General features: G+C 48.8%; 4 protein-coding genes and 1 pseudogene across 6 annotated transcripts; 4 read left to right on the plus strand and 1 right to left on the minus strand.

The window, feature by feature from the left end:
• Positions 1-10,145: 10,145 nt before the first annotated feature.
• GJB5 (gap junction protein beta 5) lies at positions 10,146-13,611 on the plus strand. Its single transcript, XM_003937539.4, has 2 exons — positions 10,146-10,299; positions 12,375-13,611. The coding sequence occupies exon 2, from the start codon at positions 12,399-12,401 to the stop codon at positions 13,218-13,220; it is 822 nt and encodes a 273-aa protein (XP_003937588.3). The 5' UTR covers positions 10,146-10,299; positions 12,375-12,398; the 3' UTR covers positions 13,221-13,611.
• A 1,164-nt stretch (positions 13,612-14,775) lies between these two features.
• On the plus strand, positions 14,776-19,215 carry GJB4 (gap junction protein beta 4). The gene is made up of 2 exons (XM_003937535.3): positions 14,776-14,954; positions 16,112-19,215. Exon 2 carries the CDS (start codon positions 16,433-16,435, stop codon positions 17,231-17,233), a length of 801 nt encoding a protein of 266 aa, XP_003937584.1. The 5' UTR covers positions 14,776-14,954; positions 16,112-16,432; the 3' UTR covers positions 17,234-19,215.
• A 16,728-nt stretch (positions 19,216-35,943) lies between these two features.
• On the plus strand, positions 35,944-41,052 carry GJB3 (gap junction protein beta 3). Of its 2 annotated transcripts, none has more exons than XM_010348102.3 (2): positions 35,944-36,280; positions 39,449-41,052. In XM_010348102.3, exon 2 carries the CDS (start codon positions 39,474-39,476, stop codon positions 40,284-40,286), a length of 813 nt encoding a protein of 270 aa, XP_010346404.3. In that variant the 5' UTR covers positions 35,944-36,280; positions 39,449-39,473; the 3' UTR covers positions 40,287-41,052. The 2 variants fall into 2 exon arrangements, with proteins under 2 accessions (XP_010346404.3, XP_003937583.3); XM_003937534.3 differs by lacking the exon at positions 35,944-36,280 and adding an exon at positions 36,645-36,931.
• Positions 41,053-44,948: 3,896 nt separating this feature from the next.
• LOC101030463 (small ribosomal subunit protein eS24 pseudogene) lies at positions 44,949-45,371 on the minus strand (annotated as a pseudogene).
• Positions 45,372-48,263: 2,892 nt separating this feature from the next.
• On the plus strand, positions 48,264-50,971 carry GJA4 (gap junction protein alpha 4). Of its 2 annotated transcripts, none has more exons than XM_010348101.2 (2): positions 48,264-48,355; positions 49,427-50,971. In XM_010348101.2, exon 2 carries the CDS (start codon positions 49,444-49,446, stop codon positions 50,443-50,445), a length of 1,002 nt encoding a protein of 333 aa, XP_010346403.1. In that variant the 5' UTR covers positions 48,264-48,355; positions 49,427-49,443; the 3' UTR covers positions 50,446-50,971. The 2 variants fall into 2 exon arrangements, with proteins under 2 accessions (XP_010346403.1, XP_003937579.1); XM_003937530.3 differs by having other exon boundaries at positions 48,265-48,343.
• Positions 50,972-70,623: the final 19,652 nt, after the last annotated feature.

The raw sequence follows: 70,623 nt of genomic DNA on the forward strand, positions 1-70,623 counted from the left end.
CACCAACATTCTGCACCCCAGATCCCCGCTGGGACCCTGACCTCTCCCCTCATCAGCCCCCTTCCCTGCCCTCAACCAACAGCTGGCATCTGCTGTTTGTTGTGGGGTTTTTATAATAAACATTTTGGAAGACTGTAAAAACTACAAAGATAGTATAGATGGCTCCTGTATACCTTCTACTGCTAACATCTCTCATAACTATGGCACATTTATCAAACTAAGAGATTAGCATTGGCACGATAATTATACTAACAATATTGTTATAATAACAATAACCAAACTCCAGATGAATCCAGAAGCAGATACACTGCAGGGGGTGCTGGGTGGGGGAGCTAGGGATGCAGAGGGGCCCTTAGTTCCAACATGGGAGGGAGGGGCCCGGTGCAAGCTGACCTGGAAGGATCCATCACACCTGCTCCCTTTTCTCCCTCGCATCTACAGAAGTCACTGCTCTTCCCTGGGTCCCACCTTCACTCAGACCAGAAGCAGCTCTGACGCAGGGTTTGTGTGATGCAGGCCTGTTTCCAGGAAGGTTCACCCACAGAGTGAGTTAACAGCATGTTCTCTGCATGCAGACAAACAGGCCAAATCCCAGCTTTCCTGCTGTGTGACTCTGAACAGGTGACTTAACCTCTCTGAGCTTCAATCTCCTGCTTTTTCCCTCCGTCTCTGCTTCAGACCCTGCATCTTGGGCTTTTTCTGTCAGACACAGTCTCTTCCTGTGTCTAGTTTCTCTCTCCTTAGCCTCTCTCAGTGTTGGTACCCCCCAACCCCAAACCCCTTGGAGTCCCATTAATTTTGAGAGGCTGTCTGTATGGATTGCCGCCTGGCCCAGTCCTGGGACTCGGAGAGCTGTGTAATTATCCACTTGGAGCTGAGGGGGAGTGATAACCAGTTCTCCCTCCCTTCTTCCCTGCCTGCCTCGCTATTCCATTTCGCTCAAACATCCCCAGGGAAGCCGATTACAGAGGGGTCCGCTGGGTGAGGAGGGCAGGTCAGAGAGGCTGAATGGGGGGCATCCCTCCAACGTCCACCAAGTACTAAGGCCACAGTTGGCCTGGACACCCAGGCCTGGCCCCTTTTGTCTGTCCTGGGCATCACAGCTTAATCTCTGCATTGTTATCTCCAGCCAGGAGCACCCTCCCATGCTCCAGACTTGCTCAGCCAGCTCTCCCCGGACATTGCCTCCAGCTCAATTCCTCCAAACTGGATGCACCATCTCCCACTGCATGGGAGATACCTACTTCCCCAACCTCTCTCTCCTCCCCTTTCCTGCCCCCCAGCCCTGATCTCCTGAAGCACCAGCCACTGAGGCTGTCAAGCAAGACACCTGAACAGCATTTCCGCCCCCTCCTTTTGCCTCTTCCCCCTTGGCCAATCAGCCACAGGTCCCCAAAATATCTCCAGCCACAATCCGCTATTCCTCAGACCACCAGACCCAGGTTCCAGGTGTTAAAGTGACCTAGGAGTGGACCTCTTCACCTGGGTACCCTGTGGTCCCTTCGAACTGGCAATGGCCTGGTCTGATAATATCATCTCCCCAGCCCCAAGTTTTCCCGCCTCTACCTGTGGCGCCCCTACCCTTCCTAATCACTGATACCAAACCTGTCTCCCTCCTCCCTCTACTCCCACTGATAGCCAGGCAGTCTTCATATTGTGGGAGGAGACTAGACTCTGGGGTCAACAAGAACTGACCCCAGCTCCATCAATCCCTAACCGTGTGGTCTGGAGCAAATCACTGTATCTCTGACTCTCAGTTTTATCATCTATAAAATGGAACTAAGAGTGCCCGCTTTGCAAGGCTATTGGGAAGTTCAGTTGACAGTGTCCAGGATGACCATCTTAATGACAGCAAGGGCCACGCAAGCGGCATACATGAATGAAGGGGGCCTGCTGACTCCAGTATTTAGTGGGGACAGCTGCTTGTCAGCTCCAGCTCTTGATGCTATGGGGAATCTAGACCCCATGGTATGTGATCTTCTGATTTTTCAAGAACTTCCCCCAAAACACCTTTCTATATGGAACCTCCAGATTTTTATATGTTGTTAGTAATTAATTGAAACATTTCTTTATCACCGTGAAGGCCAAACAAAACATTTGCCTCCAGGTCACCAGTGCGCACTCTCTGATGTATGCGAGAAGTTGGGCCCAGTGAATGCCACATAACAGAGAGTCAATACACATTAATTCTCTTCTCTGCCCTTCTCATTGATTCTCTCAAAAGAAAAATAAAGTCTCCCCTAGCCATTCCTCCCATTCCACTCCCATCATCTTCATGCAGCTTTCACTGGCCAGCAGCCACCAGGCCCTGTGCATCCACACATCCAGGCAGGACTCTGAGCACCTCACCCAAGATGCCCTGCCCTCCCTGGCATCCTCCCTGGCACACTTCCTAGCTCACAGGCAGAACCAAGCTCTTTGCTTGGTCTGACACTTCATAGTTGACAGAGCCCTTGCTATGGTCTAAATTGACCCCCAAAATTCATATGTTGGAAACTTCATCCCCAGTGTGTTGGGAGGGGCCTTTGGGGAGGTGTTTAGGTAATGGGGGCTCCACCCTCATGAATAGATTAATGTCTTTATAAAATGGCTTGAAGGAGGAAGTTTGTTTTTGGCCTTCTGCCTCTGCCACTTGAGAACACAGCATTCCTCCTCTCTGAAGGACACAGTGTTTGATGCCCCATCCTGGAATCAGAGGCCACATCCTCACCAGATGCCAACACCTTGATCTTGGACTTCCCAGCCTACAAAACTGTGAGAGAATAAATACCTGTTCTTTATAAATCACCCAGTCTGTGGTAGTCTGTTGTAGCAGCATGAAACAGGCTGAGACAGCCCTCTCCTTCTCATTTTCGCATTTCATCCATCCAACAGCCGACAAGCTACTTATTATCACCCCAAACACACAAGTAAGGGAAGCAGGGTCCAGAGAGAACAAGTCAGCCCACGAATACTTGTTAAACACCTACTATGCACCGGCACTATTAAATGGCAAATCCAAGGTTACACGGAGTACGTCTGGCTGCAAATGACAGATACCTAAATTAAACAGGCTAAAATGAAAGGATAATGCAGTGGTGTGTGAGCAACCAGGAAAGAAAACATTCTTGCTGGGCTCCAGAGACGGACCAAGCCAGGGACTCCAGTGCCTTCTGAGCACTTGCTTGCCCATCTTTTGTTTCTGCTTCCCTTTCTGTCTCAGAATCATTGTCTCACTTAGCAAAACAGCGTTTTCAAACAGCAGGCTGCCAGCAAGTCCGGAGCGCCACTTCTCACTCTGTCTATCATCAGATGGACACTCTCCCTACCCCATGTTCAAAAGTCCCAGGGAAAGCCCCTTGGTAGATCAGCCTGGGTTAAGTTGTCACATTGGGCCAATCAACTGAGCCAGATGAGTGTGACTGATTAGCTCAATTGGGGGCCGGTCCCACCCCTGGGCCAATCAACCCAGTGAGAGAAGATGCGGGTGGTTGGAGTGAGGATAGGCGAATTTCCCAGGAAATGAGATGGCTTCTCTGTTCGAACAAGAGATGTCTTAGTTTGGGCTCTCCCAAAAGCCAAGCCTGAGACAGGATTTGCATGCAAGTTGTTTATCTGGGAGGCCATCCCAGGAAACATAAGCATGGGAATGGGCAGTGAGTCAGAGAAGGGAGGGAAGCTGATGAAGGCTGTTTAATTGAGCGAGTTACCTCCATGGGCAATGGAGCTTAATCCTGCTGGGGACTGCTGGGAAACTAGAGAATGGCTTCACAGTTATCTCAATCAAAGGCTGAGGAGGCTGGAGAATTTATATCCCAACTTTTCTCAGCCACTGGTCAAGGGATCTTCCCAGTGAGGCATCAATTCACTAGCACTTCCAGCCTACCCGTATGCAGGCAGAGGCCCAGAAGCCCACAGACCCCAGGCAGAGCGGCAGGGGCTGGCCATGGGACACTGGTCCTGCCTGCTGTAAATCACTGTGCTGCACTCGGTCCTCTTAACCACAGAAATGGAGTATGCCAAGAGGATCTGGGGCGGACACTGATAGCTCCTGCCACAAGTACTGACCACTTGATGGAACGAGATTTAAAATCTAGAGCTGTCTGGTTACTTTCAGTAAGTCATGTGTTCACTGGACCGTGACTCAACATAGATTCTGAGCATCCAGGCAGGAGCCCAATGGGGAGGTCCTTGGCCTTGGAACTCTTGGCCAGCAGAGGGAAATGGGGCAGCCAGTGTCCAAAGCTTCAAGAACTGCTCATGAGCCCTTAATACTCTAAAAGGGAGGCCCCAAATGGAACTGAAACAGCCTGCCCAGAGGCAGCAAAACACTGTGTGACTGAGACCAAGAATTCCATTTTAGTGGGGGCCTGGCTGGAGGGATGAGGATAGCCGGAAGCACTGGACCCCAGTCTCAGGCATGGCGAGCCCTTCCATGACCTACCTCACAGAGAGCCTCAGAAATCCTAGGGAGAGACCAAGGTGCACATCCCAGGTTCAGCCCCCTCGGACTGAGCTTGGAAGCATAGGCAGAACTGGTGGGGTAGGTCTAGAGGCCCAGGAAGGGAGGCACATCATAGGGAATGAGCATGACCATTCGTCCCAGGGGAGAAACGAATGTCCACCCAACAGGTCAGAGAGCAACAGCCCACAGAGTGGAAGAAAAGGAATGTGTGGGGTGTGCCAAGTGTAAATCACCAGGCTTTACATAGATCCTCCCAAGCACTCCTCACAGCGGCACCCCCACCCCTTCCACATTCTAACAAAAGAAAACTAAGGCTCAGAGAGAAAAAACTAGTTGACCAAGGCCACATAGCTAGGGAGCAGAAATGGGGTTTGAGCCTAGGTCTGTGTGGGTTCTGCCCATCACACAACCCTGCCCTGTTTTCCAGGGTTGCCTCTTCTCTGTCATGCCCACTTCCACCCTTCCCACCTCCAGCTCCCTCCTGGACTTCCGGCATCCCCAAGTCCCATCCCTCAGTAAAGAACAGTCATGAAGCCTCCACTGAAACTGTCCAGGGATGGGAACTCACGATTCATTTCATTTTCCTGAGAAAGTAAAGCTCCCAGCACAGGCTGAAAATCTGACCCACGTAAAGGAGTGAGCTACACGGCTAAAGCCAGCACAGGCCTTGTGGTAGAAACAGATAATAATAGATGAAGCTCTTCTCGGGGCTGGGCCCCCCTCCTTCCCCAGAACGGATGTAACTGGGTCTGTCCTGGTCCCCTCTAGCACAGAAGCAACTCAAGGACAGGAACTGGATTTGCAGTATTTCCGTGTCCTTCCAGTGAGGGTGGAGGATGGACTGCTGATTCACCTCTACTCCCACTTTCCCTTAGCAGAGCTGAGACAGGCTCATGCAAAGACCATGGCCAAGTAATGAGGGAAAGAAAACAGAAAGCAGCATAAACTCAGTCTCACTCCCAGATATCGATCCTAGCTGAGAATAACAATAGCTAGCATTTATTGGGTGTTTATCATGTGCCAGGCATACATGTTTCATATGTTTATTCATCTAATTCTCACAATAACTCCATGAGGTAGGAACTCCCATGCCCCCAAGTTCCAGATGAGAAAACTGAGGTCCACAGAGGCTGAGAAATTTGCCTGGGCTTGCACAGTCAGTAAGCAGAAGAGCTGGGGTTGGAATTCAGGTAGCCGAGCTCTGGAGCCTGTGCTCTTAACACTGTAATGCTTCAACATCCTCATACCTAAGGATTTGGGAATACTGTTGGCTCCTTTACACTTGATAAACAGAATCATTTGCTCCTCATCAAATATTCATTAAGCACCTACTATGTGCCAGGTGTTGTGACTAATGGTGGAAACAGATCAGCAAGCATGATTCTCATGGTTCAACCTCTGGGCCTGGTCCTCTTAAGGATTACAGTCAAAGGAGGAAATATTACACATACACACACACACACACACACACACACACACACACACACACACCCCTCTAAGAATGCAATTGTGATAGAGTCACAGAGGAAAATCACAGTGCCAAGAGAATGTATAATGGAGAACCAGACCTAGTTTCAGGCAGCAGGGAAAGTCTTTCTGAAAGTGTGAGATTTAAATTGAAGCCCAGAGCTTTCTCCTCTGCCAACAGTTCTCTGCTTGCTTCCTAAAATGCCAGCACTCTCCAGAGCTCTGCTGGACTCTCTTCTCTCAGTGCACTCTCCACAGGCCTCCCCACCTACTCCTGTGGCTTTGACCACCAGCTTGGGGCTGAGGACTCCAGCCATTGCTGCCACCTCATGGCCCTGGATAGCTCATGTGGCTCCAACTCAGCACACATGGCTCTGAACTCACTAACTCCATACACATCTGTGGCGAACCTATGCACCACCTTTCCCACCCACTCCCCCTACTGTGCTTGGAATGTGCCCCCGCAGTGTTCTCATGTATTGAAACTTAACCCCCAATGCAACAGTGTTGGGAGGTGGGACTTTAAGAGGTAATTGGTTAGTTAGATTAACATCGTTATCATGGGAGTGGGTTTGTTATCATGAGAGTGGATTTATTATCAAAGTGAGTTCAACACCTCTCTCTCTCTCTCTCACTCATGTGATAACTTCTGCCATGTTAGGACACAGCAAGAAGGCCCTTGCAAGACACCAGCACCTTGATCTTGGACTTCCCAGCCTCCACAACTATAAGAAATAAATATCTCTTATTTATAAATTACCATTCTCAACTATTCTGCTATAGCAGCACAAAACGGACTAAGATACCCCCAAACAACCTGTTTTTCCTTCTATAGCCCTTATTTCTATTAGTGGCCCAACCTATCAAATCGTCAAAGCCAGTGACCTGTGAACCATCCTAGGTCAGCCTCCTGCCTCACACCCTACATCCAGTCAGTCCCCCAAAACTGCCACCTGCATTTACCAGCTATTTCCCAAATCCCACCCTCTTGTTTGCCTAAATCATTGCAATAACTTTCATACTGGTCTCACAAGCCCCTCCAGCCTCTTCTCTCAAACAGAGGGAGCTTTCTAAACGTAAAGTTCATCTTCATTATTTACAGCTTCTGTATTATGCATTCTCCTGCTCATCACGATGTACTTCCAGTCCAAAATTCACATGTAAGACACTTTCATGGCCATTTATAACATGCACAGAGTGGCAAAAATTGAGTCTCCCAATGCACATGTTCCCAGCTGTGGCTGAATAAGGCAACATTCTGCCTTCCCCTTTCAGCTCTAATACTATAAACTCATGTTCTATTGGAGGTCTATTGAGTGCCATATTTTTCTCATTTCTTGCTTTTTGCTGGGGTTTTGCTGTTTAAAATGGTCCCGATTATAATGCTGAAGCGCCATCTAGTGTTCTTAAGCACACGAAGGCTATGATGAGCCTTATGGAAAAAAAAAATATGGTTCAACAAGCTTCATTCAGTCATGAGTTACAATGATGTTGGCTATTAGTTCAATATTAGTAAGTCATCAATATACATTAAATAAAGTGTCTTCAGAAACACACATAAAACAGACTTCTGTATTGATCAGTTGATAACCATGTTGTAAACAGAAGCTTGCAGGAACCTAACCTCATATGTCCTCTAGGAAGAATGCTTCCATATTCACTAATTTGGTGTTCATGGTGACTTATAGAATATAATTACCTTGAATAATGAGAATCAAAGGTACCAATCTGACCATGTCTCTTCCTTTTTTAGAACTACCCCCTGCCTCAGCACCATATGAAAGGTAAAAAATTTAAAAAGAAAAGAACTCCCTCACACCTCCCTCTGTGCCCAAGATAAATTCAAACTCCTTAGCATGACACTCCAGGTCCTTCATGGCCTAGAAGGTCTTTGCTGACCTTCCAGGCACCTTGTCAAGTGATGCCCCCACCACTGCCCAGCCCACTCTCTACTGCTTTTCCATTGTCTTTCACAAAGGTCCTCTGCACTCTGTGTACCCACTGACTCAAAGACCCCTCCTCGGCATCTGTTCTTGGTGAATTCCTATACATCCTTCAAGACCCAGCTTAAATGTTACCTTCTCTGGCTCTCCCTCTGGCAGAACTTAAAACTCCCTTCTCTATTATATGTCTTTAATAGGACTTCTCATAATGTTGTAACTGATCTCTTTATAGGCTCCTCTCTCCTGTACTTGGCAACAGGTTTTTGGAAAGAGCATGAAGCAATATAGATGTATGTGACTCTCTCTAGGGCATGTGCATTTCACACATCATTCATTCAATAAACATAAATTGATGCATAACTGGACAAGATATCAGGCACCATTCTAGACACAAGGGGTAGAGCAGTGAATAAAATAAAGCCACTGCTGCATATGCGTGCATCACTGTGCCCATAAGTGTGGTCTGTGTATAAGAGTAAGCACATGTGAAGCTGTGTTGCATTTGCTTGTGGATATGTGGTGTTTGTGGCTCCTGGACACTTTGTCTGTTGACTCTTGACCCCATATGACCTCCTGATACAGGGCACCTTGGAAGTTAATTAGGCCAACAGACTGTGTCTGTGCACTAATGAGAAACCAGGCGCCCCCACCCACCTTCTCCACCTCTCCTACGGTTCCTGTCTGGCTTGCATTTGGCCGTTTAAACCCAAAGACAACATGCATCCAAATGAGATTTTGTCTAGTAAGTACGTCTCTCTCCCTCCCTTTTCCTCTGCCTTCCCTGTATCTCAGAAAGAAAAGGCCTAGGAATAAGGAAAAGGGGGTGGGAGAAACATTTTTTTGAGGACACGTGGCAGACCTGTGCTGGGCAGTTGACATGCAATACAGGCAACTGTGGACAGGGCTTCCCTTGTGCCAGGCACTGTGCCAGGCACTTTACCCCTAAGGCTGGGTTACTTCATGCATCCACCCTATGAGGTAGGTGTTGTTCTTTTCCCACTTTTACAGAGAAGGCGAGGCATCACATAGAAAGTGGCAGAGCTGGGATTCAGGTCGCTGTCTCTGCATGCAACCATTACACTGTGTGGCACCCACTGTCTTTTCACAACTCCCCACATCACAGATGTGGGATGTCTCTTTGTACAGAGAACATAAGTGAACCACCCAGATCAAAAACTAGCAGAGATGAGATTCAAATCCAGACTGTGAGATTCCCGATGCAGGGGTATGGGCCCGGATGCAGGGGTGTGAACTCCAGACACAGGGGTGTGGGGCCCAGATGTATGGGTGTGGACTCTACTAGCCGGGTGTGCGGCTCCAGATGCAGGAATGTGGAGCCCAGATTCAGGGGTGTGAACTCTAGAAACAACAGTGTGGAGCTCCAGATGCAGGAGTGTGGACTCCAAATGTAGGGGTGTGAGGCCCAGATGAGGGGTGTGAACTCCAACGCAAGGCATGAACTCTAGGTGCAGGGGTGTGGGGCTCCAGATGCAAGAGTGTGAGGCCTGATGCAGGGTGTGAACTCAAGATGCAGGGGTGTGAACTTCAGATGCAGGAGTGTGAGGCCTTGATACAGGGATGCGAACCCCAGATACAGGAGTGTGAACTCCAAATATAGGGGTGTGAAAGCAAGCTACAGCCATGTAAACTCCAGATGCAGGCATGTGGGGCTCTGGATGCAGGAGTGCAAACTCCAGGTTCAAGAGTTTGAGACTCCAGATATAGGGACCTGGAGTGAAGATGCAGGTGCGTGAGGTACTAGATCCAAGGGTGTATCACTTCTCGGCCTTTTGGCTAAGATCAAGTGTAGATCCAAGGGTGTGAGGTTCCAGATGCAACTCCTACAACTTCTTGGAGGAATTAGCCAGATGGGGAGAAAGCTGGGAGAAGGGTGTCCAGGTAAATGGCACTTGAAAGGACAAAAGCACGTGGGCCCAAGACAGAGTCTGGAACGCATGGAGTTTCCAAAGGCAACTGGGGCCATGAGAATGGAAGGCCACCGAGGATCAATCAGAAAGAGGGGAGCCTGGAGAGCAGCCCATGCAAGCCAGAGGAGTCCCAAGAAATAACATCGGAAATTTTCCAAAGAGGAATGAGAGTGCAGGACAGGCCTCCACTTCTCCAACACAAGCAGGAGTCAGAGTGGACCTGCGGCTCTCCTGAGAGGATAACAGGATTCGAGGCTCAGTGAACCCCTGTTTCCTGAGCCCTCATCAGAAGCAGTCTGGGGAAGCTGGGTCCCAGCCAATGGCAGTGCAGGCCCCAGCTCCTCCTCTTCCCGGGCTGGGCCGGCACACTCAGCAGGCTATCTCCCGGGAACGGGAACCGGATTCAATGGGCTTCTCCGAAAACCTTCCCCAGTTCTGGATATGAAATTCCACCTGCTTGCTGAGTCCTATTGCCGGCTGCCAGGAGCCAGGAGAGCCCTAAGGAGTAGCCACTCAGGTAAGGGCATCTGTGTCCAATGTGTCCTGCCCCGTGGCAGGAGGATACTTCTCTGGTGGGGAGGGGGAAGGGGGGCCGCCTGGACACATCTGCCACCCTGGGTCCTGATGGTGGAGGAATAAGGGGCTCTGGGTTCTTCCAGCTCTCCCCAGCCGGGCAAAGGTGGGAGCAAGGAACTGAGTGGGAGACAAGCTAAGAGGGGGCCAGGCCGGAAGCTAGGCAGGCAGGGTAGCTCTGCCTGGGCCTGCAAAGCCCCGCCTCACCCCCGCCACCCCCAAGTAGGGATGGGCTGGGTGAAAGCCCCTGGGGGGTAAGGGCGAGGGCCTCCCTGGGTGTTCCCTGAGAAGCTGCCAGGAGTCCCGCCTACCTTAGACAGGGCTGAGCATGCAAGCCGGTGATTCAGAGCAGAGCCCCCCTTCACTTCCCACCTAAGTGGCAGGTGGTATGGAAACAGGGTGAGGGGCAAAAGTACCCCCAGCCATCCAGAAGCCACACACAAGGTGAAGGACAGAATCTGCACACAGACAGGCAGGCAGCTCATCGAGGCTTGAGGAAAGGGTCTGAGGCCTAAGGCTGGGCAGTTCCCAGAGGGTGGGCTCTAGAACCAGCATGCCTGGGTTCAAATCCTAGCTCTGCCACTTAGCTGTGTGACATTGTGTGAGTTAATTAACTCCTCTGTGGTCCTCTTACTTCATCTGTAAATTGGGAATAAAAAATATCCTGCCCCTTCCTAAGGTTGCTCTGAAGGAATAATGTCTTGATTCATGCAAAGAACTTACAGTGGTGCCTGGCACGGCATGAATATTTCATGGATGTTGGCTGTCAACACGACGCTGCTTTGCAGGTGGTCCTGCAGAGGCTGAGACAGCCTGGAGAGCTTCAGCCTGGGCCAGCACAGGAAGGGCAGCACGAGCCCTTTAGTGGCTATGCAGACAGGCTCCTTGGAGTCCCAGGGTGCACAGTCAGTTGAAACCATAGTTCATGGATCTTGGTGGATACACCCCCATGCCCAGGAATCAGGCAGAGGGCTTGCAGGTGAGGCAGTGGGCATCCCTTATTCTGCCTAGCAGTCATGGTCCTTAAATGGAGGTGAATCTGATTCTGTGAGTTCATCAGGCCACATTCACCAGCAGCACTGACAGGAGCAGCGTTTCCCACTTGATGTCTTGAAAGGCTGTCCCATAAGATGATCAAAGTTATGTCAGGAGGAAAAGGTCTTCTGTGGGCAAAGGAGTTTGGGCAATGCCACATATTTCATACCTCTTTTGGTAAATGTATTAGTGAATTTATTAGCACAGCTGAGCTATTTAACTTTACTAAACCTGACATTTGCCAACTTTTCTTGATACAGAATCCTCTTCTCTCACTTCTACTGACAACCTATGGGACAGGGTTCCAGGGAACACTGGTTTGGGAAACACTGGAATACAGGCTACTCTAGGAAGCCTACTATATGAAGAGAATGTATTGCTGCCTACTGTATCTTTCAGCTGGATCACATTGGCCATGTTTCAAATGAGTGGCACTTGAGCAGGACTCTCCCTGGCTAATTACAGAGTGTTAGACCAGACTGGGGCTTGGGAGCAAGGTTCCAGCCTCCTTTCCAGTCCCATCCCTGAGCTAAGGAAAAAAAAAAAAAAAAGAGCAGGTTCCCCTGGGGAGGGAGCTGTCTGAGAAGAGACGACAGTGCTCAGAAAGGAGAGGAGAAGCCATCTCAAGGCTCAGCCCCCTGAGGAGGAGGGCCAGGGTTGGAACAGAGCAAGCATGCAGAATGTGCCAGAGCCTCAGGCCCTGGGAGAAATCAGTGGCTCCCTGGACCTGCCCTCATCTACTTTTATGGGTAAGAGTTGGGTTGTGGGCTTAATTACCTATGCTCAAATCCCAGCTCTGCACTAATAGTTGTGTAACCTTGTATAATGCCTCTAAACCTCAGCTTCCTCCCTCTATAAAATGGGGACAGTAGTAGAACATAGCTGTAGTGGTGGTGAGGAGGAAGGGTGGTGACATAATTCTACACAGTGCTCAGAGCGAGTATTTTATAAATGTGGGAAATCACTGTTACCGTTTCCCTGCAGCAGCAGCCGACGCTTGGGTCCACCATGAACTGGGGGATCTTTGAGGGACTCCTGAGTGGGGTCAACAAGTACTCCACAGCCTTCGGGCGCATCTGGCTGTCCCTGGTCTTCATCTTCCGTGTGCTGGTGTACCTGGTGACAGCCGAGCGCATGTGGAGTGATGACCACAAGGACTTCGACTGCAACACACGCCAGCCTGGCTGCTCCAACGTCTGCTTCGATGCATTCTTCCCCGTGTCCCACGTGCGCCTCTGGGCCCTGCAGCTCATCCTGGTCACGTGTCCCTCGCTGCTCGTGGTCATGCACGTGGCCTATCGGGAGCTTCAGGAGAAGAGGCACCGAGAAGCCTATGGGGAAGATGGTGGGCGCCTCTACCTGAACCCCGGCAAGAAGCGGGGTGGGCTCTGGTGGACGTATGTCTGCAGCCTGGTGTTCAAGGCCAGCGTGGACATCGCCTTTCTCTATGTGTTCCACTCATTCTACCCTAAATATATCCTCCCTCCTGTGGTCAAGTGCCATGCAGATCCATGTCCCAATATAGTAGACTGCTTCATCTCCAAGCCCTCAGAGAAGAACATCTTTACCTTCTTCATGGTAGCCACAGCAGCCATCTGCATCCTGCTCAACCTCGTGGAGCTGATCTACCTGGTGAGCAAGAGGTGCCACGAGTGCCTGGCAGCAAGGAAAGCCCGAGCCATGTGCACAGACCATCACCCACACGGCGCCACCTCTCCCTGCAAACAGGATGACCTCCTTTCAGGCGACCTCATCTTTCTGGCTTCAGACAGTCATCCTCCTCTCTTACCGGACCACCCTCGAGACCACGTGAAGAAAACCATCCTTTGAGGGGCTGCCCAGACTGGGTTGGCAGCTTGGGCCTGGATGGGGAGGCTCTAGCATCTCTCACAGGTTCAGCCTGAGAGTGGGGACGCTAACCCGTGAGGTAGGGGCAGGCAGGAGAGAGGGTTCCAACAGCCTGGGATCCAATTCCTAGTCCTCCCCTCCAGCCACCTGCCCCAGCTGGATGGCCATGGGCCAGCTCCCCTCCACTCTATAGCTCAGTTTCCTTTTCTGTAGAATGGAGATTGTGAGGGCTACTGCACAGGGCTGGAGGAAGGAGGAGGGGGATTCATAGAAGAACACACATGCAGGCACCTTTGTGTGTGTGGCCCACTGTCAGGGCTTAATAAAAGTCAACTCGTTTGCTGATTCCAGGGCCTGTCTGGTTGTGCGGCCTTTGTGACCCCCATACGTTCATTATGTCAATCTCTCTGCCCCTACAAAGGGCTGCACTTGATCCAGCCTGAGGAGGAGCCTCCTCTCCTCCAGAAAGGGAGCCGTCCAGTACTCCAGGGGACACGCTACTTGCTCATGCTCCCTTCTAGCCTTTATCCCCCATGGCAAGTTTAGGCCTGTGGGTTGTCTGCAGAGAGAATGGAGCTCCGTCCTTGAGGAGCTGCACGTTGCAGTGGGAGGTTCATGGACTCAGAATGCCTGCGTCAACTCCAAGTTCCACTGCAGCTCTGGGAAAGTCGCTTCTGCTTCTCTCCAAAATGGGTTAATAGGTATTATTAATAGATATTATTAACCCATTTTGGAGAGAAGCTGAAGTGACTTTCCCATAGCCTGTGGGGCTGTGCTGAGGACTGATGAGCTCATGGCTGGGACAGGATTAGCCAGCTGGAAAAGGACACATAAATGTTAATCATTGGTATTAGGAAGTGCTCGATAAATGCCTGTGGGAAACGAAGCAGAAGGCCCCTCCCTAGCTGCACATTCAACTTCATCATCCCAGCCGGGACACAGGTCCCAGGTCACCCACTAGCATCTGCACAGTCACACTCTGTCTTCCCTGGAGGCCTTCCTCAGGACCCCAGAGGCCCCAGCCCACAGGGGACCAACAGCAACGCTGTGCCTGGCCCCATGCCAACTGGAGCATTTCATGCTGCCAACCTGCATTCCTTGCCTCCACCAGGGCTGTGGGTGCCCTGGTCTGGAAAAGTCATAGCTGATCGCTCCCATCCCCTACACAATCCAAGAGCTTCCCCAGCTCCAGTCCCCAGAAATATCCCCACCACCAGAGTGGGATGCATTCCTGCACTAAATTAAGGTTGCCCCTTTCCATAGATGTCAGCTGCTGAGGACCGCAGAATCAGACTTCCCAGGAAAAGGCCAGGAGAGAGGCTTAAGGACAGGGAGGTGGGGCAAGGAGGCAATGGGTAGGGGACGGGGTCAATCCCACTGGTGCTGTCCCAGGCCTGGGCATAATGATATCAGGCTCCTGAGCCCCACAGAGCAGTCTCACCCACATACCTCCCTGCCTGGGAGCCAGGCCCAGCCATGCCCAGCCAGGCTAGAGAAGAGGCGTGGGCTGGGAGAGAAGAGCCGCAGGTGTTTGCTCTGAATATGTGCCCGGGGAAGTCCGCCCTCCTGCCTGCCCACCCCAATCACTCTCGCTTGGCTCATTGGCCCAGTAAACCCCACCCAGCAGGAGAGTGAGTAACAAAAGCTGCCTCCGGGAGGTCCTGGGGCAGATGGACAAGCCCAAGGACAAGGGAGCTGCTACTGGAACCAACAAGGGTGAGGACCAAATAGGGCAGGAGGCTGGCCAGGAAGCCAGCAGCCAACTGAGCTGAGGATATCCAGTGGACCTCAGGCTGTGGGCTGGGCTTTAGGGAGGGAGCCAGAGGGTGGGGGTCCCTAGAGGATCTCAGGGAAGTGCCAAGGAGGAGAAGGAATGTCCTGCCTGACCTAAGGGAGTACAGAAGACCAGGGAAGAGGAACGATCAGGAAGAAATGGGTTTCAGTTCAGTTTCACAAACATCTCTTGTGTGTTCACTGGGCCAGGCCAGTGCTGGGTCCTAGGGAGACAGAGGTAAAGAGTCTGCCCTCTAGAAGCTGACAGTCTGGCAAAAAAATAAGACTGGTAAATAGATAATTTGGGATCAGGTGATGCCTCTTTCTCTGAAAATGTCCCAGGCACACAATGTCTGACGAGGCTGAGAGCAGAATCAGGGCTTGGGGTTGGGGAGGGAGAAGGAGAGGAGGAGGGGAGGGCTGGAGGTGGGACCTGATGGGGACTTCAGACAAGGGAGTGTGGAGGTCGGAGTCCATAGGACGGGGGCCTGGAAAGAAATAATGGAAACTTGGCTAGCAAAAAGCCACTAAGTGGACAGAGGAGGGGGTGCCCCTGAGAGAAAGTAAATGGGGGGTGCAGACCACGCCAGAATCCATCCTGGGTCCCTTCCCCAGTTTATTCCTAAAGCTGGAATGGTTGGAATTCCAGAGGAACCCACTGTGGTCAGGACAGTCAGCCCTCAGGCCCTAGTACCAATACATGGGTTAGCAGGGAGGATGTCAGGTCCTTGTGATTCCAAAGCACCTCTGTTTAGTTTGGGCAGGAATGCCAGGGCTGAGAACCTTCCTGGAGCCAGAGCCAAGGAGTAAGAATGAAGATTGTTATGGGATCTACCGAGGGGCTGATGTGAATGTGTCCAGCACAGGGTCAGGCTCCCGTTGGTGTTCAGTAAAAGTGGGACGGATCTGACAACTGATAAGGATACGCTCCTATCCCTCCTGCCCTGGCCCAGCCCTGGCAGCTGATGGGAAAGCAGATCGTCCAATTCAAACCTTCCTACCATCTCTCTAGAAGTCGTGGGCTGAAACTTGGGGTAAGAGGGGTTGGCTGGCACATCCATGCAGGATGCTTGTCTTCACATGTATCTATTACTTTGTAGAATAAAATAGACCCTAATTTTGGAACCTGAAGACCAAAGTGCAAGACTAGCTCTGTGACTTCCATCTGTGGAGCCTTGGGCGGGCATCTCTGGGCCTTCATTACTCTTTGTGAAACGGGGACACGGGCAATCCCTACCCTACCAAGTCAATGGGAGTGAGGACATGACGACACAGAGATTGTGAAACGCTTTTGTCAATCACACCGGCATTAAGGGTGCCCATCTCCAGGTCCCCCCACACCTTGAGGCTCCCAAGGTCTGAGTGGGTGGGTGGCACCCAGGTGTAGACCATCCACGTGCAGTACCCAGGACACAGCCAGCATGAACTGGGCATTTCTGCAGGGCCTCCTGAGTGGCGTGAACAAGTACTCCACAGCGCTAAGCCGCATCTGGCTGTCTGTGGTCTTCATCTTTCGCGTGCTGGTGTACGTGGTGGCAGCCGAGGAGGTGTGGGACGACGAGCAGAAGGACTTTGTCTGCAACACCAAGCAGCCTGGCTGCCCCAACGTCTGCTATGATGAGTTCTTCCCTGTGTCCCACGTGCGCCTCTGGGCCCTGCAGCTCATCCTGGTCACGTGCCCCTCACTGCTCGTGGTCATGCACGTGGCCTACCGCGAGGAACGCGAGCGCAAGTACCGCCTGAAACACGGGCCCAATGCCCCGTCCCTGTATGACAATCCGAGCAAGAAGCGGGGCGGGCTGTGGTGGACGTACTTGCTAAGCCTCATCTTCAAGGCTGCCGTGGACACCGGCTTCCTCTATATCTTCCACCGCCTCTACAAGGATTACGACATGCCCCGCGTGGTGGCCTGCTCCGTGGAGCCCTGCCCCCACACTGTGGACTGTTACATCTCCCGGCCCACAGAGAAGAAGGTCTTCACCTACTTCATGGTGACCACAGCTGCCATCTGCATCCTGCTCAACCTCAGTGAGGTCTTCTACTTGGTGGGCAAGAGGTGCATGGAGATCTTCGGCCCCAGGCACCGGCGGTCTCGGCGCCGGGAACGCCTACCTGATACGTGCCCACCATATGTCCTCCCCCAAGGAGGGCACCCTGAGGATGGGAACTCTGTCCTCATGAAGGCCGGGTCGGCCCCAATGGATGCAGGTGGGTATCCGTAACCTGCGAGATCACCAGATAGGATCACCAGGTGCCCCCTGCCCCATACATGAGGCCACCCAGGAAAACAGGAAAGGGCAGTGGCATCCTTGCCATAGCAGAGTGGTGAGGAAGGTGGCTGTGGGGGCTCAGGAAGCTCACCCAGGGGTCAATGCGGGAGGTGGAGGTAGTTTGGTCCCTGGGTCCTAAGCCTCAGGGGAGGGAGGTTGATGGCTAGTGAAGATTTTGTATATGGTAATAGTGTATGTCAAACCTCTTAATAAATATGATTTTCCCAGTACTTTGCAGACCAGGTGGGGAGTCGCGGATAGGAAAATGGGGGAAGGGGGGTTAGACGGACCTCAGAGAGGAGGCTGAGACCACTCGGTGAGCACCTGAGCACCAGAACCTCAGATCCAGCCTCACCCATCACCCCCCAATACACACAGAGTATGCCCCCAGGATGCAGTGGGGAGTGCCCAAAAGCAGAGGCTACTCCAGGGGCCTCTGGGTTCTGCAACCAGCTGACCAAACTGGGAGGAGAGAAATCCCAGGAGACCCTGTGCCCAGCAGGAGTCGGTTCTCAGTGAGCATCCATCACAGGAATGAGCGTGGGTCAGGCCTCCCTAGCCCTGCCCAGCACAGGTCCCAAATAGGTGAGTCCCCTATGACAGTGGGAGGGGTGGAGCTGAGAGCAAGCCAGGGATGGGGGTCTATCAAGGTGCCCAGGAGGCACATCCTCCAGGCCAGGGTCCATTGAGAGTGTCGGAGCTGACAGGTCCCTCCTGGATCCTGGAGTCTATGGAATTTCACGTTCTTTTTCACTGATACCACTTCCCCGAGCAACCTCATCCCATACTCCCCCACCCCACCACCACTCAGACTTCAGCAACTCCCAGAGCCACACCTCCACTCTAACATGCCTCCAAGGCCCCCAAATGCCCACTAGACAACTCCCTGGGAAGCCCCCAGGCATCTCATACTTGGCCACTCCCAAGCTGACCTCATCACCTCCCCCACTACCTGCTTCCTGGAAGATGCCCCACCCCATCTCATACAGGGCACAGCTACTCACCCAGCTGCCCAAGCCAGGAGAAGTCCTGTCATCCTTATCCCTCACACCCCACATCCCCACTGACACCAAATCCCACTGACTCCAGACCGTTAATGCTACCTGAATCTGTTCTTCCTCTCCTTACAACCTCACCACCTACTAGACCTCCCTCATCTGCCCTCCACTACAGGATGGAGTGATTCATCTGTCTATGCAACTGACCATGTCATTCCTCCTGCTTTAAAAATTCTTCCACCACCGGCCAGGTGGGGTGACTCATGCCTGTAATCCCAGCACTTTGGGAGGTCGAGGCGGAAGGATCACCTAAGGTCGGGAGTTCAAGACCAGCCTGACCAACATGGAGAAACCCTATCTCTACTAAGAATACAAAATTAGTCAGGCATGGTGATGCATGCTTGTAATTCCAGCTACTTGGAGGCTGAGGCAGGAGAATTGCTTGAACCTGGGATGCAGAGATTGTGATGAGCCAAGATCATGCAATTGCATTCCAGCCTAGGCAACAAGAGTGAAAATCCATCTCAAAAAAAAAAAAATTATTCCACCATCACCAGCCCCATGCCCTGAACCTGGCCCCCGCTGACCTCCCCACCTCATTCCAGCTTCCTCTCTCCTTTCTACCTGCCAGTAATATCAAAGGGCCCGTGGTTCCCCCAGGCAGACACATCACATGGTGTCATTCTTCGTGCCTTTGTCACACTATTCCCTCTGGCTAGAATGCCCTTCCCACCTCCTCTGGCGACCCTCCCTTGAACCTCTAGGACAACTTTACCCATTTCTCCAAGTACCAGCCTCGCTTGTTCCTCTGCCATTCTCCTCAAATTGGAATTGTCACTTCCCCTGAGTGTCTCCCTCTCAGTCTGTGAGCCCTTTATGGGCAGGTCACTGAGTCATCCAGGTCCCTATTGCCTTCAATAAATGTTTGTGAGATGAGTAGTCTGTGAGCTGCTTCGGGGAAGGAACCCCATCTTTTTTATCTGAATCTTCCACCACACCTAGCCTGCGGAGTTCAGCAAAGTATCTGTTTGCTCATTTTGTTTTTGTTGTTGCTTTAACTAGAGCTAGTATAAAGGTCTCACCTTTAGGTAAGCAAATTTGGATCTAGAAAGGGGAAGAAACCCTTCCAGCCCACACAAATCTGCTGAGGTTGTCAGGAGCTGTGTCCCCTGTGGTCCACAGGTAGCCTCCATGCCCACCCCTGATTATGACATAAGATCGAGGTCACTCATCTTTAGGGCAGGCTCCCTGGAAGCAGAGCCAGAGGCAGGGATTTGTGTGCATGAGAGGGAAGGAGCAAGGGGAGACGGGGAGGGAGGGGCTGAGCTGAGCAGGGATGGAGACTCGGGGAGATGCAGCCTTGGCCCAATCCCTGTGGGATGAGGGGCTTCAGATCGTAAGCCTCACCAGATTTCAGCCCGTCATTATGTCAGGCACCCTCAGTGGCAGGAGGGCTGGCAGGAAGGGGTAGGTGGCTCTGGCTCAGTCTAAATCAACTCTTCAGGGGCAGCCATAAGCCCTAATCAGCCAATATTCACAGCAGCTGGGGAATGGATGTCCCCCAGTAAGGGGGACATGGACAGGGCACCAATACCATCTACTAAATTCCTGACTCCAGGAAACAAGAGCTCCCACCTCCAATCCAAACTAGAGCTGTGACCAGCAGCCCGAGAAAATAGGGTGACACTCCTGACCAGTTCAGAGCCAGAGAGCCCTATGCTGCTCAGACCACAGTAGTTCCCAAGTCCAGGCCAGGGGACCCCTCCCCCCATAGCCAACACCCTGAGATTCCAGATCCATCGTCCAGTGGCAGCTGCTGGGTCCAGCTTATGGTGAGCTCACTCCAGGACCTGACATCTCCCATGGCAACCTCTCCTTGGATGCTGCTCCCAAAGGTCTCAAGTCCTGAGCCACTGAGCCAAGTGAAGACCTTCAGAGGAGGCTGGGACTAAGAACCACTTCAGCCATCAGGCTGTCTTATCCTCAATCCCACCCGCAATCTCAAGACTCACACTGCTCTCACCACCACTCACACCTGTCCACCTTCATCTTCCTGAAAAATCCCCGCTTTGCTTCCTCTTCTGCCCTCTGTCCTGCCCACATCATTGCCACCTACTTATCCTAATTTGTCAAAGACCAAGTCCACAGCCCAAGGTCTTCTCTTCCTGCTATTCTCCCATGACCCAGGGACTTAGGGGTCACCTGTGCATCACCCTGTCCTTTTCATCCCATGACCACCTTTGCCACATATAGCTACCCACTAGCAGGACCCCACCCCAGACCTGGATCACCCAGAACTTTTCTACCTCCAGAACCTTCCATTCCTGGAAATATTTGTTATTTATTATTCCCTTTATCTGAAAGTTTCACACGAGGTGCTAAGGAATTATCTGGGAAAAATCAGACATGGTCCCTGATCTCATGAAGCATACATTCTAGAGAAGAGGACAGCTACCAAACTCATGGTGCACTGGGGAAGCTGGGGAAAGAACCAGGCATCCAGAAAAAGGCTCCCTGAGACATCTAGAGGAGGATTTTGCCAAGCAAGGTGGGTGGAATTCCAGACAGAGAGGACAGCCTATGCAAAGGGAGAGCATACCTGGTGACAAAGATGGAAAGAACCCAAGAGGGCTTGGGCCAGGTGAGGGGTTCAGGTAGGAATCAGGCTGGAGTGGACAGAAGCCGGATCTCTACTAATGATTTTGGACTTTATCCTGAGGACAATGACAAGACCCTAGAGAGATGCAGCACAGAAGTGACAAGATCCAATTTGCACTGTCTCTGGGTACAGTGTGGCGGGGCCAAGGCAGGGCTTCCTGTTTGGAATCTGGTGCAATCATCCAAGCAAGAAACAGCAATGGCCTGAACTAGGATGTGCCCCTTGAGGATGGAAAAAAGAAGATGGATTCAAGAAATGTTTCCAAGATAGAATCCAAACGATGTAGCAATTTAATTGGGTGTGGGGATCAAAGTGGCACCCAAGTTTCTGGCTGTGAACAGTGTTGCCATTTACTTGAGTAGGGAGATGTGGATGACTTCGGTTTCAGACATGTTGAATTTGAGATAGAAATAACACGTCCAGGTTTTTCCCTCTCCTTCATGGATGACTCAACTCCTGGTCCACCGTCTTCCATCTACTTCTACATCTACATTTATTACCATTCTTAGTGACTCCATTTTCAACACCTTGACCTCTCAGTTCGTTGACTTCCTTGTTTTCAACAATCTTTTTCTCCACCCTTCCAACCCACTCACCTGTGTGTTCACACCCTAGGCCTGTCTACACCAAGAGCTGCATCATCTCCCGTCTATGTGGCTCACCTAGTTCCCATTCCAGCAATCCTTCTGGCCCATCTACTCACCCACCACTATGTTCCCAACTCCTTCCCATTCTCCCTGCCTTCCTCTCCAAGCTTAGACTCCACAGAGACCCACATAATCACCAGCTTGCAGATGTCCTCCACTCCCTCCCCTTTCCATGCCTCTCCAGTACTCACCTGGCAAGACCCGAACTCCAGTTAAACCCAACTCTCCATTTAAACTTCTGACCACAAAGTTCAAGTGGACACTCGGCACCTCTAAGAAATTCTGTATTTTCCTAAAACATTATCACTACTCTCCAAAATTACTCTATCATGCCTTCTCTTTCCTCAAACCTGCAGCCCCCATTCTCCTAATCCTCCATTTAAGCTGATAGTCAGGCATCATAGGGTGCTGGGAATAGAAGCAACAGGCCAGCTTGGCTCCGCCCACCATGACCACATCTGTCAAACTCACACATTAGTGGCTACAGCCTTGTCTCCTCCCCCATAACATGGACAAAGCATCCCTGCTCCTGGAGCACCCCCTCCACTTAGACACTGGACCCTTCTTCTCTCACCTACTGTAGACTGTGCTCCAAAGTTGGTGCCTCTTTCTCCTACCTCACCACTGCCCTTTCTACAAATATGCTACAATATTTTCATCTCTGTCTTTCATTTTTAATTCTCTCTTGATACCCCATTATCCTCCAGCTGCTACCTCACTGCCAAAACAATGAAATCTTCTAAAAGTTGTCAATATTTGCTGCCTCCACTTCCTTAACTTGTTCCAATCAGGACTGCTCTTGTCAATATCCCCAAGGGCCTCCAAGCTGCCATATCCAATGGCCCATTCTTCAGTCTGGTCTAACTCCCTCGGCATCATTCAGTCATGGAGAGCTCCCTCCTCAAACACTGTCTTCTCTTGGTTTCCAGGCAGCAGCCTCTCCTGGCTTTCCTCCCTCCTCACTGACGGGTCTTTCTTGATGTGTCCTTCAATGCCTCTCCTTACTCTTCCTAAGCTCTAGATGCAAGATGCCCCAGGACCAAGTTCTATACCTTCTTTCCTCCTCTCTATACATTTCCCCTTCAGTGACCTGATCCAGTACCACCCATAAAACCACTCATAAGCCTCCCACACTGATGTATTCAGACCTAACTGTTCCCATGAGGGTCAGACTCCTGTATTCAACTTCCTGTTGGTCATCTAAAATAGAACTCCTAATTCCCCCTAACCAAAATAGATTTCAGTCTTCTCCACCTGTTCCCCACCTTGGAAAATGTCATCCCCATTCATCCAGATGCTCAATTCAAAAACCTGGATTCTCTTTCCTCATAATCACATTAGCACCATTAACAAGTCATGTTGGCTATAATTCCAAAATACTATATTCAAAATCCAAGCACTTGGTGACTTCGTATCCAACACCCTAGTCTTTCCAGGTGCTTCAGTCCCAGGTGAGCCACTTCATTTCTAGACCTGGACACCTGCAGCAACTGGTCTCCCTGCATCCACTCTTGTTCCCCTAAAATTCTTCTTCCACATAGCAGCCTGAAAGATCTTTCTACATGTCAGTCAGACCAGTTGAGTCACTCCCTGACTTAAAATCCTCCGAGCAGCTTCCCATCATGGCCAGAAAAATAAATTTAAGCCAAACTCTACCATCGCCTGAAAGGTCTTAAAGGGCCAGGCACTGGCTACTGCTCCAAACTGACCTCCTTCACTCTTCCCTCTTGCCATACTCCACCCACACTGGCCTTCTCCTATCTTGGGGTCTCTGTACCTGCCTCGCTGACAGAGTTCCTTTCCCCCCAGCTTGACATGTCTGTCTCCCCAGCATTCACATCTCAGCTCAGACATCCCCTCTTCCAAGAGGCCCTTTCTGACCCACCCCCACCCCAAGAAGAAGCAGGCACATGGTTACTCTTCATTATGTGACCTCATTTTATCTGCTTTGTAGCACTTACTAGTATATTAAATTTTCTTACTTTTTACATATTTATTCTCTTTCTTACTTTTTACATATTTTATTCTCTCACTGGGATGAGCTCCTTAAGAAGTGGGACTCTGTTGTCTTCACCCTTTTATCCCCCTGCCCCTAGAACAGTGCTTGACACATAGTAGGCACTCAATGAAAATGGGTTGACTGACTGGTGATGGGCACCCAGAAGGAGATGTTTAGTAGGCTGTTGACGTAAGAGGGGAAAGGACTAGTCAGGAAATATCTGTTTAAGAGTTGTCAGCATAAATGCCTGAATATAAGACATGAATTTGCTCCAAAATTACCCTTTAGGTTGGAAGGCTTTGTCTTACATTCAAGTCCTTACAAAGTCCCCTGCATGTGGGGGGCATGCTCTCAATTATTGCATTTTGAACAACAAAACGCTCTTTGGAGAAAACTCATTAGCCCGAAATAACCTCAATCAATGAAGTTTTGGATAGTCATGGAAGTTGCTTGGCAGAATCAGGAAAAAAAAAGTGAAGGCAAAGGCATTTCACATAGATTGAATCATTATTCCCGAGGGCAGGATTCTACAATTGCAAGTATTATCTTTGTAAGCAAGTCCTTTTTAAAAAATTACTTTAAAACAATAAAGGAAGTGGTTATGTTATGGAGATGACAAACAGACGCCTACTGGAAGATATTTTTTAAATTTATGCAACCTAATATTATGCAGCCAGACTTTCATGGCAAAGAATAAAATCTCCAGCATCATACACAGATCAAAAAAGCACTATGTCACAAACAACTCAGGCAGAAGTAAAATCCTTATGTTTTGTAAAATGTTGGTAACAACCAAAGCACTAACAATATGAACTCAGATGCTAGGGAAAATGTTAAAAATGTAAATAAAATTACTTCATAAAGCATGAGGAGAGAAAAACTAAGTAATACTTTTTAATACATTGTTTTATACAAAATTTGTGATTTTTAAAATATATAACAAAGTTAATAAAGTACATTTTATTTCAACCACACTAAAAGTTTACATATCCAAATTGGCCCCCACACATTTCTGAGGCCACACATTCCTCAATGGGAATATGGGGGGTTACTTTTTGTCTGGAGACGTACCAGGGACTCTATGGGAGTTAGAGGCTTGTGTCTTGGGAGTGGGTAAGACCATACAGAGACTGGATGAGAGATGAGAAGTTATCCTAGGATGGAGACTTGCAGGTCAAATCACATGGGGGAAACACAGCTACGGGCAGGGTAAGCAGAGGCCATAGAAGTCACAGGAGTATGACATCATAGGGGAGGAAGATGGTGTCTACAGAAGTCAGGAGAAGAGTGTTTCTAGAAGGAGAAAGTGATCATCAGAGCCAAACACTGACACAGGCCAAATCAAATGAGAACTGAAAAGTGTTCGTTCAATTCACAACATGGTCATGGGTGCCTGTGCAGGGGAATGGGGTGCAGATACCAGGTCCCAGGGCAGCAGAGGGACAGTGAGGGCCAGGTACATGGATATAGTGTGAACAGCTGGCTGGTGAATGTGGCTGTGAGAAGATGAAGAAATGAAAGGGTGTTTGTTGGCAAGAGAATCAGGGACCAGTGAAGAGTTTTTAATGATGGGAGAGGCTTGAGAATGTTTTTAAGAATTATTGAGAATTATTTAACGGTGGAATGAATCCAGTAGAGGAGGGTCAAGGTCCCAAAGAGAGATGGAAGGAATGAGATCCAGAACCAGAAGGAGGCTCAGACTTAGACCAGAGAAAGACGGGTTAGCTATTGTGTCAAGAGGGAAGGAGGAAATGGTGAGACAGGGCCAGGTTTTCCCATGCTCTGACCACAGCCTCCACCCCAATCCCCTCCTTAGCTCCTCCTTCACCATCTGTTCATGACCCCACAGGGACTTCCAGACTTGACCCTATGACCTTCTCCCAATTTACCGGACTCCCTGCCCTACATTCCCTTCCTCCTGCACCCAGCCTAAGCCTGAGCTCCACACTGTCTTTATCATCACCCTCATCTCACGTGGGAGCTGCCTTCCCTACTAGACCACAGGCTCTCTGAGGGCAGGAACAGTATCTGTCTGGTCTGGTAATGTATCCTCAGGCCTCTCGCCATGGTCAGTACACAGTAAAAGTGTAATGCGTATTTGCTGAGATGGTGACTGGAATGAATTGCTGTCATACAACATTCCCACTACCCTCTGCCCCTCCTTAGCAGAACTCCAGGCCCCGATCAATCCAATGGGGCTTTTCTATCTCTCCACCCTGTGCTGGACCCTGCTAGCGTAAAACACACAACCAGAGTGAGGCCACTGCAAATTCTTGCTGTCCAGCCTAACCTGGGTGCTCAGTGCCACCTGACGAATTCTGCTTTGGTCTCTCTGCTGTTGTACATGGTGGCAGCTTCCTCAATTTCTCCACTCTCCTCAAACCTTCTAGCACATTCCATCTTATTTACATCCTATTTCTTAAAGAAAGTAGAAGCTATCTGAGAAGAATGCTCTCCTCTCAACTGCCACCAAACCTACAGATCAATGCTCGTCCACAACCTCCCTCTCTCCTTTCTGGCAGCACAAAGGGGTGGGCCCACTATTAATCCTCTAAACCCTGGACCTTTGCACAAGATCCTCTTTCTTTCTTCTGTATCTTTACACCTACGTCTCTCCTGCATCTCTCAGCATTTAAGCATGCTCACATCTTTCCCATCCAAAGACAAAAGCAAAACCCTTCCTTGACCCCACGTTCCCTGCAGCTACCTCATCTCTCTCCTGGCTTTCACAACGGTGCCTCATGAAACAGATGTCTGACTTACTGTCTCTACTTCCTCATCTCCCACTCAGTCACCCACCAGCTATGGTCTGTCTCTGTCCTTACCATGCCACTCAAACTGCCCTGCCTTTGCCAAGTTCACCTACGATTCCTTTGTCACTAAGCGCAGTGGATGATTTCCAGCCCTTGTCTTGGCGATGAGGCATTTAGCGGGGTAGACGGCCTTCCTTCTGCAGCCTCTCCCCCACACCATGGAGTCCTTATTTGTTCTGCCCACTCAGCATTTCTCCTCTTCCTCTGAACTGGAATTCTAAAGGCACTTGCCAGGCTGATGGCCAGGCCCCTTGCCCTCAGGGTGTTCTCTAGGAGAGGCCAATCAGAATTCTTCCACAGATGATTTCAACCATTTCTAAGAGAAGAGTATCATGGCAAAACTTGGGAAGCTAATAGTAACCTGAAAGCCAACAGTCAGAGAGGAGCAGACGTAAAGCAGGCAGGAGAGGGGCTCCAGATGCACCCAGACCTAATTCCAGGTACTCCTGGGGCCCCAAGATCCCCCTGTCCTTCCCATGTTTCTGTAAACTGATGAATTGCACTCTGTGCCTGCAACTAGTTCAAGCTGCATTTCTGTCATTTGCAATTAAGGGTGCTGACTAATACGCCTGGGCTTCTGGGACAGCACTCATCTGGTTTTCCTCCCACTGCTCCAGCCACTCCCTTTCAATCTCCTTCAGCCCCTCTCTAATTAGGATGGTCCTGGGGCTCCGTCTCAGGCTACCTTCTCTCCTCAGTCTCCATGGCCTCCCTGGGCGATTACATCCTCTCCCATGGCCTTGACTACCATCTCACTGTTGACTCCAAAATCTGTATTTCCACTCTTTTTTTTTAAATTTTTATATTGTAATAGAATATAGTTATAAAAATTACCATTTTAACTGTTTTAAGTGCAAAATTTAGTAGCGTTAATTACATTCACAATGTTGTACAACCATCACCACTATTTATTTCCAGAGCTTTTCTTATCATCCCTCACCCCCAACAAGAGTTTCTGTCTGTACCCATTAAACAATAACCTCCACTCACCCACCTACCTCTGGTACCCCTGGTAACCTCTAACCTACTTCCTGTCTCTATGAATTTGCCTATTCTCAATACTTGAAAAACGTGTAATCATATACTATTTGTCCTTTGGTATGTGGCTTATTTCGCTTATAATGTTTTCAAGAGTCATCCACGTATCAGAACTTCACTCACTTTTATGATTGAATAACAGTTCATTGTGTGGCCAGACCGCATTTTATTTATCCATTCATCCACTGATGGACATTTGGGTTGTCTCCACCTTTTGACTATTGAGAACAGCGCTGCTAAGAACATTCATGTACAAGTATTTCTTTACGTTTCTGTTTTCAGTCCTTTTGCATGTATATCTAGGAGTGACTTGTTGGGTCCTATGGTAATTCTGTGTTTAAGTGCTTGAGGAACTGCCACACTGTTTCCCAAAAAGGCTGCACCATTTTACATTTGCACCAACTCACATGAGGGTTCCAATTCCTCTTCTTTTTCCTGAGACCCAGTCCCATGCATACAGCTGCCTCTGGACATCCAAACACACATGTCTCTTGGGAAACTCAGACCCAACAATCACAGGGCATCTGGATGCAAAAGGCAATTTGGCTGTGTGAAAACAACTAGTCCTGAGCCATATCCTACCCCTGAGGCTTTGGGATGGGGTAAGTGCTGGCATGAGGCTTGGGGATGTGTGTGGGATGGGGTGAAGCTTCTGTTGTGCACTTTCATCATAATAAGAAATGGTTTGTAAAGTTCATGTCAGAATGTTCCAATGGCTTTGTCAAAAATGGCTGCACCCACTATTTACAAAAGCAAACACTTGGGACCAACCCAAATGCTCATCAATGATAGACTGGATAAAGAAAATGTGGCACTTACACGTCATGGAATACTATGCAGCCATAAAAAAGGATGAGTTCATGTCCTTTGCAGAGACATGGATGAAGCTGGAAACCATGATTCTCAGCAAACTAATACAAGAACAGAAAACCAAACACCACATGTTCTCATACGTAAGTGGGTGTTGAACAATGAGAACACATGGACACAAGGAGAGGAACATCACACACTGGGGCCTATTGTGGGGTGAGGGGCAAGGGGAGAGAGACCATAAGGACAACTACATAATGGATGCAGGGCTTAAAACCTAAATGACGGGTTGATATGTGCGGCAAACCACCATGGCACACAGATACCTACGTAACAAACCTGCACATTCTGCACATGTATCTCAGAGTTTAAAGTAAAATTTAAAAATTTAAAAAATTTTTAAATGGCTGCACCAGCAACTTGGATGGAGTGGAGGCCATTATTCCAAGTGAAATGACTCAGGAATGGAAAACAGAATAGCGTATGTTCTCACCTACAAGTGGGCGCTAAGCTATGAGGAAGTAAAGGCATAGGAGTGATAGAATGGACTTTGGTGGGGGGGACTTGTGGGGATGGCAGGAGGGGGTGAGGGATAAAAGGGGTATAGTGTACACTGCTCAGGTGACAGGTGACCAAATCTCAAAAATCATCACTAAAGAACTTATCCATGTAACCCATGTAACCAAAAACCACCTGCTCCCCAAAATCTATTGAAATAAAACTTTAAAAAAAGAAAAAAATGGTTGCATCCGAATACAATTGCAAACATATAGATCATTTAGCAAACTCCAGGTATGATGACCCTGCTGTTCTCTTCTGCCCATATGCTCCTTTCCTCATGCTTCACAGCTCAGGTCATGGCAAATCATCTTATCAGGTGCTTATGTCAGGGTGTCTGTGATTTGTGGAGACAGTGAGGCCAGCAACAATGGCCCTACAGCCCAGATACAATCTAAGCTCTATGCATAAGTCCATCGCCATTGCCTCTTCAGCCCAGGATCAAGGCACCAAACGCTCCCAGATGACAGGTTGCAGGCTGATTTCAGGGCCTATTGCACACGCCTCACCCTGAGCTGGCTTCCCCAACCACCCTGGTGCCCCACACCCTTGCAGCTGGAAGCACAGCCCAAGCAAAGAGCCTCCTCCCATCAGGAAGGAGGGAAGAAGCTGGATGAGGACAGACAGATTCCAGCCAGGCACGCAACCCACTTGACCCCTGAGCACCGGGGATTCTGACCTGGTGGCAGGAAGGAGAGAGGAAAAATGAGGCTCAGCCAAAAAAGGCTTCCTGGTGGAGGGCAGCTGGTCAGGGAGGAACTTTTGACAGCTAGGAGGCGGCGATGCTGAGCTCCTTTTGACAGAAAGGAGCATATGGGCAGAAGAGAACAACAGGGTCATCGTGCCTGGAGTTTGCTAAATGATCTATATGTTTGCAATTGTATTCGGATGCAACCATTTTTTTTCTTTTTTTAAGGGAATGGATGACACAACTGCCATGCACTGGCCTGAGACAGGAGCTTACCATGCTTTGGGGATTTTCTTCACTCATATTTTGTGTCTACTAAGTTCCAGGCACTGTTTTAGGCACTGGAAATATAGCAGTGAACACAACAGAGAGAAAATGGCTATCCTCAAAGATTTCTAGTCATATGGAAACATAAAACACAAACAAAATATAGCATATGTCAGATGGGTATACTGCTACAGAGAAAAATAAAACAGGAAGGGGAGTAGGGAAGGTTGGGAAGGGAACTATGATTTTCAATAGGGAGGCCAGGGTCAGTAAGTCTGTTTCAGAGAGAAGAAAGAGCAAGGGAAGGAACACTGAGGCCCGGAAACACATGGCACAGACCCAGGACACAAGGCAGGCAGTGAGGCAGGGCCGCCAGTGAGCCAAGAGACACAGAAATGAGGCCAGGGCCTCCGGGTGAGGCCTGAGAAGGACCCAATTGTGTAGAGTCTGACAGGCCATCCTGACGCCCTCAGCTGTCAGTCTGAGTGAGTCGGAAGCCGGTGCAGCATTTTTAAGCAAACAGGAGCATGATCCCTCTGGCGGCTGTGCTAGCAGCAAATGGATAGGGGCAAAGGCTAATGCAAGAAGACCAGTTACAAGGCTACTGCAATCATCCAGGAAAGAAATGGTTCTCTATTTCATGTTACCCCCATTACATTAACGGAGTCAGCGAGAAGGGGCCAGATCCTGAAAATATCTTGAGAGTCGCACCAAAATGATTCATGGACATTGAATGCGGGATGTGGGAAAAGAAGATCGATGAAGACTCTAAGGTTTGGGGCCTGAGTGCGTCGATGAGTAAAACTGCCATTTACTAGAAGAACAAGTGAAAGGAAAGGTCAGAGAGGAAGAAAAGGAGTCAGTACGTTGCTAGATATGCAAATTTCAGATAAACCATTTTTTCATGTGTGGCCCATGTACTAGCTGAAATTCAGAATTAACTGGGTGTCCTGCTTGTGTTTTTGCTTTGTTCCGAAATCTGGCAATCCCAGTGGGTAAGGAGCTTAACACAAGTTTGTGATACCTACGAAACATCATAGTGGAAAGCTAACAGCTGGAAACATGAGTACAGAGTTTAGAGGAACAGTCTGGGCTAAGGATACGTATTTCAGGGTTGTCAGCTGAATTTTGATATTTTTAACCCTGAGACTGGATGATGTCACCAAGAGAGTGAGGGAGGACGGAGAAGAGAAGGGGTGCAAGAACTGAGCCCCAAGGTACCCCAGTATTTAAAAGTCAGGGAGATCTGGAGGAACCAGGAAAGGAGAATGAGAAAGAAAGTGCAGAAAGGGAAGTCAGAGGAGTGTGACATCTCTGAAGCCAAATGAAGAGTGTCAAGACAAGAGGAATCAACCTCATTCAACACTGCTCAGGGTTCAGGGAAAGATGAGGATTGAAATTCAGCTGTGAGGTTTAACTATAGGGACTTTGACAAGAGCAGTTTTGGTGTCATATAGGAAGCAAAACCCTGATTAGAATAAGTTCAAGAGAAGATGAAAAAAAAATGGACATAATGAATCAGGACAAGTCTTTTGAGAAATCTAGCTGAAAATGAGTGGAAAGAAATGAGGCAGATGCTGGAAGTAGAAGTGGGGTTCAGGTTAAGGTGTTTTGTTGTTAACATGGAGAAATACCCACATGTTTATTGTAACAGGAAAGATCCAGTAAAGAGCAAAAGGTCAATGATGAAGGAGAAAGAGGAGGCGGCGGCGGGAGGTGCATGGTGGGAAAGAAAGGATACATGCACGTTAGCATGGCTGGCTCCCAACAGCAGCTCAACAATGTCACATATTACCTCCGTTTGAGGAGCAAGGTGTGTGGGCAGAAGTTTCGAGCAACTCTAAGTGTCTTGGAAAGTAAGCAACACTCCAGCCCAGGGCCTGGAAGATCGCCTCCTCCCTGCCTGCAGCCCCAGACATGCCTGAGCAGGGCTTGAAAGCCCCCATCCCTCTGCCTGACCTGTTTTTCCATGGGTTCTGCCTGCCCCACCTCTCCACTAAATGGAGGAAAGGGCCTTCATGCCTCTGCTGCAGATACACAAAGACAAGGAAAACTGTAGTCTGAGAGGTGAGGGGCCTGCCCATCCCAGGAAGCACTTGCCTGAGGCCTGGGCAGAGTCCTAGGTGAAGAGGGCGGCCTGGGAACACCACCTGGGCCAAGGCCAGGGCCGGGAGAGATGCAAGCTCAAGCCCTGCCGCCCCCAGAGAGTAGGTGTAGACCCTGAGGGCGGCTGCCAAGCCCTAGTGAAACCCAGCTTTGTCCTGAGGCAGGGGGATGGCCTAGATGGCCTCCTACATATTCCCCTACTCAGGGAGCAGAAATTTAGGGTGGGACCACAAGGCCTTAAGGTCCTCAGAGTCATTCTCTCTGGAATGGGAAACTCTGCTAGCTCACTCCAGAAAAAGCCAAAGCAGTTGTTGGAGGCACTACCTCATGTCAAGAGTGAAGAGCCAGCATCTGACAGGGTCAGAATGATAGGCCTAGCTGATAAAATTACCTGGTCACCAGAGAAGAATAGCCCAACCACACACATAGACACTACTACACACCACCACCTGACACACAGCCACACATGCACACAGCCTCCCAAACCATCCCAGCCATCTCCACCATCACACATATTCACAACCACACACATCAAAGCCTACACACACGTGGCCCACATACCACCCTTAACACATGGCTCTGCAGGCTGACACACACAGAAACAGCTTTTGCACATAACCTTAGGCCCACCCAGTGTTTACAAATAGTGATTGAGAGTCTGTACGCTCTCAGCCCTGGTAATGTGGCAGGAACCCGACCAGCAAGTCCCCTGCTCTCCTGGAGATAATTTCAGAGATGGCTGTGAAGAGTGCCTGCTGAGAAAGTGGGGCAAGGAACCTTTGGAGGTGGGGACCAAGGAACACTTCTAGAAGAAGGTGAGACCTGAATAAGGAGGAGGAAGCTTCCAGGTAAAGAGTCAGAAGAAGGCAGTCCAGGCAGAGGGAACAGCAAAAGCAAAAAACAAGGCTGCCCTGAATGTGGCTTGTTCAAGGACCAGAAAGAAGACCACTACAGTGACCAAGGGGATGAGAGATAGGGAGAGAGGCAGGGCTAGGTTGCCTGGTGCCTTGGGAGTCAACATCGAGAGAGTGGCTATCAGTCTAAGGTTAACGCTAAGTCACTGTAAGGTTTTCATACAGAAGTGGCATGATCTATTAGGTTGGTGCAAAAGTAATTGCGGTTTTGACATTGAAAGTAATGGCAAAAACCGTGATTGCTTTTGCACCAACCTAATAGATCATTAAAATACTGCTTCAACTACAAGCAACCATAGGAAAAAAATGTTATTGTAATTCTCCATGGGAAAAAAATGTTATTGCAACAAAATCACAACAAAACCCAAAGGCCATAAAAGATAAAATTAATACACTGGACTACATAAAACATGTTTAACTATGTATGACAAAACCCCCATCTATAAAGTCAAATTACAGGTGTCAAACAGCAGAGCTGGAGGGAATCCTTCCTATTTGTATCACAGGCAGAGAATGGCTTATTTCTTTAGAGCTCCTGAGAAATCAATAATAAACCACAACCATCCAATAGAAAAATGAGCAAAGGACAGTTCACAGAATAGCAAACAAAAGCAGCTCTTAAATATATGAAAAGATGCTCAATCTCACTCATATCAAGAGAAATGCAAAATAAAGTATAATGAGATATCACCGAAAAAGATCATCAAGTTTGATAATGCTCTCTGTTGTTAAGTATATGGGAATACAGGCACTCCCTGGTCTCATGCAGTGCAAACTGAAACACCTATAAAGATGATTGGACAACATCTATCAAAATTTTAAATGTACATACAGCTTTAAGGCAAAAATTCCACTTGTAGGAATAAATCCTATAAATACAATTTTCAAATGTGTTAAATAATGATTATCCAAGGATAGTCACTGTAACTTTATTTGTAATTGAATGAAATAAAAGACTAGAAACAGCCTTCATTTTCATCAGAATAGGACTGATTAAATATATTATAGTAAATATGCTATTCTACTGTTTTTAAAATGAGAGAGCAAGACAGCTCTATATTGACTGATGGGGGAATGTCTAATATTTTGCTAAATGAAAAAAGCAGGCTGGGCGTGATGGCTCACACCTGTAATCCCAGCACTTTGGGAGGCTGAGGCAGGCAGATCATGAGGTCATGGGGAGACTAGCCTGGCCAACACGGCGAAATCCTGTCTCTACTAAAACTGCAAAAATTAGCCGGATGTGGTGGTGCATGCCTGCAGTCCCAGCTACTCGGGAGGCTGAGGCAGGAGAATCGCTTGAACCCGGGAGGTGGAGGTTGCAGTGAGCCAAGATTGCACCATTGCACTCCAGCCTGGGCAGCAGGACAAGACTCTGTCTAAAAAAAAGGAAAAGGAAAAGGAAAAAGCAAAGTGCAGAAGAGTGTAGATAGCATAGCATACTTCCATAGGTCAAATGTAAAAGGAATATACAGTTGAACATGAACAGGTGATTTGGGAATGAAACCAAGAAACTTGGGACCCTGGTGCTCAGGTAGACAACTCTGGCTGCATTCTGGTGTTCAGGGAGTAGTCACATCCGGCGTTGAATGAATGGTATCTAGAGCCCCAGGTGAGCACACCTGAGAAGAAAGAGACTGGGCCCACGTAGAGACCAGGATGTGAGGCCTGTGGTGTCAAGGAAGCGCAGGGAAGAAAGTATTTCTAGAAGGATGGAGTGGTCCATTGTGCCGGGTGCTTCTGAAGGTCAAGGGGCATGAGAACAGAGGCGTGATTGCTGGATTTAGCATTGTGGAGATCCATGGACACCTTGACAGGCAGTTTTTAGTGACATGGTAGCGACAGGAACATTGTTCAAAGGAGTCAAACAGTGACAAGGAGGGGAGGTAGAGCGGAGTGAGTCTTGCTCTGACAGGGAGCAAAGCAGCAGACGGCAGAGTCCGGGTCCCCACACCATCAGGCTCACTCTGCCGTCACCCATGCACAGAACACAACATGGGCACCTGGGCTACCCAGCACTGATCAGTTTCAGCAAAGATGTTCAAGGACCATGACCCCAGGGAGTACAAGGGAGCCTCTGCCCTGTGGCTTTGATGTATCTGGAAACAACACTGCTAAGGCCTCCAGAGCTGGCTCTGTTGCTTATTAGCTGTGTGATCCTGAGGAAGTCACCTCACCCCTGTGTCCCTCAGCTTTCTCATTCCTAAAAGCAGGAAGGATCAGACCTTCCTCCTCTGGATGCTGCAAGGATGAAATAAAGCATGTGGGACAGTGTCGGGTGCAAAGATGCCTTTGGGCTCCCAACTCAGTGCTCATTCTCAATCAAAATGAGTAGGAGGAGGGTGACCATAGTTGATGCAGGCATAAACCAGTACAGTCCTGGGCAAACGCCATGTGGAGCCACCACATGTGGAGAGAGGACTCGGGCCCCACCCTAAGATCCAGGGACTCCCACGGAGGCTGGAAACCCTGGGGTTTTCCAAAAAAGGCTGGGGTGCTGCAGGCTCTTATGAGCTTCCGGTCATAACACACTAGTAAATAGCACAATGGTCTTATCCCCCAGGCGCAGCCCTGCCCCACCCCAGCCGCAGACTCACCTGCTTTGGCAGGGGATATTTTACTGCGATGGTATTTGTAATAAAATGAAATAAAATACTAGAAACAGCCTTCATTTTATCAGAATAGGACTTATTAAACATATTACAGTACATATTCTATTCAGCTGTTTTTAAAGTGAGAGAGCAAGACAGCTCTATATGGACTAACGGGGGAAATGACATATTTTGCAAAATGAAAAAAGCAAAGTGCAGAAGAGTGTAGATAGCATTCTTCCATAGGTTCAACGTAAAAAAGAATATATAGTTGAATATGAACACGTGATTTGGGAATGAAAACAAGAAACTAGGGACCCTGGTGTTCAGGTAGACAGCTCGGGTCGCAGTCTGCCCCTCGGAGTCTCTCCAGGCTGTGATGCCCCCCACCCCGCCCTCACTCCTGCACGTCTCTCCTGGTACAGGACTCGCTGTGCCCCTTCCTGCTGTGGGCACAAGTTTTGCCCCCCACCCCGACTCTCCAAAGCGCTCCGGCCTCCCCGGAGGAGTGCCCCACGCGGGGTCAAGGTCCCGCGCCAGGCGGGGACGGGGACGGGGCTGGGCCGGAAGCAGGCAAGGTACCCGCGGTAAACGAGCGTGGGCGAGTCCTGATTGCAGTCGGACCTGCAGTCGAGGCACTCAACAGTTTGCAGAATGCCTCCCGCCCCTGATCTCATTGGAGCCTTCGGACCGCCCTGCCCATGGCCACCGATGCCCCCATTTCACGCCTGAGGAAGCCGAGGCTCAGACAGGCCTCCAGCCCCTTGGGAGGCTGTCCCGGGAGCGCGTGGCAGCGTCGGATCTAGGAGCCGGCTCCCTCCAGCTCCCTCCTCCGCGCCGCCCCGGGGTGCGCCCGCCGCCGCCGGCACCACTGCCGAGCCTGGCTCCTCGCGTTGGCCGCGCTGTTGCTGGTAAGTGTTGGACCCAGCGGGGCGGGACCCCCAGGGCGCTGAGCGCTCGCAGCGACCCCCAGCGGCAGAGCTGGGCTTGAGCCTGCGTGCGCGGCTGGGATGGGGCACGAAGAGGGGTTGCGGGGACCTCCCCCCCGCCCCTCTCAGTCCGCCCTCTCGCCTCTCAGTCCTGGGCCCAGAAGGGGTCATGGCTTTGGAAAGGTTCCGAAACACCCTCTTCCCAAGTCCACAAGTTCCCAAACTGCCTGGAATGGAGGGAAACTGGGAAGGAAGGGAAGCTTTATCCTTGGGGGACACTGTGGAGCTGGAGGCAAGGCTGGGCAGAGTACAATCTGGGGGTCTAGGAGAAAACGGTTGCGCTGGGAGCTGGCTTTGTGGGGAGCTGGGGGGAACCAGAACCGGCTCCACCAGTGCCTAGCCTAGACCTGGGAAGGGAATTCTTTGCCAATGAGTCTCCTCTCTGGGGTGTGTCAGGAGGGACTGGGCAGACAGCACCCGAGGGTGGAAGGCGGAGGCCCAGGAGGGGGCTGCACCCCGGCAGGCAGCCATGGGAGGGTGTCAAGTGGACGCAGCCGTCAGGGTCCCTCTCTGCTCTCTGTCCTGGGAGACAGAGCTTCCACATCCACTTGGGTTCTTGTGAACTCCCACCAGGTGAGTGGGGAGCCTGGGAGGAAACAGTCTCAAGATTCTTAAAACAGACCCAGAAAGTAGAAATTACTTCCCTTTGGAGATAAGTCAATGGGGTCAATGAGATTAGGGAATTCTTGGAAATCGCCCAGCTACTAAATGGCGGTGCTGAGGTTTGAATCCAAGTGGGAGTCCGTGTTCAGGGCTATGCCACTGCCTTCCCCCACCACCAGGGCTTAGAAGGAGCAGTGTAGGGGAGAAGAGGAGGATTTCCAGGAATGAGGTCTTCCCAATTGCCCCATCCTGCCCAGACTGTGATTCCCCAAGGAAATGCATCCAGGAGGGTGAAGGTGCTGAGAAGGAACTGTGCTCTCTCCCTCTCGCCAGGGTAGGGAAGTCTTTCCCCCAAGCCCCCTGTCTAGGCTGCGCCCCCCTACCAGGATCCTGCCCTCCCCTCCTGTCCCCTCCTTCTAAGCTGCCTCCCAAGAACTTAGTGTTCATTTGTTTGCTCGTTCAGCATTGAAAGCCTACTATGTGCCAAGCACTGGGCATTAAATATAAAGCAGTGAGCAAGACCAAGTCGACATTCTAGAGGGGGAGTCAGATGATAAGTAAGACCCCAAAATAGGACAAATTCTTTAATAGTGACTAAGTGCTGTAAAGAAAACAAAGAGGGCTGGAAAGTTAGCCGGGCGTGGTGGCGCACACCTGTGGTCCCGGCTACTCGGGAGACGGAGGTAGGAGGATCCCTTGAGCCTGGGAGGCGGAGGTTGCAGTAAGCCAAAGTCGAACCACCACGCTCCAGCCTGGGTGACAAAGCAAGACCTTGTCTCAAAAAAAAAAGAAAAGAAAAGAAAAGAAAGGAGACAGGCACAGAGTGACAGGAGCAGGGGCTCTTTCAGACCCAGGGTAATCTGGGGAGGCCTCTAAAGAAATGAGGTTTGAGCAGAGGCCTCTGTGATGAGAAGGGTCAGCCATGCGAGGTTCTGAAGGAAGAGCATTCCAGGCACAAGGAATCAACAAAAAGCCCCCAGGGCCTTTATTCCAGTGTAGCAGGGTGGGAATGTTGAATCTGGGGTTTTCCTAAGCCAAGCAAGAAGCTAGTAGAGTCTTAAACAACGGAGTGTCATGAGCTGATTTAATGGACTCTAGGGGCACAGGAGGGAAGATGAAAGACCAGTAAAGAGGCCATAACCACAGGCCAGAATGATGGCAGTTTGGGGCAGGGTGGTGGCCTCATAGGCAACACACATGCTCAGAGGTGCAAATCAGCTCCAGGGGGACTCACACACATAGGCCCACACACACACACATACACACAAACACAGAGGCAGGCAGTGCTGTCACACCCACAACAGGGCAGAAACAAGTCACACTCAGGCAGACCCACCCGTCCACACCCTCTGAGTCACTCCAGGACTGGGAGGGAGATGTGTGAGCTGAGGCCTGAACAAAGCACATCTTTCCACCACAAGGACCTAGCCACCAGCAGAAACAAGCATGGCTGGGAGTGGCTGGGCTCCCCCAGGCCCAGCACAGGGAGCAGGGAGTTGTCTCTAGATATTCCCTGGATCTAGTATCTTCCCAGGAGTCAGATCAGAAGCCCTCATGCACCCCCCACCTAAGCTGGTTTCCCCTCTTCACCACCTAGCAGCTGTGAGACCTTGGGCTGCTTATTTCCCCTCTCTGAGCCTCAGTTTCCCCTCTGTAGAATGGGACTCATAATCGCAACTTCGAGGACAGTAGTGAGGCATCCACAAAGTGACACTTTCAAGAATCTGGTCTGGGGCAGGAGTCCAGCGGGGAAGGGAAGAGGAGGTGGTGGAGAGCACAGGCTCTGGCACCCAACAGTCCAGCCTTGAGTCCACCTCTTGTTGTAAGTGAGGGACTTGACCTCTCTAAATTTCACAGTAATAAGTAGCCAGCATTTATGAGGCACTTACTACATACTACTTGTTTTGAAATCGTTCAACTGCAGAGTGAGCAAGACCAAGATGACATTCTAGAGCGGAAGCCTGATGATAAATAAGACCAATAAAAAGGACATATCCTTTAATTTCAAATAGTGACTACGTACTATAAAGAAAAAAAGGGGGCTGGAAAAATTAGCCGGGCATGGCAGTGCGTACCTGTGGTCCCAGCTACTCGGCAGGCTGAGGTAGGAGGATCCCTTGAGCCTGGTAGGTGGAGATTGACAGGCTCAGAGGGGATCAGTTTCATCTGTAAGTGAGGAACATGAGATTCTGCTTATAATGTATTTAGCTTCGTGCCTGGCTCAGAGTAAATGCTCAATAAATGGTGACTGTTATCAGCAAAGGCACGTTTGCTTCCTTCCAGAATACTAGCTCTGTGCCTTTGGGTAGGTTATCTAACCTTGCCTCAGTTTCCTATCTGCAGCTTGGGAAGAATAACAGTTCTGATATCAGACGGTTGTTGTGAGGACTGCACAAGTCAGGACTCTGATCACTGCCTGGTGCACAGTAAATGCTCAATAAAGTCACCTATTCATTCACACGATGGCTTTCCCTCTAATTCTCTCAGGTAGGCACAGCCCCCGCCAGGCACCATGGACTGGAAGACACTCCAGGCCCTACTGAGCGGCGTGAACAAGTACTCCACAGCGTTCGGGCGCATCTGGCTGTCCGTGGTGTTTGTCTTCCGGGTGCTGGTGTACGTGGTAGCTGCAGAGCGCGTGTGGGGGGACGAGCAGAAGGACTTCGACTGCAACACCAAACAGCCCGGCTGCACCAACGTCTGCTACGACAACTTCTTCCCCATCTCCAACATCCGCCTCTGGGCCCTGCAGCTCATCTTCGTCACGTGCCCCTCACTGCTGGTCATCCTGCACGTGGCGTACCGTGAGGAGCGGGAGCGCCGTCACCGCCAGAAGCATGGGGACCAGTGCACCAAGCTGTACGACAACGCAGGCAAGAAGCACGGGGGCCTGTGGTGGACCTACCTGTTCAGCCTCATCTTCAAGCTCATCATCGAGTTCCTCTTCCTCTACCTGCTGCACACTCTCTGGCATGGCTTCGACATGCCGCGCCTGGTGCAGTGCGCCAACGTGGCCCCCTGCCCCAACACTGTGGACTGCTACATCGCCCGGCCCACCGAGAAGAAAATCTTCACCTACTTCATGGTGGGCGCCTCAGCCGTCTGCATCGTGCTCACCATCTGTGAGCTCTGCTACCTCATCTGCCACAGGGTCCTGCGAGCCGTGCGCAAGGACAAGCCTCAACGGGGCCGCACCCCCTCATCCTTTGCCAGCCGGGCTTCCACCTGCCGCTGCCACCACAAGCTGGTGGAGGCAGGGGAGCTGGATCAAGATCCAGGCAATAAGAAGCTGCAGGCTTCTGCACCCAACATGACCCCCATCTGACAACAGGACAGGGGCAGGGCAACACAGGGGCTGCCGGTGGCACAGGCAGGGTGGTGTGGCAGAGTGGAGAGGTCCTACGGGGGCTGAGTGGCTCCACTTTGAATTCACTAAGCTATGCAACCTTCATTTTGGCAGATATTTTTTGACAGTAGGCACTGGGCTCTCTACCCAGGTATAGGTAACCCACAGACCCAGTGGCAACCCAAAGTGCAGACTTTGAAACAAGCGAATTAACTATCTATGCATGCAAGGGGCCACTTAGGATGCTGCTAGCAGGGCTCCTGGCTAACCCAGGAAGGGGCTTCTCTGAGGATATAATGTGTAAAAGAGGTGAGGAGTGCTCCCAAGCAGAGACAGCAGCAGCCACAGAGGCCTGGAGCCCACGCAAACAGAGACGCTCGCCCTGGGCTAGCCTTGGTGCATCTAAGGCATCTCCACTCCCTCCGGAGTAGCCACCCAGATTCCTACAGTGGAGAGGGGGTCTTCTCCCAGCAGCAGCAGGTCTGGAGGCCTGACAGTGAGCCTGACAAGAGGTGCTGGAGACACCCAGGGGTCCCCCAGGTCATCACTTGGCTCAGTGGAAGCCCCCTTCCTCCAAATCCTACTCCCTCAGCCTCAGACAGTGGATGTTCCCATCTTCCTCCCCACAACTGTGCTCAGCCTGGTTCCAGCCTTTCAGACCCTGCTCCCAGGGACTCGGGGTGGATGCGCTGATAGGACATCCTCCACACAGCTTCCTTGAAATCAATAAAGGCTGTGTTTTATACAGGTTGGCTCTGTCCCTGGTTCTCCCACACTCCTACCCACAGGACCCTGAAGGTAGGGAAGGCAGCCCTCAGAAAGAGAAAGAGTTCCATGGCTCGGGGTGGAGCTAGGGTGGGGGCTTGTGGCTGTGGCTGCAGCTGGGGCTGGAGCTGGAGCTGGTCTAGGCTGGTGCTGAGGTTGACAGCCCAGAGCGGGGTTTGTATTAGAGGAGGAGGCTGGGGTGGAACCTACGGATATGTATGTTGAGATTCTAGTTGTGGCCACAAGAGAGCGCCATGCTCCCTCTGCAACGGCGCTTCCAGCCTTCCTAACGAGATCCCGCCCTGAGTACACACACAATCACTGCCACTCTCATTATAGACAAACCACACTCCCTCCCGGGTGACAGAGGTCACCCGGTCACTGCCATCACAACACACATCCCTACCCTGTGTGCACACAATCTCTGTTATTCATACTCTCACTCCTTATGTACACTCAACAGGGCATGTCATCTGCCCTCAAGCATGCGGTCCCACCCTCACCCACATTTTATTTGGCTCATCCCATTTTCCCTGAGCATTTTCACTGCACGAGGGCCCTGGCAGGATGCTGGACTGTACAAGGAGGTAGGACCTGTGCCCTCAGAGCTAAGAGACAGGAACACAGGCTCATCTCCCGCACGAACCAACCCCTGGGGTGGCTCACAGCCCTGCTCCGGTGCTCTGTCATGACCTGAAATTTAGGGGATACCAATACCCAAGGCCAGACCAGAATGGGAAGCAAAAGGGGGTGCAAGGCTATATTAACCCAGAGGAACACTTAGTGACTAACAGAGCCAAGGCTGGGAGCCAGCAATTCAGGAGCCAGTGAGCCAAGTGACACAGCGAGCAAGGACAGCTAAGGTCATCGCAGACCCAGCCAGTGGGTCACCTGTGCCCTCATGGGTGGCCATTAGAGGGTGGATAAGCCAGCCAAATTTAAAGAGCCCAGGGCTGGCTGACACTGTTCCCACACCCCTATGACGGATTCATGGCTTGACCACTCCCTGAGCACAGCTTCAGCACACTACCTCTTGGGCAGGCCTTCAGAACCTCAGTCTTGCCGTCAGTACAATGGGAATTGTACCAATCGGGGTCCTAGCAGAAAACGGATGGCACATTCAAAACCAAGTAACTTCAAAGGGAGTTTCCTAGAAAGACTGTTTTCAACCGTATGGACACTGCAGCACCCTGAGGCTAGTACCGGGGTAACAGTGAACAAGAGCTATAGGATGCAGCCAATCCCAGCAACCAGGTAAATCCCCCAAATTCACTTCCCCATCTCCTGCTTGCCGGCCAGTGGCTCCCACTTACTTAACCAAACCAGAAGTCAGAGGGCAATTCAGCCTCCCAGCACACAGGGCAGGGTGGAGAGCACAGGGGAACAGAGTCAGCATGGCACCTAGTTCTTCCTACACAGAGGACTGTTGTAGAGGTAGAAAAAGGCACTGTAGGTAAAACATTAGCACCAATGTAACAAATTCCCAGGTATGACTGTGTTCAGGAACGTCTCTGCCTGATGTACTGGAGGTCGGCCCCTGCTCGGGCTGGAGGGTTGCAAAGGTCTCAGGGAGGGGTGATCTCCACCTAGTTGCCGATATGCATTCCAGCATCTCCCTGGGTGGTTTTGGCTGCCTGGTCAAGGGTGGCTTGGAGGTCAGAGCAACCAGAGAACACCACGGGCTATTCCTGCAAAGAATTAACGTTAAGCAAGGACTGAGCATTTAGTCCTGGCCCCATTTCTCCAGGCTGTGGGCCAGGACCATGGAGGAGGGGACATTCCAGCCCTGCACAGCCTGCCTTTGACCTGGAGCTGTTCCGAGCAGTGCAGTTCACTGATCTCATCCAGTATGTGTTGTGTGACTACTGTTCACCACCAAGTCCCAGGACACATCGTGTTGCCACAAGGTGGCCCTCACATCCCATTGGCCTTCTCGGGGTACACGCCTCTACATCCTCCTTCTCCACCACATAAGGATTCACTGCAAACTCCCTTCAGTCATGCATATGACAGATTAGGATTTCATATAGTCTTCAAATCTACACCTACTGCATAACGTCACAGCCACCCTACAGCCCAAGATAAAGAGGAGATTCCTTTGTATTCATTCATTCATTCACCCTGATCCAAGTCCCCATACGGACTGAATGTTTGTGTCTTCCCAAAGTTCATATGCTGAATTCCTACCCAAAGTTCATAAGGTGAATTTCTACCCCCCAGCATGATGGTATCAGGAGGTAGGGCCTTCAGGGTCATAGGATGGAGCCCTACTGAATGGGATTAGTGTCCTTATAAGAAGAAACAGGAAGGAGATGGTCCCTCTCTCGCTCCTCCATGTGAGGATGCAAAGAGAAAATGGCCCTCATTAAGAACTCGACCATGCTGGCACCTGAATCTCTGACTTCTATGCTTCCCAACTATGAGAAATAAATGTCTATTGTTTAAGCTACTCAGTCTTACAGCAGCCCAAACTGACAGCCCATCATCTCTCACTGAGATGACTGCTTCCATCTCTCGCTTCCTGCCTCTCTGACTCTGGGACGTGGACTTTGAGGAAGGGTTAAGAGGCTTATAAAAGCCACACTGGGGAGTGGCTTCTATAAGCGGAAAAGGGAGGGAAGCAGGATTGACAGCAAGACGGGTCCCAGGGAGCTCAGAAGCAGAGACTGTCCACATGGGGAGTTCTGCATCAAACAGCAATGGCGAGGCCTTGGCCATCCCCTGGCTCAGTGATGAGGCCATCCCAGGAAGAACATGGCCATCTAGGCAGCAGAAGCACCCCTGGAAGTGCTAATAGGTGGAGGCAGTCAGCTGGCCAGGCTTCACACAGCTGGACAGCAAGTCCTACATTGAAGGCGGTTGCCTGTCACCCATCACCATAGTCTATTCCCAGTACAGCAGCTGGAGTGGTCCTGTCAAAACCTAAGTCAGGCCACATCACTCCTCTGTCCCAAACCTCCAAAGGCAACTTACACAGGCCTTCAAGAGCCTGCAAGATCTGCCCCAACTGCATCTTGCCTGTTGCCTTTCTAAACACCTCTCTTTGCTCACCTGCTGCAACCACGTGACTTCCTGTGTCCCCAAGCCAGGAAGCACCGGGCACACTCCCTCCCCAGGGCCTTTGCATACTAGGTTCCCTCTGCGTGGAATGCTGTTGCCCGCAAGTAGCCACAGGGCTCCCTCCCTGCCTTCAGGGCTGGCATCAAATGTCAACTGCTGAGTGAGACATCTTCTCCTCTTCTATTAGAAATTGAAACTTGCTGGGTGCGGTGGCTCAAGCCTGTAATCCAGCACTTTGAGAGGCCGAGGCGGGTGGATCACGAGGTCAAGAGATCGAGACCACCCTGGTCAACATGGTGAAACTGCGTCTCTACTAAAAATACAAAAATTAGCTGGGCATGGTGGCGCGTGCCTGTAATCTCAGCTACTCAGGAGGTTGAGACAGGAGAATTGCCTGAACCCAGGAGGTAGAGGTTGCGGTGAGCCGAGATTGTGCCATTGCACTCCAGCCTGGGTAACAAGAGCAAAACTCCATCTAAAAAAAAAAAAAAAAAAAAAGAAATTGAAACTTGCCACCCCTGCACTCACTCCTCCCTACTTTATTTCATCACCATCTAACATGTTCTATATTTTATTATCTGTCTTCTGGCCAGCTAGAATGTAAAACCCCCAAAGACGGGGATTTTTTGTTGTTGTTCCTTGGTTATTTCCAACGTCTAGGACAGTGTCACAGCACATAGGAGGTGCTTAGTAACTATTACTTTTTTTTTTTTTTTTTCGCCAGACACACAAAGTTTTTAGTTTATTAAACTTCTCGTGAAAAATCCACAACGGCCATAAATAACATCATTGCAGCATCTTTACTCCTTTGGCTGTGATCCAATCTCCAGCTCACTTTTTGCCAGCAGCAACCTTGGCCTTTGCAGTCCCCCTGACTTTCTTCATTCTGTTCTTGCGTTCCTTTCGTTGCTTTCTTGAGGTCTTTTTCTTCTCATACAGGCCATGTCTTGCAAGTCTATGTTTGGGTTCATTTTTCTTTGCATAATCCAGGGAATCATAAATCATGCCAAAGCCAGTTGTCTCGCCACCACCAAAATGAGTTCTGAATCCAAATACAAAGATGATATCCAGTGTGGTCTTGTACATTTTGGCTAGTTTTTCCCGAATTGCTGTCTTAGGCACTGTTGCCTTCCTGGGGTGAAGGGCATCAATGACCATTTGTTTCCTCTGAAGCAGTCGGTTGGTCATGAACTTTCTAGTGCGGATAGTTACTGTGTCATTCATGATGGCGGCCTATCCTTACAAAGCCGGGGAGGAAAAGAGTAACTATTACTTTTAATAGCAAAACCACAATTACTTTTGCACCAAACTACTTGTTGAATTAACAAATTTACATACAGGCCTGGTACACTGCTAGGTGGTGGAGATACAAAGACCCAGCTGCCTGCCCTCAAGGGGCTCACAGTCTAATGGAAGACAAGTAGACCACGCACCAGGGAATGGGGAAAGGGGGGAAAGTGGAGTGGCTTCCTAGAGACAGAGTTTCAGTTTTGCAAGATGACAAAACTCTGGAGATCTGTTGCACAACAACGTGAATATACTCAACACTACTGAACTGTATGCTTAAAACCCTTAAGGTGATGCATTTTATGGGAGGTGCTCTTTAACACAATTTAAAATGTTTAAATAACAACAAAAACAATGCACCATGGGTAGTAGCTGAGCCACTGAGAGCACAAAGGTATAGCTAGCCCAGAGGAGGACAGCATGGAGACTTCTGGGAGAAGGCAACAACTGATAAAGGTCCTGATTCACAGGGGTCGGCATGTGAGGGTGCTCCCGCAGACGGAACAGCACAGACGAAGGCAAGAGTGCACAGAGAACCCCAGCAGTGAGATCTGGTTGGGTCCAGAGAGAAGGGTGAAGAGTAAGGCTGGAGAAGTGGCCAAGGACTGGAGGTTGGGGAGCCTAGGGCTTACCCAGAAGGTGACAGGGAGCCATAGATGACTTTTCAGCAGGGCAATGTTGGTCTGATTCCTAGGGAAGTGTGGAGGCTTGGCTGAAGGGGTGGGGCCAGAGGCCAGGAGACCAGCCGGGAGGCCACTGACGTGGCAGCAGCCTGAACAGGTCCAGGGCAGTGGGAATGCAGGGAAGTGTGGGGTTCCCGGGACGTTTCCCAGGTGGAAAGGTCAGGTTGTGGTAACTGTTGTCTTGGTTGATCCCAGCTTCTTCACCCTCTGGGGAAGAGGCAGAGTTTTCGAACCTCCTAATTTGAGGAAGAGGTCAGAGCAGGGTGAGGGCTGCCTTGACGTCACTCCCCAGCCCTCCCCTCGCTCTTCCCTCTTCCCAGTAGACTGAATCAGAAAAGCTTTGGGAGAGCTGGGGCCGGCCCCAGGAGAGGAACTCGGGAGTGGGCAGAGCTGCAGTGGGGGCGTGGTGAGAACCAGCCTCCAGGAGCCTTGGTTCTCATGCCCTCAAGGGTCAGAACTAAATGGGGCAGTTGTTAGCTTCAGAAATCCAGGAGACTCAGTTCAGCCTGGCCCTGAAGGAGAAGCCTAGAGGGGAAGCCAGCTCAGTCGGATCCCCCCAGGGGCAGTCATCCCTGAAGTTTTCAGGTCTGAGTGTCCCCACTCACCGCCAAAGATGTCCTCCTGCTGGGCCAGAAGACAGAACCCTCAGGGACCCAGCCCTGGGGCCCAGGGAATCCAAGGACTGAATCTTGTTGTGGAGGAACAGGGGCTTTTGTGCCACCAGCCCCACCACCCCTGGTCAGTAGCCCCCTGCCACCTTCCCTTTCCTCAGCTGTGCCAACCCCTACCACCCTCCAAGAACAGCCCACAGGCCCTTTTTGTTATAGTATCACAATGTTTTTAGCCTCTACTCACTTGAAAAACTTTATCTACCACCATTACACTATGTGCTTTGATGATGGTACACACTATATGCCATCAACCCTGCAAAGTAGATTCTATTACTGTCCTCATTCTGTAGAGGAAGAAATTGAGGCACAGGGATTTCAGTAACTTGCCTAAGGGTACAGGAGTCAACAGCAAAGTCTCAACTCCTGGGCTCAGCCACCAACAAAGTCTCAGCACTGAGGGTCGTGGCCACCGTCTCAGGACCCCACAGCTCCAGGCCCTCTAGCCATGCTCATGCTGCCTCTCTACCTAGAATGCTCATCCCCTCCACTTGGCTAATGGAGGAGGAAGAGCATTTCCTCTCTTCCAGGAAATGTTTCTAACCAAGTCCCCTGGGAATCATCCAGTGCCTCTCAGGAGAACTTTCCACATTTATCATTTTACCGTTATCCAAGTGCTGATATGCTCAATCCCTGCACCGGCAGCCAGTGAAGGAGGAGGCCAGAGAGCAGGTTTGGCTGGTTCATCATGGTATTCCCAGGTCCCCAAGCAGCATCTGCAGCACAGCAGACCCTCATGGATGTTCATCCACCTGTGATGCCTGAATGCAGGCTCTACGTAGCCCTTTCATTCCTAGGGATGTACCCGCATCACCTGGCCACCGTTTACAGGCATGAGAATGGAATCTAAGCTAAAGGTCAGGCGGTTCCACGACCCCCGTCTCAAGGAGTCCATGGGAGTTGCTTAATGGCCTCTGATTGTGTAGCCTGCCCAGGCATGGAGATGTTTGAGAATTCTGGAAGAACAAGGGCTAGGTGTAGGCAGACCCCAGCTCTACCACAGATGCTGGAACTCTGGATTACAACCCGTCCCCCGTTGTGGCTCTCCACACCGTAATCAGCCTGGATCACCTCATCCTGGCACACTAGGGCCACCTAGCAAATGAGGGGTCCCCACGACTCAGCCCTATCCGCCCACCCTCACAGGCCCGCAGGCAAGTAGATCAGATCAACAGCTCTTACCGCAACCCTTTCAAAACCAGCCACCCTGAGAGACCCTGGCCTGGGAGAACTCCCCTTCCCCTGCCAAAGAAACTACAGAAGGAGAGTTTACCGTCTGGAATACCTGGTGGAGAAAGAACGGAGGAGAGGAGGGATAGGTCAGACCCTCTTGCCTCCACCCCAAATCACCGGGCCACCTCCCGGGACTGGGTTTAGGGAGTCTGCACCTCCCAGTCCCCGCCCCCGCCCTCTCTCCAGCGCCCGCCGCCCTCCCCATCTCGTTTCCTGCCCCCACCCCGCCCCTCTGCGCTATTTAAGGCGCCCCCGCCGCCCGCGCGGTCCAGCAGGGCTCCCGCGGGCGCCGTTCCGGCCAGCGTCCCCACCTCCACCTGGGCCGCCCGGCAGGCAGGCGGTGAGTCGCAAGGTAGGAGGGGACCGGGGACGCCACCTGCTCGCGGGAGGCCGGGCGGAGTCTTGGGTCCTCCGAGGCCTGGACGAGGGTTGCTGCGGAACGCAGCAGCGACAGAGCTGCGCTCACCCAGGTGGCCTTGGCCAGGCTCCCACCCTCTTTCCATGGAATCCTTGTAACAAGTGGAGGCGGTAGGAATACTATTGTTTCCACGCTACAGTAGAGGAGACTGAGGCGCCCAGAGGTTTGTTCCTTATCCAAGGGGCCGCAGTTACTGAAAGCCGAGATTTGAACCCAGGGCCGCTTCCAGAGCCTGGCTGGAAACAGCTTTGCACCTGGGAAGAGGCACTTCCCCGTTGGGAACTTTGTGGCCTGTGCCTCGCTCTGCAGTGACGATTCCTTTCAAGAGTCTAGAATTTGGCAGCATCAGCTTTAGGGGTGGGAGGGGGTGGGAGTGGAGGTGGAGGAAGAAGACCATGGTCATTATAGCTGACAGGTAGAGCTAAAGGATGCTGCTGCTTTCAGCTTCTAGAAGCTCTCCTTCTTCCCATCCCCTGTGGCTCAAAGATTAGAATGAAGCCAGCTGGGTAAGATATGAAGCGGGGAGCAAGGACCTGAGGCTTTGAGCCCCCTAAGAAGCAGAAGATAACACCTCTACCAACAGCACCAGCCCCCACGCTCTGTGGGTAGCCAACCTTGGGCAAAAGGGAGGAAGGGCATAGCCCAGCTGCACAGCCTTGGTTAAGTTCCTCAAATTCTGTTCCCATAGGCGAAGGAGCCTCAACTCCACCCAGATTTCCTTGGCCTGTGGCCATCCTGGGGCGGTGGATCGGGGACAAGGGGGACATAGATATGTGATTAGGTAGAGCCATAGCAGAATACCATGCAAAGCAGCCATCATCCAAAAATCTGCTTTGAGTCCTGCCTGCACTGCTGAGTAGGAGCCCCCAGGCTGGTCCTTCCCCTTCCTGAGCCTGGGTTTCTTTGTAGGTAGGACGGGCGAGGCAGACCTCCCTGGAAGACTTGTTGCTAGGCGAACAAGAAGGATGCCATGCTGACATGCTGACACGCTCTGTCTCCTTGCAGACGGAGGCCCGGGAGCCATGGGTGACTGGGGCTTCCTCGAGAAGCTGCTGGACCAGGTCCAGGAGCACTCCACCGTGGTGGGCAAGATCTGGCTGACAGTGCTCTTCATCTTCCGCATCCTTATCCTGGGACTTGCTGGCGAGTCAGTGTGGGGTGACGAGCAGTCAGATTTCGAGTGCAACACGGCCCAGCCAGGCTGCACCAACGTCTGCTATGACCAGGCCTTCCCCATCTCCCACATCCGCTACTGGGTGCTGCAGTTCCTCTTTGTCAGCACGCCCACCCTGGTCTACCTGGGCCATGTCATTTACCTCTCTCGGCGAGAAGAGCGGCTGCGGCAGAAGGAGGGAGAGCTGCGGGCACTGCCGGCCAAGGACCCACAGGTGGAGCGGGCGCTGGCGGCTGTAGAGCGTCAGATGGCCAAGATCTCGGTGGCAGAAGATGGTCGCCTGCGCATCCGTGGAGCACTGATGGGCACCTATGTGGCCAGCGTGCTCTGCAAGAGCGTGCTAGAGGCAGGCTTCCTCTATGGCCAGTGGCGCCTGTATGGCTGGACAATGGAGCCTGTGTTTGTGTGCCAGCGAGCGCCCTGCCCCTACCTCGTGGACTGCTTTGTCTCTCGCCCCACGGAGAAGACTATCTTCATCATCTTCATGCTGGTGGTCGGACTCATCTCCCTGGTGCTTAACCTGCTGGAGTTGGTGCACCTGCTGTGTCGCTGCCTCAGCCGGGGGATGAAGGCACGGCAGGGCCAAGACGCACCCCCAACCCAGGGCACCTCCTCAGACCCTTACACGGACCAGGTCTTCTTCTACCTCCCCATGGGCCAGGGGCCCTCATCCCCGCCATGCCCCACCTACAATGGGCTCTCATCCAGCGAGCAGAACTGGGCCAACCTGACCACGGAGGAGAGGCTGGCTTCTTCTAGGCCCCCTCTCTTCCTGGATCCACCCCCTCAGAATGGCCGAAAATCCCCCAGTCGCCCCAGCAGCTCTGCTTCTAAGAAGCAGTATGTATAGAGGCCTGGGGCTTATGTCACCCCGACAGAGGGGTCCTGAGAAGTCTGGCTGCCTGGGATGCCCCCTCCTTGAAGACTCTGCATTGATGACCGGGCCAGGGAAGCAGATGCCTGCTGGCCATAGAGCCGCATTGCAAGTTGTTCTTGAACACCTGAGGCCTTCCTGGTGCCCACCAGGCACTATGGCTTCCTCTCCAGTATGTGGCTTTGCCTGAACACAGACAGAGTCAGCATGGGAGGCTCCTGGCCAAGGGTATTGGGGGCCCTCTGGCCTTTTGCAACCGATCCAGAGGGACCCAGAGCCAACTTACCCCAGCCTCACCCTACGGGAGAGTCACCCGTGCGCAGGTTGGCCTCACACCCTCGCCTCACAGGAAAAGGCAGATTGAGGCTGCTGGGTCAGCCTTAATCTCACAGACAGAGCCTGTGCCGGATCTGGCCCTATCAAGGGAACTGGAGCCTTGTTTTCATCACTCCTTCCTAGTTCTACTGCTCATGCTTCTAAAATAAACAGGACTTGATCACAAGCTAGGTGTGTATTTATACTATCATATGTGCTGGGGGTGGGAGGGATAGAGTTATTTTGCCCAGGCTTCCTTTTCTTCTTGGTCCATAATCTCTTTGGTCTCTGTAACCCCCAACTCCAGCCAGCACCTTGAACCCTCAAACTCATACCTTCTGGCCCCAACAGCCCTGATTCCTAAATGCTCTGCCTTTTGAAAAGCCTCGGACACTATCTTCTTTTTGTCCCCACTGCTCCAGCCCATTAATCAGTGGTCAAAGCATAAGTGTCCTTGCCCTGCCTCCCCCATGCCCGTCGCTGATCTGGCCACACTGCCCCCTACAAAGTGCTTCCATACTGGATGGTTTGCTCCCCAAGCATGCCTGCCAGCCAAACCCTTCACGGTCCAGTTCAGACGGGCCCTGCGCTCACCTCACCTCATCCTCATCCTTGGTATTTGGGAAGAGAAGCTTAGGTCACTTGTCCTTCCTACCTTGGCCCTTTCTAGTCTGCCCACCAGGAGGAGCAACTTAAAGATCTGCTTCTTATCTGCTCTCCATGCACCCAGACCTCAGTAAGGACAATGGCAATGTACGGAAGTGGAAGAGGCTGAGTCTTGCCAATGAGTCACCAAGGCTGCAGAAACAAAATGAACAATTGAACTGGGTCTTGACTAGGAGTTCAATGGGGAGGGAAAGAGAACACTGCCTGTGCAAAGTCAGAGGAGGGATTGACAGGCTGAAGGGCACGTAGGTCCCGATGAGCCATCGAGATACAGGAGGCGTGGCTGACGATGCTGGCAGAATTGACCTATGTGGAAGGTGACCCAGGTGACTGCTGGCAGAATTGACCTATGTGGAAGGTGACCCAGGCAGGGGAGAGCACTAGGTAGTGACCCTCAGAGGCAAGCTGGTTGTCCTCCCTTCCCAGGGGGACCTCTGGGGCTAGGGCTGAAGAAGGGAATGGGGCCTATCTGATATGGCCACATCCTTCTCCTTGAAAGCCATGATGCCTTTACAGCAGGTTGGCAAGTTGGCCCCTCTTCCATCAGGATATGTGTTGAAAACACCAGCTCTGTACCCCTCATCCACAGCTCACTCACTCACTTGCTGCTTACCCAGCGAGTCTGAATGCTCAGCCTAATAAATTACCACCCTCTTCCTCTTCCAGCTGTGGTTTGCATTGCTCCCTCTGAATCCCTGAAATCGATCAGGCCAGTTTCCTCATGGCTCCCCGGATTCACCCAGTACATTCCCACCCTGCTCCTGTGTCAGCATGCCGTGTCCCTGACCCCATACCTCAAAATTCCACCAATCCTTTAAATACTACTGGACCCTGGAAAAGGCCTTACTGCAGAATAGTGAGATGAGCTTTAGCATCGGAGGGCCCTGAATTTAAATACTGTGGTCTGGAGTCAATCATTTCACTTCTCTAAGTCTCAGTTTTCTATTCCCTAAAATGCAAATAGCATCACCTGCCTCACAAGTGATGGGAAACCAAATAAGTGAAAGTATGTGACTGTGCCTGGCTCAGGAATCATGCAGTAAAATTAAGCTCACACCTTTCAGCCAGGCTAACAGAAGTTCCAGGAAGCCCTCCCTGACTTCTCCAGCTAGTCTCCAGCAATAACCTCTCCCTCTCAGGGATCTGAACCACTGCTGGATTGAGTGAGGCTGGGCTCAATCCTGAAAGCCTCAAAAAGGAGGCTGTTCACACATTGGAAATCCATGACCCCTGGAAGTTGAGGTCCTTGTCTAAGAGATTCTCCTCCAGCCAGGGTGAGAGGCGAGAGGCTGCAGGTTAGAAGTTGTTCTTTTACTTTGGGAGGCTGAGGCGGGTGGATCACCTGAGGTCAGGAGTTTGAGACCAACCTGATCAACACGGAGAAACCCCATCTCTATTAAAAATACAAAATTAGCCAGGCATGGTAGAGCATGCCTGTAATCCAGCTACTTGGGAGGCTGAGGCAGGAGAATCATTTAAACATGAGAGGCAGAGGTTGCAGTGAGCCAAGACTGTGCCATTGTACTCCAGCCTGGGTGACAAAAGCGAAACTCCATCTCAAGGGGGAAAAAAAAGTTGTCCTTTTAGAGCTAGCGTTACCCAAGTGGCCTGAGAACCCTTGTCTGCTGTTTCTGTTATCCCCAAACTTTCCTAGTTTGGAAAGGTAGGAGAAGAAAGGTTTTGGTGAGCAGAGATGGCATCCTTTCCTTCCTCAAAGCTCACCCACTTTGAGCTTAGTATCAGAGCTGGGATCAGGCTGGGGCTCAGGAACGTGGACCTTTGGCAAGACGAGCTGGGTCCTAAACCGATTGCCACGCAAACGCAAGGACATATGGGCTGGGGATTTAAGAATGAGGACAGTGTTGTGGGGCTGGGATCATACCGTTTGGGGTCGGGGTACAGTGAAGACTATGCAGTGAAGAGCGGCTATAAGCCCCGTCCCACCTGTATTCCCTTGCCAGGTACTGTACCAAAGTGACACAAACTGCAAGGCTTAAGCAACAGAAACTGATTCTCAGTCTGGAGGCCAGAGGTCTGAGATCGAGCTATCCAAAGGGCTGGTTCCTTCCAAGGGCTGTGAGGGAGACTGCTCCACGTGTCTCTCTTAGCTCTGGTGTTCTGCTGGCAATCTTCGGCACTCCTTGGCTTTTAGACGCACCACTCCCATCTCTGCCTTCATCTTCACCTGGTGTTCTCCCTTTCCCTGTGTCTGTCTCTGTGTCTAAATTTCCCTTTTATAAGGACATCATCCATATTGGATTAGGACCCATCCTAATGATTTCAGTTTAACTTGATTACCCCTCAAAAGACCTTATTTCCAAATAAGGTTACATTCTGAGGCATTAAGGGTTAAAACTTCCATGTAAGTGGCAGGAGGCACGATTCAACCCAGACGAGCACCTTCATGGTCCCACCTCACCTCTAAGCACTGGCTTGCTGGAACCTTTGCCTCCCAGGTTCAAGTAATTATTGTGCCTCAGCCTCCCCAGTAGCTAGGATTACAGGTGTGTACCACTATGCCTGGCTAATTTTTGTATTTTTAGTAGAGATGGGGTTTCACCATGAAACCCTCTCAGGCCGGGGGCTCCGGAAAATGCTAGGTTTGTTGGACACAGGCATCTCCCTGGTGATGTGGCTGGCATGAAACACAGCAGGTTCACACCTTTCTTTTCCTTTGCTTGCTTCTTACCTCTCACCAGTCTCTCCCATGCTGCCACCAACCAAAATCTAAGTTGACAGGGGGTGGCTCTCAGTTACAGAAAGAGCCACCGTTTGGAGTTAGGAGACTCGGCTCCTACCTCACACCTCTCACGCTCGCTTGACTGTGGCTGTTTCCCTTCTCTAGGCCTCAATTTCCCCATTGTGAAATGAAAGAGTTGGATGAGAAACATGTACGTGACAATGAGGTATGAGGAGGCGTTGCATGGGGTAACTTGTCACTCATCATTGATCTGAAACTCACGAGTGATGCTGCTACTTTGCATGAATCAGAAAAAAGTCAAGGTTGTTTCTGTAATAAGATGAATTCCAGTCACTTAGATTCACATTGCCTTCCTGAGTAGGAAAGACAAGGATGGGGTTACGTGGAGTGCACTGGGAATTTTGCATAACCCAAGGTCACCTTATCTATGACCCATGGGAGCATGAGGACATCACGAGCTGCACATAAACAAAGTAGAGGGCTGTCAAGCTGGATGATGTCAAAACTTCTTCCCAATCTAACACACTGGCTCACTGGCCACTGGCTTGCCGGCCTTATGGTTCTATCATTGACCTCCAGTTTTTTGACTAGGGATTCTTCCTTTTCACACCAACGCTGGCATGACCATTGACATTTGCAGGAAGAGGTATCATCAGAACATCTCTCTCCACCTTTAAGAATCCCTCTCTAGCCTTGGCTCTGATCCCAGAGCCATGGGACACTCAGTTCTGTCCTTCCCAAATAGTACTGCAGCCACATATAGACAGCCACCAGGTCCAGACTGAGCCTGCCCTCCCCTCCCATGCCTCCAGATAATCCTGATTTCCAGAAGTCTCTGGCCAACCTGCAATTTGTTTACTTTTTTTTTTTTTTTAAATGATGAAGTCTCATTCTGTTGCCCAGGCTGGAGTACAGTGGCATGATCTTGGCTCAATGCAATCTCTGTCTCCCGGGTTTAAGCAATTTTTGTGCCTCAGCCTTCCCAGTAGCTAGGATTACAGGTGTGTACCACCAGGCCTGGCTAATTCTTATCTTTTTAGTGGAGACTAAAATAGTTGTATTTTTCTCAAATAGTTGTATTTTTGTATTTTTAGTAGAGACTAAAATAGTTGTATTTTCTTTTAACAGTTGTATTTTTCACTATGTTGGCTAGGCTGGTCTTGAACTCCTAACCTCAGGTGATCCACCCACCTTGGCCTCTCAAAGTGCTGGGATTACAGGCGTGAGTCACTGCGCCCGCCCAGCCTACTTTCCCCTTACCATGTGCCACCCTCCCTGTATGCTGGACATGACACTCTGGTTCATCAGAATCCAGATTATTGCCTCTCTTGCCCTAAAACTCCTACCTCTATTAATGCAACCTAAGATTACAGTTTTTAAATTTTCTCCTCCTTTACATATATAAAAATTCTTTTGAATTATAAAGATAATGCATGATCATTGTAGACAGTGAATGAGATCCCACCACCCAGAGGTAACAACGGTTAATATTCAGCAGTAATTCCCTCCAGCCTTCTTCCATGCCTATTTTTAAATAAAATCTTAGTAAAGATATAGCTACAATTTTATATTATGCTTTTTTCATTTTACAACAAATCATAAGTTTTTTTCTCATGTCATTAAGAATATATTTTTGGAAATACCACTTAAAGGCTTTATTAATGCCTACTTAAACCATGACCCTGATATTGGTTTTTTAGGATGTTTGCAGCTAATTATCCTCTATTATAAATTGTACTGTGATGCAGATGCCTATACCTAAATGTTTTCCAACTTTCTGTTTCCTTAAAAGAAAAAGATATTCCAAGAAGTGAAATTACTGGGTCAAAAGGTAGGAAATTTTAATTAAAGAAAATTTAGGGATTTTTTTCTGATTGTGGAAGTGATTCATTGTAGATGATTCAGAAAAAGAGAAAGCACAAATTATAAGAAATGAAGCCACAGACTGCCTCTGAGTGGGAATGGAGGTAGAGCTAAAAACAAGAGAGTTCAACGAAAGCACCTAGGCCCCAGGGATTCCCTCCCTTCACTGAGCAGCTAGGTGACCACACCTTCCCAACTCTGTGAAAGGGTGGACGTTTATTCTCTGGAGAGGATAAAATCAAGACATGCAGCCTGGTTCAGTGGCTGATGCCTATAATCACAGCACTTTGGGAGCCCGAGACAGGTGGATCTCTTGAGGTCAGGAGTTCGAGACCAGCCTGGTCAACATGGTGAAACCCCCATCTCTACTAAAAAACTAGTCAGGCATGGCGGTGCATGCCTGTAGTCCCAGCTACTCACACTCCAGCTTGGGCGACAGAGCGAGATTCTGTCTCAAAAAAAAAAAATCAAGAAATGCCAGGCATAATTGAGGGTAGGAACACCATAAATAAAAGGAATTAAGTGGAAGTTTACATACTGAACAGTGGGTCATTCTGCCTTCTCCCCGATATTGGCTCCCAAAACACTGACTGATGGATGAGGCTATTAAAAAAAAAAGAAAGAAAGAAAAAAAAAGAAAGAATTTGATCTAGCCTGAAGTCATGAAAGCCTGCCTGGAGGAGCTGGGCTTCACAGCCTGAACAGAATGATCTAGGAAGAGATGGGGAAGAGCATTCCAGGCAGATGGAATAGCACTTTCAAGGCTCTGAAGAAGGAGGAAGGGGCTTGAGATATTTGTTGCTCAGGGTCGTTTTTGATATAGACTGCCAAGTTGCTTTCCAGAAAAAAAAAAATTACTCATATATTCAGTGACATTGTATGAAAGTGCTCATTTCAAGGTATACATAAGATGCATTATTATAATTTTTAAATTCCTTTGCCTATTATTAATTATTAAACAGGGGAAAAAATGGTATCACCTTTCAATGGTGAGGCCTGATTATTAGTGAGTGTAGACTTTTTTTTTTTTTTTTTCCTGTTTCCCAGGCTGGAGTGCAGTGGTGCAATCTGGATTTATTACAGCCTCCTCCTCCCAGGGCTAAGCAATTCTTGTGTCTCAGCCTCCCTAGTAGCTGGGATTACAGGTGTGTGCCACTATGCCTGGCTAATTTTTGCATTTTTTTTATTTGTAGAGATGGGATTTCATCATGTTGCCCCTAGGCTGGTCCCTAATTCCTGGACTCAAGCAATGCACCTGCCTCAGTATCCCAAAGTGCTGGGATTACAGACATAAGCCACCATGCCTGGCTAGTGAGCGTAGAGTTTTTAATGTATACTTCTTCAGCACTTATGTTCCTTCTACGAATGTATTTTGCCCATTTTTCTATCAGGTTTTACTATTTTCTGATCAATTTGTACAAGCTCTTTGTAGATAGAGAATATCAACCCTTTACCCAGCATTTTGTTATAAAATTTTTTTCTGTATTATTTTGTTCTTTTGTCTGCAGATGTTTTTAATTTCTATGTAGTCAAATTTATGGATTTTTTTCCTTTCCAGTTATTTTGGGCTTACACTGTTATCCCCTTTCTAATATTATTTTTAATTTTATACTTTAATCTGTCTCGAACATAATACGAGACAAATTATTATTGAACAAAATAAGACAAAGCATGAACGATCAACCTAATTTTAGCATAAAAGGTGAAGTGCTAACTTTACCCCCCAAATAATCAATGGTTTTGGCAGCACTTATTGGATATTCCTTCCTATACTAATTTGTGGTAATAGCTTCACTATACCACATTTCAAACTACATTTTATAGACTACCTATAATTCTGGTCCACTAATCTATCAATTTATATGACACCACCACGCTTTTCGTCAGTGTTGCTTTCTAACACAATCTTTTTGGTGTTTTTTTGGTTTGTTTTGTTTGTTTTATTTTGGTTTGAGACAGGATCTAGCTCTGTTGCCCAGGCTGGAGTGCAGTGGTGTGATCTCGGCTCACTGCAGCCTCCACCTCTTGTACTCAGGCCATCCTCCCACTTCAGCCTCCTGAGTAACTGGGACCACAGGCACACATCACCATGCCTGGCTAATTTTTATATTTTTTTTTGTGGAGACAGGGTCTCACTATGTTGCCCAGGCGGATCTTGAACACCTAAGCTCAAGCAATTTACCCACCTCAGCTTCCCAAAGTGCTAGGATTATAGTCATGAGCCACCACACCCTGGGTGTAATACAGTCTTTTTTTTTGAGACAGAGTCTCACTCTGTTGCCAGGCTGGAATGCAGTGGCACAATCTCCTCCACCTCCTGGGTTGAAGTGTTTCTCCTGACTCAGCCTGCAGAGTAGCTGGGATTACAGGCACGTGCCACCACACCCAGCTAATTTTTGTATTTTTAGTAGAGATGGGGTTTCACCATGTTGGCCAGGCTGGTCTCGAACTCCTGACCTCGTGATCCACCCTCCTTCCAAAGTGCTGGGATTACAGGGGTGAGCCACCACACCTGGCCAATACAGTCTTAATATCTGGTAGAATCCATTTTCCTTCTGTTACTTTTACTTTTCTTGAGAATCCTGGAAGCCAGGTATATATTTTCTATGCAAGTGTTTGGAAGAGTCTTGTCAGTGGATCTAACAGATCCAAAAGAAAAAACCTAAAGACATGGGCACCAGGGGCTCCCCAAGAAATGGACAGCTAGATGGCCACACAGTGAAAATCACAGTCAGGAAGTCCTAACCATGCACACAGATAGTCCAAACAGCTTTTTTTTCTCCCCATTAAGTTGAGTTTTTCTTTGCCTACTGCAATGGTTAGAGTGTCTAAAACAAATGTTTTGTTTTTGTTTGTTGAACAGAATTTATCTTCTGAGTATTCAAAAATGCTCTTCTAGAATATTTTTAGGTTAATAGCAAAACTGAGCAGAAGATAAAGAGATTTTCCTCATATCCTCTGCCCACTTCCCACATGCACAGCTTCCTCATGTCAACATCCCCCACCAGAGAGGTACGTTTGCTACACTGGATGAAACTACGCATCCTTATCACCCAAAGTCCATCGTTTATGGTAGTGTTCTCTCTTGATCAGCTTTTTAGTGACCCTCTTTTAAATATGTGCACATGGCTAAGGATCCCAGGCATTTGAGAAAATCATCTAATATGAAAGAGTCTAAAATAATCAGAATAAAGCTCTCCAGAGAAAAGAGAGATTATGTATGGAGAATAAAACTTTTCTTAACTATCATTACTTTATTCAGAAAGATATGATAATGTCTTTCTGATATGATAAAGAGGGTATTACAGCCAAGGAATAAGATAATACTCTAAGAAACAGATATGTAGACAACAATGACAAAACCAAATTATTGGAAAGTAAAAGTATAATAGCAGAATTGAAAACTTCAATAGAAAGGCTGAAAGATAATGAAGAAGTTCCCTAGAAACTAGAGTAAAAGACAAAGATTCAGACATATATAAGGCCAATAAACAGATGAAAAAATGCTCATCATCACTGGTCATTAGAGAAATGCAAATCAAAACCACATCGAGATACCAGCTGACGCCAGTTAGAATGGCAATCATTTAAAAATCTGGAGACAACAGATGCTGGAGACGATATGGAGAAACAGGAATGCTTTTACACTGTTGGTGGGAGTGTAAATTCGTTTATCTATTGTGGAAGACAGTGTGGCAATTCCTCAAGGATCTAGAAATAGAAATTCTACTTGACTCAGCAATCCCATTACTGGGTATATACCCAAAGGATTATAAATTGTTCTATTATAAAGACACATGCACACATATGTTCATTGTGGCACTGTTTACAAAGACCTGGAACCAACCCAAATGCCCATCAGTGATAGACTGGAAAAGGAAAATGTGGCACATATACACCATGGAATACTATACAGCCATAAAAAATGATGAGTTTATGTCCTTTGTAGGGACATGGGTGAATCTGGAAATCCTCATTCTCAGCAAACTGATGCAAGAACAGAAAACCAAACACCGCATGTTCTCACTCATAGATGGGTGTTGAACAATGAGAATACATGGACACAGGAGGAAAGCATCGCATGCTGGGGTCTGTTGAGGGGGCTGGGGGAGGGAAAGCAGGGGGTGGGGAGGTTGGGGAGAGATAACATGGGGAGAAATGCCAGATATAAGTGACAGGGGGATAGAGGCAGCAAACCATCTTGCCATGTATGTACCTATGCAACAATCCTGCATGATCTGCACGTGTACCCCAGAACCTAAAGTACAATTAAAAAATAAATTAAAAAAAATTTTAAAAGAAAAGATATAAAAATGATTCATGGACAAGTCCAGAACTTCTAACAAAAACTTCAGAAAAGAGGAGTAGGAAAAAAATGGGAATGAAAGTAATCAAAGAAAATTCAATAAGCTCTAGATTGAGAGAACCACTAAGTGCCTAGCCCAGTGGATAAGTATGGGTCCACTCTACTGAAAACTTTCAGAACACCAGAGACAAAGAGATGAGCCTACAAGTTTCCAGAGAAGAACAGAGTTTCACACACAGGCTCAAGAATCAGAATGACATTAGACTTTGCAGTAACAATACTGGAAGCTGCAAGACACTGGAACAATGCCTTCAAAATCCTGAGAAACACAATTTTCAACCCGGAATCCTATACTCAGGCCTATAATCATTTTAACAGTATAATTCCTTGAAAGTTTGGATACTTCACTTGCCTGTAAAGCCAACTGGATTTAGTGCCTTTTTTACATGTCATTCTTCAAAAACTTTTCCACTGTCTTCAGCAACTAGTTGTCTATGCAAACTCTTTGTCATAAATCTCTCTTACTAATTTATACTTCTTCACCCAAAAATGCCTATTTGAATTAAGTGTTCAGGCATCCTTATCTCATCACACCACATATTCTCATTTTACATTTTTACCGAAATCCCTGAGTAAAATTGTTCCTTCACAGCTGTGTGTGCCAGCGTGAAGATGTTTTATAACTAAGGTTATGCTAGTTTTAGAGTAAATTGGAAAGATTTCCAACTAAAACCCCTGAGCCTTTTATAAGTGGGCTGCCACTAAGCTATTACTAAATATGAGTTTATGTAACTGGGAATTTGGGCAATGAAAGTGACAAACATGACATCTGCACCAATTAAATGCCATCATATCTACTTCAGCTCATTGATCCAACTAACAAGCACTATCCTTTTAAATCTGGATTTTGTCAACCAGAATATTAACCACTCCTGGTTTTGATAAATCAGATTTATCCTTCATCTGATAAATCTAAGAAGTTTAATGTAATTAAGTGGCATTCCCTGGTGGAGATTATGCTTATTCCTGGGTTTAAAGTCTTTGTTAAGTGAAAAATACTGTTTCTAAAAGACCATATCCCTTGCTCCACCCAACCCCATAGGATGGGAAACAGAAAAGCAAAGTATCACAGAGGGCTGAGGTTAGGAGGCCTGATTATCTAGGTCATTTGCCAATTTCAGGGAACTTCCATCAGTTCAGCTCAGCAATGACCCAGAGGAATCTCTAAAACCAAAAATAGGAACTCTGTGTAAAGGGAGAGTAAATTCCCAAGAAGGGCAGACACAGGAAGTCAATTTCAGCACAGGGTCCATAAAGCTTTCCAAGAGGTGACATCCAGGTATTCGGTTAGGATAATAGGTACAAAAGCCAAGCTTTCACCATGGGAAGAGCCAGCCTTATCCTATGGTGGTCAGTCCTGCCAAGACAGAACCAAGGATAGGGAGCCCAGATGGCTTCCTATCTCTAGAGAGGACTCCAGAAGGAGCAAGCAAATGATTGCAGGGTATGTCAGAGCCAGACTTATCTAGAATAGAGAAAACAAGGGACAGGCCAAGACAAAGAACTTTACCAATCCAACAGCAACATCAATGGGATTTTTGATATTATTTACACATAAGGTTATAAATACAATTGTGTTTTAGCATGTCTGTTAAAAGAGCACTTAACATACATATTTGAAACATACCACAATGTTTGTAACTCTGTCTATACAATTCTTTAATATTTACTATGGTGGCCAGGTGTGGTGGCTTACACCTGTAATCCCAGCACTTTGGGAGGCCAAGGCAGGTGCATCACTTGAGGTCTGGAGTTCAAGACCAGCCTGGCCAACATGGTGAAACACCATCTCTACTAAAAATACAAAAATTAGTTTGGCATGGTGGCTCACGCATATAATCCCAGCTACTCAGGAGGCTGAGGCAGGAGAATCACTTGAACCCAGGAGGCAGAGGTTGTAGTGAGCTGAGATCACACCACCACACTCCAGCCTAGGCAACAGAAAGAGACTCTGTCTTAAAAACGTATAATAATAGGCTGGGTTTGGTGGCTCACACCTGTAATCCCAAAACTTTGGGAGTACGAGGTGGGTGGATCACAAGGTCAGGAGTTCAAGACCAGCCTGGCCAAGATGGTAAAACCCCATCTCTACAAAAAATACAAAAATTAGCCAAGAGCAGTGGCAGGTGCCTGTAATCCCAGCTACTCAGGAGGCTAAGGCAGGAGAATCACTTGAACCCAGGCAGCAGAGGTTGCAGTGAGCCAAGATCATGCCACTGCACTCCAGCCTGGGCAACAGAGTGAGACTCTATCAAAATAAATAAATAAATAAATAATAAAATTATATACATATATTTACTATGCCAAAAAGTGAAAATGTCCCAAACTTCTCAACAGCTGAAAGGCTTTACAAAGAGTCAAAAAACTAGATCAAGTAATTTTATATTATGGGTATCTAGGTCTTTCTAGGGTGTGAACTATGCACCTTCAGTGCTCAGAATCAGGGAATTCCTACAAAGAGCAACTATTTTTTGAACCAGGGAAGTAAGTTCATTAAAATTTATAGAATGTAATCAAATTGGATTCAGAGATTCTGACAGGACTCAGCAGGAGTAAAGTTTATGAGATTTTTGCTTTTGTTTTGTTTTTTAAAGAATATGAAGAAGTAAAGAACATGGGAGATCTACCCTATCCACAGCCACGTTAGAATTGAATTCCAAAATACTGCAGGAGAGGCTGGCCAGAAACACAAAAAGGAAAGGAAAGTACATCCCTGGACCTGGATTGGGGACAGGCTGGCGGCAGCGGGGGAGGTGTTGGGTGTTATAATAAAATGGAGCAAATAGGAATCCAGTTCAATAAGAGAATTATCTTCCTTGGGGTTAGCCGCTATCTCTGAACAGACATATGAATTCCTTCCTACTGAGGAGAGTCCTAAGATCATTTGAAGGCAGATTGTCTTCCATTACGGCAGCCAAAGTGAAGAGACAGTACCTTTCTCTTGGAACCTAACAAGCAGGGCAAACAGCCCATGACTTAAGTTCAGCCAACCAGATGCTTCCACCCAGGAGTCTCCAGAAAGTGCTGCAAAGGCACAAGGAAGGTAAAAATAAGCCAAGTAGTATGATAGTGAGTGCCCAGGGACTACGGAATCCAAAAACAGAGCAGGACATGTCCAGTGACAGCATCATCAGATAGAAAATTCTAAGCAAACTATGTCCATGATGGTGTGAATCTTGGCTGCTGTTGTAGCCAAAACACCTGCAAGTGGATAATTTATTCAAAAAAAAATTATTTCTCACAGTTTGGGAGGCTCGGAAGACAAGATCAAGGCACCAATAGGTTCAACATCATGAGGGCCTGGTCTCTGCTTCCAAGATGACTCCTTGCTGCTGTAACCTTCAGAGAGGATGAATGCTGTATCCTCTCATGGTGAAAGGGATGGAATGGCAAAAAGGAGTTCCTAGCCAGTTCTATCCAGCCCTTTATAAAGTCACTAATCCCGTAAATGAGGGCTCTGCTCTCATGACTTAATTATCTCCTAAGAGCCCTACTCCACATCTTAATAAAACATTGGCAATTTAAGTTTTAACATGAATTTTAGAGGGTATGTAAACATTCAAACCATAGCATTCTGCCCCTGACTCCCAAAATTCATGTCCTTCTCACATGCAAAATATTTGCGATTAAAAGTAATAATAGCAAAAACCACAATTACTTTTGCACCAACCTAATATATTCCTTCCATTCCAGGAGCCCCAAAGTCTTAACTCATTTCAGCATCAACTCAAAAGTCTAAAGTCTAAATCAGATATGGGTGAGACTCAAAAAAATGATTCCTCCTGAGGCAAATTCTCCCCTAGCTGTGAGCCTGTGAAACTGAACAAGTTATGTGCTTCCAAAATACAGTGGCATAATAGGCACAGGACAGACATTCCCATTCCAAAAGGGAGCAACAGAAAAGAAGAAAGGGGTAACAGGCCCAGATAAGTCCAAAACCCAGCAAGGCAAACAGCATTCAGTCTTGGGGCTTAAGAATAATATTCTTTGACTCCAAGTCTGTCCCATTTTCTGGACACAGTAAGATGGGGGTTGGACCCCAAGGCCCCAGGCAGCCCCACCCCATGGCTTCTCTGAGCACAGCCCACATAGCAGCTCTCAAGGGTTGAAGTCAGGTGCCTGTGGCTCTCCTTGGTTGACGTTGCATGCTGGTGGCTCTACAGGTCTGGGATCTTGGGGGGCAGCCTTGCCTCCAACGCTCTACTAAGCATTGCCCAAGTGGGGGCTATCTGCAGTATCTCTGACCTCATAGCTCTGTTCTGCTATCTATTACCATAGTGGGGACTCTGGGTGGCCCCACTCCTGTGGTCATTAGGCATTGGCAAGGCTCTTTGAAGCATCCTTTGAAATCTAGGTGGAAGTAGCCATGCCTCCATAGCTTGTGTACGCTGTGCACCTGCAGAGTCAGCACCAGAGGAACATTGCCAAGTTTTGCCATTTGTGCCCTCCAGAGTAGTAGCTCAAGCCACACCTAGGCCCACTTGAGCCACAGTTCAGATGGTTAAGGAACACAGTACCAGCATTTGGGGAGCAGAAACTGAAGGCAGAACTGGGCAGTGAGTCCTGAGGTCCCAGGGGTGTCCTGGGCCCTTCCCTTGAAACCATTCAGTTCTCAAAGCCCTGGTGCTCTGGAACTACAATGGGAGTGGCAGCCTCAAAAATCTCCAAAATGCCTTTGGGGTCATTCTTTCTTTATCCTGACAAATAGCATCTGACTCCCCTTCATCCATGCTAATCTCCTTACCAAACATTCGCTTGGCTACCCACGTGGTATTCTCTCCTGAACATGCTTTTTCATTCTGTACATGACAAGGCTGAAAATTTTCCAAAGACTTAAATTCTGCTTCCCTTTTGATTATAAATTCCATCTTTCATTCATTTCTCTCTTCTTACATTTTACTATAAGCATTCAAGAGAAATCATCCAGCACCCTGAACACTTAGATTTCTTCTGCCAAATGTCCTAGTTCACGGCTCCTATGTTCTGCCTTCTACAAAGCAGTAGGACATGAATACAATTCAGCTAAATTCTTTGTCACTTTGTAATAAAAATAGCCTTTCCTCCAGTTTCCAATAACATGTTCCCTCATTTCCATCTGAGACTTCATCAGGATTGTCTTCACCACTCATATTTTACATTTTTTTTTTTTTTTTTTTTAGTCAGAGTCTTGCTCTGTCACCAGGCAATCTTGGCTCACTGCAATCTCCACCTCCCTGGTTCAAGCGAGTCCCCTGCTTCAGCCTCCTGAGTAGCTGGGATTACAGGCATGTGTCACCATGCCTGGCTAATTTTTTGAATTTTTAGTAGAGATGGGGTTTTACTGTGTTGGCCAGGCTGGTCTTGAACTTCTGACCTCACATGATCCACTTACCTCAGCCTCCCAAAGTGCTGGAATTACAGGCATGAGATACTGCACCTGCCTGCTTTATTTTTCATATACAGATTCTTGCTCTGTTACCCAGGCTAGAGTGCAGTGGTGCAATCCTGACTCACCACAGCCTCAACTTCCTGGGCCCAAGTGATCCTCCCATCTCAGCCTCCCAAGTAGCTGGGACCACAGGCATGTGCCATCAAGACTGGCAAATTTTTTTATTTTTGTAGAGATAGGGTCTCCCTATGTTGCTTAGGCTGATCTCAAATTCCTGAGCTCAAGTGAGCCTCCTGCCTTGGCCTCCCAAAGTGCTGAGATTATAGGCGAGAGCCACGGCACCCACCATACGACCCATATTTTTACCAACATTCTGTACACAACCACTCAGTCTCTAGGAAGATTTGGCTTTCTCTACAGCTCTCTTCTTCTGAGCTCTCACCAGAATGACCATGAATGATGATTAATGGAGAAACATTAATGCTCTGTTCACGATCATCTAGGCTTTTTCTGGCATACACCTCCAACCTCTTCCTTCTAGCCTCTACCCATTTCTCAGTTCCAACACCACTTGCACACTTTTAGGTATTTGTTATCATAATGCCCCACTTCTCATACCAACTTCTGTCATAGTCCATTTGTGTTGCCATAACAAAATACTTGAAAGTAGGAAATTTACAAGGAATAGAAATTTATTTCTCATAGTTCTGGAGGATGAGAAGTCTAACATCAAAATCCTGGCAGGTTTGGTGCCTGGCAAGGCCCTGTCTCTGCTTTCAAGACGGTACCTTGTTGCTGCACCCTTTAGAAAGGACAAACACTGTGTCTTTATGGGGCAGAAGGGATACAAGGAATAAGCGGGGGAGGCACTATTTCCCTCCTGCCCTTTATAAGGTTGCTAATCCCATTCATGAAGGCTCTGCTTTCCTGACTTAATTACCTTAATTGCCACCTCTTAATATTATCACATTGATGATTAAGTTTCAACATAAACTTTACAGTCATTTAGATATTTCTAAATATCATGACATTCAAATGATAGCAACTGGGTTTTTTCTTTCTTGGATCTTGTTCAAATCCTATTCCATCTATCCATCAGTTGTACAAGTTATGTAATACCTTTTCAATTAAATTCCTTTTCTGTTTAAATTAATCAGAGTCCATTTCTACTGCTTTCAACCAAGAGTCTTGACTGGTAAAAAGCCTGTATAATTCTCTGACACAGCCCATAAATATCATTATCCAATCATTCATTAAAAAGTTGACTGGAACAGAGACCAGAACAGAGTCTTAAAGCACGCAAGTAGCAAGCTTTTGAAAACCATACTTGATTAAAACTTCTAGGCCCAGCACAGTGACACGCCTGTAATCCCAGAACTTTGGGAGGCCAAGGCGGGCGGATCACCCAAAGTCAGGAGTTCAAGACCAGCCTGACCAACATGGAGAAGTCCGTCTCTACTAAAGAAATACAAAATTGGCCGGGCGCGGTGGCTCACGCCTATAATCCCAGTACTTTGGGAGGTCGAGGCGGGTGGATCACGTGGTCAAGAGATCGAGACCATCCTGGTCAACATGGTGAAACCCCGTCTCTACTAAAAATACAAAAATTAGCTGGGCATGGTGGTGCGCGCCTGTAGTCCTAGCTACTCAGGAGGCTGAGGTAGGAGAATTGCTTGAACTCAGGAGGCGGAGGTTGTGGTGAGCCGAGATTGTGCCATTGCACTCCAGCCTGGGTAACAAGAGTGAAACTCTATCTCAAAAAAAAAAAAAAAAAAAAATTAACAAGCCATGGTGGTGCATGCCTGTAATTCCAGCTACTCGGGAGGCTGAGGCAGAAGAATCACTTGAATTCAGGAGGCAGAGGTTGTGGTGAGCTAAGATCATGCCATTGCACTCCAGCCTGGGCAACAAGAGTGAAATTCCATTTAAAAAAAAAAATTTCTAATAGTACTTTGACTAACATAATATCACATACACAACTGTACTGACATGATATTTCTAAATATCATGACTCATTCAACAAATACTTACAGAGGGCCTGTCATGTTCTAAGCATTGTACCAAGCTCTGGGAATTAGTAGAAAACAAAACAGGTCTGGTTTCCATTTATGAGGAGCTTGGAGTCTAATGGCGAAGGCAGAAGTTAAATGAGCATGTAAGATCACAAAATGTAAAAACGTTATTAAGGAAATAATATCGCCATGAGGGAGAATAAGAAGACTATCTCATTTACCAGAGGATTCAGAAGAAATGGAGCCTAAAGTGTAAGTGGATATTGGGAGTAATCCAGGAAAAGAAAAAAGCACATACAAAATAGCTAATGTGGGAATCTGAGAAACCTCACTATGCAAAATAGATAGAAATACTGGGTAAACAGCAATCCCATTACTGGATATACACCCAAAGAAATATAAATCGTTCCATTATGAAGATATATGCACATGCATGTTCACTGCAACACTATTCATAATAGCAAAGACATAACAATCAACCTAAAAGCCAATGAATGATAGACTGAATTTTTAAAATGTGGTATGTATACAACATGGAATACTATGCAGCCATAAAAAGGAATGAGATCATGTCCTTTGCAGGAACATGGATGGAGTTAGAAGCAATTATCCTCAGCAAACTAACACAGAAACAGAAAACCAAACATCACACGTTCTCACTTATAAGCGGGGGCTGAATGATGAGAACACATGGACACCCAAGTGGGGAACAATGCATACTGTGAAGGGTGCTGGGGAGGGCGAACATCAGAAAGAATAGCTGATGGACACTGGGCTAAATACCTAGGTAATGGATGATCTGTGCAGCAAACCACCATGGCACATGTTTACCTATGTAACAAACCATGTCCTGCACATGTAACGCTGAACTTAAAATAAGTTGAAGAAAAAAAATAAAGAAATGCTGTGTACATTTTTACAAGCAATTTTTCAAGTGTAAAGCAGAGCTAAAAATAAAGACAATAAAAATTTCCTAAAGAAGAAATTACAAATAAAATAAATATGTGGGAATATGTGGGTACCAATCCTTTTTTTTTTTTTTTTTTTTTTTGTGGTTATGTGTTTGTTTTTGTTTGAGACAGTTTCGCTCTGTCACCCAGGCTGGAGTGTAGTGGTACCATCTTGGCTCACTACAGCTTCTACCTCTCCGGTTCAAGCAATTCTCGTGCCTCAGCCTCCCGGGTAGCTAAGATTACAGGCGTGCACCACCACACTCGGCTAATTTTTTGTATTTTTAGTAGAGATGGGGTTTCATCATGTTGGCCACGCTGGTCTCAAATTCCTGTCCTCAAGTGATCTGCCCGCCTCAGCCTCCCAGATTGCTGGGATTACAGGTGTGAGCCACCGTACCTGGCCTATCAATGCTTTTTGTTGTCCTGATTTTGGTAACAAGGTGTTGGCTTTTAATGATGTGTAGGAATAAGGCTTTGGGGCCCTCCTGGGAGGTGAAACTGAGACTCCTGCATAAAGTCAGTACACTCTCTATCTGTCTCTCTCAGCCCTGGTTCTAGAAGGAGGAAAAATGCCTCACCTGAGATTCAGTAACCACAGACCTGCTTTACATGATACAGAGTTCAATTTTCCTTTCTTTTTCTTTTTTTTTTTTAAACTGAGTCTTGCTTCATTGCCCAGGCTGGAGTGCAATGACATGATCACAGCGCACTGCAACCTCTGCCTCCTGGATTCAAGCGATTCTCCCAACACAGCCACCCAGATAGCTGGGATTACAGGCACCCGCCATTATGCCCAGTTACTTTTTGTATTTTTGTAGAGACAGGGTTTCACCATTTTGGCCAGGCTGGTCTTAAACTTCTGACCTCAGGTAATCTGCCCCAGTTGGCCTCCCAAAGTGCTGGGATTACAGGCATGAGACACTGTGCCAGGCCTAGGGTTCAATATTCTACTTCTTGCAACATCCACATACCTCCAATAAGGAATTCTTGTTTGCTATGAACCTTAGGGTACCTAAAAGAGACCCACAAAAAATTACTCTCAAGGGATGTTTCCTCAAGCCAGACCACATGGAAGTTCCATTTCTAAAAGCCCTACCATATTCGAACACCAATCCAAAAACGACAAAATTCACCAGAAAACAATGCACTGTGAATGAGAGTATGCAAAAGCAATATACAGAAGAATTTCACTTCCAAACACTTCAAGTCACTGAACTATTGGTCAAAATTTCAAATTCATGTAATAAGCCAGCCCAGTGGCTCATACCTGTAATCCAAGCAGTTTGGGAGGCCAAGGCGGGTGATCACTTGAGGTTAGGAGTTTCAGACCAGCCTAGCCAATATGGTGAAACTCCATCTCTACAAAAAACACAAAACTTAGCCAGGCATGGTGGCATACACCTGTAATCCCAGCTACTCGGGAGGCTGAAGCACAAGATCACTTGAACCTGGAAGGCAGAGTTCGCAGTGAGCCAAGATCACACTATTGTACTCCAGCCTGGGCAACAGAGAGAGACTCTGTCTCAAAACTAATTAATTAATTAGTTAATTAATTAAAATAAAATTTAAGTAATAGTTTGAATTACTGACTCTATCCTTCCCTGCATGCCCACCCTTGCCCTGGCCCCACTGTAGGCAGAAGGTACTTTCATGCCTTTCAACTTAGAGCTTGGCTAGGTACCTTGTTTTGGCAAGTGACTTGAAGAGGAAATGGCCATAGATGATTCCCAGACTCGGCCTTAAGAAGCCTGAATGTTTCTGTTTGTTCTTTTGTGCCTCTGCGATTATCACAAGAACTTCCTCTGGGTGGCTGCTGCCTTTCAGCCAGGGCCCTGAATGAACACTAGAAACAGAGCTGCCCCAACTGACCACAGATCTACAGTGAAAAGTGGAGCCACATCAGCTGCCCC

The sequence above is a fragment of the Saimiri boliviensis genome, chromosome 11 (assembly GCF_048565385.1).
Source record: "Saimiri boliviensis isolate mSaiBol1 chromosome 11, mSaiBol1.pri, whole genome shotgun sequence".
Lineage (NCBI taxonomy): Eukaryota > Metazoa > Chordata > Mammalia > Primates > Cebidae > Saimiri > Saimiri boliviensis.

What these genes read in the sequence shown, in the direction of transcription:
- GJB5 (XM_003937539.4), top strand. Translation starts at nt 12,399, where the DNA reads ATGAACTGGGGGATCTTTGAGGGACTCCTGAGTGGGGTCAACAAGTAC.
- GJB4 (XM_003937535.3), top strand. Translation starts at nt 16,433, where the DNA reads ATGAACTGGGCATTTCTGCAGGGCCTCCTGAGTGGCGTGAACAAGTAC.
- GJB3 (XM_010348102.3), top strand. Translation starts at nt 39,474, where the DNA reads ATGGACTGGAAGACACTCCAGGCCCTACTGAGCGGCGTGAACAAGTAC.
- GJA4 (XM_010348101.2), top strand. Translation starts at nt 49,444, where the DNA reads ATGGGTGACTGGGGCTTCCTCGAGAAGCTGCTGGACCAGGTCCAGGAG.